The 69546-nt window shown below is 37.7% G+C and overlaps 3 protein-coding genes across 3 annotated transcripts in view; 2 read left to right on the forward strand and 1 right to left on the reverse strand.

The window, feature by feature from the left end:
* Positions 1-29884: 29884 nt before the first annotated feature.
* Positions 29885-30280, forward strand: LOC141600942 (uncharacterized). Its single transcript, XM_074421198.1, has one exon. It carries the CDS (start codon positions 29885-29887, stop codon positions 30278-30280), a length of 396 nt encoding a protein of 131 aa, XP_074277299.1.
* A 4894-nt stretch (positions 30281-35174) lies between these two features.
* On the reverse strand, positions 35175-36467 carry LOC141600943 (uncharacterized). Its single transcript, XM_074421199.1, has 3 exons — positions 35931-36467; positions 35446-35811; positions 35175-35288 (listed from the first exon to the last, which is right to left on the reverse strand). Exons 1-3 carry the CDS (start codon positions 36465-36467, stop codon positions 35175-35177), a joined length of 1017 nt encoding a protein of 338 aa, XP_074277300.1.
* Positions 36468-68595: 32128 nt separating this feature from the next.
* The window catches only part of LOC141600944 (uncharacterized), a 1135-nt gene continuing 184 nt past the window's right edge, over positions 68596-69546 (forward strand). The window contains exons 1-2 of the mRNA XM_074421201.1: positions 68596-68870; positions 69262-69546. The exon at positions 69262-69546 is cut by the window's right edge and continues 184 nt beyond it. Coding sequence (XP_074277302.1) covers positions 68596-68870; positions 69262-69546 — 560 coding nt within the window. The remainder of the gene's footprint in view (positions 68871-69261) is intronic.

Genomic DNA, 69546 nt, shown 5'->3' on the forward strand with positions numbered 1-69546 from the left:
GGTCATGCAAAACGAGGCTGGTACTCAGAAAGATCTGAGCTTACGTGGTCGAAAGTTCAAGCACATAGGCGCCAATAAGCAAGAGCGTGGTCTTAGAATGCAAAGGGAGAAGATAAGGGCGGACACTCGCGTGAGAAATATGTGAGACCGAAGGTCTCTATTTATACTAATCACACGGAGGGAATTAGGAAAGGAGAGAAAGATCCGGAAATAACCGACTTCGGTTAAACACGGAAACTTGGACAAAAAGAAAACCTTGAGGAAAAGGCGCAGCAAGTGCTGCATCCCTTGGAAGAGGCGCAGCACTTGCTGCGTCATTTCCTCAGCGGGTTCCACGTAACTTTCTCTACGAGACTCGGAATAGGCATAACTTTCTCTATGAGACTCGGAATAAGGTTATTTCGGTGGCGTTTGACAGCCTGTCGTATTTTAGCCATAACTTTCTCTACGAGACTCGGAATAAGGTGATTTCGGTGGCGTTGGAAAGCTAAGAGAAAGATCTAGAACTTTCTGAGGAATAGGCCTGACCCAAAAAAGTCGTTATGACTTCGTAAAACGGGCCTAAAGGTCGGGTTATCATTTTAGCTAAATGAAATGCACATTTTGTAATGTAAACTTTAAGTTTAGCCTAATGAAGTGACATGGGACTCACAATGAGATATAATCTCAACATTTTATGACATCCTAACGTTAGGTAGATAAGCACATCTCTTTGACTCGGGATTTGACGGTTTTAGGAAATGAAGACGGTTTTTGACCCAGACTCCAAATGTACTCTAATTACTGCCAAAACGACTGTAATGACACCTAGATGACGACCAAGGGGTAGAAAAAAGTGTTTGAGTTACCGTTTCTTAACCGGTTTACGAAACGTCATAAAATCGCGACATATACTAGACATGCGGCCCAATCATCACTGGGTGTTTGGCGGGAGGTGCAGAAATGAGGTATCTACACTCTACAGAGTTCGATCGGTTCACCTCGTGTTCAACGGCCAAGGAGTTATGGGATGGGCTTGAACTAGCTTATGTAGATACCTCGTTTCTGCACCTCCCGCAAACCACCCGGTGATCATTGGGCCGCATGTTTGGTATGCGGAACGATTTGTGACAGTTCGTAAGTTTATCGTCAAGTGATTGCTCAAAAACTGATGTCTACCTCTTAGTTGTCATCTACGCGCCGATACGGTCGTTTTGACAGTAATTAGAGTACATTTGGAGTCTGGGCCTAAAATTGTCTTCATTTTCTGATAATCGTTAAATCCCGAGTCAGAATGTTCTGGAATGTTCCGGATATTCCTATTCCATATTTTATAAATATTTCATAATCTTTTAATCTTTGGTAAAGTATTTCCCGTAATATTCATACAAAATATTAAGGAAAATAGAATTAATCCGTTATTCCATAACTTAAACACGGAAATCTTTCTTCCGCAGGAGGAAACCACCTGGGAACAGACGCAGCAGGTGCTGCGCCTCTTCCAAGAGACGCAGTGACTGCTGCGCCTCTTTCCAGGCCCTTTTCTGCGTGTTTTTCGTATCTTTTTCATATCTTTTCGAGATTCACTTCCAAAGTCTCTCCGAAAACCCTATTCCTTCACGTGATTAGTATAAATAGGAGCCTTCGCTCCTCATATTTCTCACGCGAGTGTCCGCCCTTCTCTTCTCTCTTTGCATTCTAGACCACGTTCTTACTTTTTGGCGTCTACGTGCTTGAACATTCGACCACGTAAGCTCGGATCCTTCTGAGTACCAGCCTCATTTGCATGACCGACCAATTTGACCAACTCCACAACTAATCAACTTAATTAATCTAATCGTTTTCCTCTTACGAGGCACTTTCGTTACATTCGAGTCGAGCATCACTATTCGTAAACTTAGTTCATCTCGTTTCGTCAAACATGTAAGTCTGAGGGTGTAAATCTCTCTTTTATTATTGTTATTTACTTTTTGTATCATTAATGTAAGGTTTATGTCGAAAACACTTATTAAAACCGATTTATAAAACCTCGTTTAAAACCCTTTTTTCGGATTACCAGAAGATAACCGTCGAGAAAGGACGCAGCAACTGCTGCGCCTCTTCGAAGGAGCGCAGTACCTGCTGCGCCTCTTCGTGAGGCTGCCGCAATTCCTGCTTCCTTTCTTCTTCCTTCGTCCTCTGTAATTCGTCTTCTTTACTTGTTTTTTCGTTTGTTTTCTTTAATTCTTTGGTACAATAGCATAATAATCTCACATGTATATTATTTATCATTCATTAGTATATAATTCGTCATTAAATCCGACTTAAATCCCTTATAATCCAATATTTGCGGGTTTTCGTCATTAAAATCAATCCGGGTTGTAGAAATTCGATTCATTCATATTGAGTTTCTAGAATTCGATCTTTGATATATTTTCATCTGTCTATTGTCATATTCATCGCATATTCGTCATTAACTCGTCATCAATTCGTTGTATCTAACCTATTTAATTCACCTATGTCACTAATCAATCGTTCATTCATGTAAATAATTCGTTTGCATCCATCTCATCCATGTTTTATTGCTTTTATGACTCATTCATATGTAATTAATGTATTAAATCACTTCCATCCGAGTTAAATATATTAATTAATCCTTAAAATCACCAACTAATATTAACAATTTGCAGTTCCGGCTTCACAGCCAGAACTCACCCTTGGAATAGACGCAGCGTCTGCTGCGCCTCTTCCAAAGGGTGCAGTCCTGCTGCTCCTGTTCCAGGTTGATTTCTGCCTCTGAACTTCCGTCTTCCTTGACCTAGTTTAATTAGCTTACGTATAATTAACTATTACCCGTATTATCGCCTACTGTTTTGTTCGTTAATTCATTCCTTTATTCTTTCTTTTTCTCAAATTATCCGTTTTAAAGGTATTTTCGACATAAATCGCTCAACCCAATGTAATTATTGTAATTTTTATTATTGTAATTTTCCTTTATTGTATTTATCATTGTATTTTGTATCATTTGTATGTTTTCACATGTAATTGAACATAAATCCCTATTTCGACTAAATTGTTTGCTAAATTAATTGTTCACCGACTTAGTCTAATTCTCACATGCTAGGATTAAAACTTGGATGTTGCATTGCATGCATATAATCGACAATATATCAAGTATGAATAACTTCCCTAATCATTTGTAGAGGCCGCTATCGAGGCGGGCGGGATTAGGTGTTCGATCAAAAGAGCTTCCTAATACGTACACTCACCCCTTACTCTAGATCTCTGTGAACATCCGTGTTCATTGGCATCCATGAGAGTCATTCTAGACATAGAATGCTAAGGGTAACGAGTTCTTGGTGTTCATGTCACTACTTTGTGTCTTGACATGACACGAGGTATTCGAACGGTTCCAATTTCCCATAAAAATTGGTGGCGACTCCACAAATGCAAACGCTTGTTTCCCAAGCTCCCCCGTGGCCCCATGTCCACAGTTTGGCGACTCCGCTGGGGATAATACACTTACGTGTAGCCAAAAGGGTGAAACTTGAACAAGGTTAGGGAATAGTTTGTACAAGACAATTGTCGGTTTTCATAACTAAGTCTTCTTAGATCGTTTCATTCGGCCTTCCTAGGCCCAACCCAACCCATTCGACCAATCGTCCCGTCTAAACGGTCCTAATTCTTATTTGGGCCTAAGGATGGATAGCGATTGACGTCATCCATACCATGATGCTTACTCTTGTTTGTATCAAGGACCTTCACTACTTGAGGAAATGGACTAGGAATCGGCCTTACTCTTGTTCGGTACGAGCCTCTCCACAAACTTCGGGTTTGATTGTTCGGTATGGCAACCCACCCTTTAAACCAATACCCTTTTAAATGCACTCAGTATCCCGTTATAATGCTTGTATAAATGTTTGTACCTTACGTGATCACCATTTCTAAACGAAACCATGACGATTTTTGTAAAATCAAAATCCCTTTTTTTAATGAAAATTTCAAAAAAGGCCATTAAATAGCGCAAAACCAAGTCAAAACTCTGTCCGTTTATCGAGTCAAATTTCGGGCCCAAGCCTATTTCAAAACCTCACTTCGAGTCCACTCCTACAACTACACTATAGTTGACTAGGATACACATTTTCAAACCTTTGTCTTTTCTTCAAAGCTCACTCAACACAAGTGGCACACACCCACTTCACAAGTCAAAACATTTCTTCTCTAAGTAAGTGTGTTAGGATGGTAAATCGTGTTTTGATTCGTCGTCGATCTCTTATCCAGTTTTCAAGATGCCTGAAACAAGCGACGTGAATTTAAATCAACTTCAAGATGGTAATGATCGAATCCTAGCCGCGCTAGCTCAAATCCAAGTTACCCAAGACCAAGTGTATGATCACCTTGAAACCATCGAGGGCCGGATCTACGCCGTAGAGGGGAGGTTGCCTCCTCAAGAAAGTGAAGTAGTGGATGACTTTGCGAATGACTTCAGGGACGAAAATCCTCCCATGGGAATGACTGCAGCTGAGAAAAGACTCCAATACTTAGAGGAGCAATTGATGTATCTTAAAGGGGATGACATTTATAGGGAGAATAACCGTAAGTATGAGGCCGTCAATTCCAAATTGCCAACCAACTTCAACATGACGGATATCCCTAAATTCAAGGGGCATGAAAACCCTTTGAACCACATCCGTGCCTTTAAGGATTACATGTCTATCAAAGGCATCAAACCCGAGATGTTCTTATGGATCTTTCCTTCATCTCTTGACACCATCCCAAATCAATGGTTCTACTCTTTAGAGCACAAGAAGATCGCCACTTGGGAAGATGCCGCAATTGAGTTTTCTAAGCAATATGCGGATAATGCTGAGATCCAAGTTAACATGCGCACTTTAGAGGTTCTTACCAAAAATGACAAAGAAGGATTCATCGACTTACTAAGTAGGTGGAAGAAGACTAGTACCCAACTAGTTGAACGCCCGGATGAGGCTACCCTTGTGGATAAGTTCGTGGACAATCTAAAACCCATCTATGCCAATCGTTTGAGGTACCAAAACATCAAAACTTTCAAGGACTTAACCGTACTAGGAACAAGGATTGAAGATGACATCCGTAAAGGGCTCTTGTCCAAAAAGGTAGGTCGAGGATATCAAGGCTCAACAAGTCGTTCTTACGGCTCCACTAGTAAGACCGATGAAGTTAACCTTCTTGAGCCATCCAAGAAGAGTACCCCACCAAGGAAATTCACAAATCTTGGGGACACTTACTCCAATGCTCTAAAGAGGTTAATGAAGCAAGGCAAACTCCAACCAATAGGACCTACTCTCGAACCCGAAAAGAAATCCAAATTCTGGGACGAGAACTCGTACTGTGAATACCATAGGGGTAAGGGGCATGACACAGAAAAATGCTACAAATTGAAAAATGTGCTTCAAGACATGATTGAGTATGGTCGACTACCAATACCGCCGGGAGGCAAACCCAACAACACTCAGAACCCTCTTGGGATTCTAGTGATCACAAGTGAAGAATCTACCTTAGATTGTTTACATCTCATTTCTCCAATTGAAGATGAGATCTACGCGATCGAGAATGAAGGGTTCTACTCTACCATTTCCCCTACCATCGCCGACTTCATCGCATGGGCAAGGAGTGTGGATAGGCAAGTTTGGGAATTGGAAAACGTGGTGACAACTTTACATAACCCCAATGCGACACCTAAAGAACATGCGCCACTAACTTTCTCTCAAAATGCCACTATGCAAGAAATAGTCGCCGTGGTCGATAAACTAGTCGACCAAATCACGCAATTAGAAGACGAAATCATGAGAATGAGGGAACTAGCTACAATCAATGGAGTATGGGCCGATGACGATGAAGACGAGTATCTCATTGAACACTCCCTAGTCAAGGAAATAGTCCAAAATGGTGAAGACCAAGATGTGGACCACCTAACTCGTTCGGGGCGTCCATATCAAAGCACTACTCAAAACGGTCCAACCAACGTTGTCACACCAAATGATAACGAAGATGACTCCACCGATCATTTGCTCAAGCAATTACAGAAGACAAAGGCTGATCTTTCAGTCTGTCAACTAGTAGCAAGCTCATTCCCACATCGCCAAGCTTTACTGCAAGCTTTGGCCAAACTAAATGTAGCACATAACTCTACACCCGAAGATGTAGTCAACTTGGTCTTCCAAGAATCACCGAAGCTAAGTAATCCTATTACTTTCTCAGACGAAGATTTGCCACCCTTTGGCGCCAGTCATAACTTGGCTCTCTACATCACCGTCATTTGCTTAAAGAAGGATGTGCCAATGACCTTGGTTGATGATGGCTCCGCGGTCAACGTCATACCCCTCAAAACGGCATACAAATTAGGCATGAAAGAGTCGGATTGGGCCCCTACCAATCAAGGTGTTCGCACATATGATGGTACACGACGAAAGGTAGTAGGACTCGTTAACCTAACCATAGCCACAGGGCCAATTGAACGAAAGGTTAACTTCCAAATAGTGGACATTGAAGCTTCCTTCAATATACTTCTAGGAAGACCTTGGATTCACGCTTCCAAAGCGGTAACATCCACCCTTCATCAAAAGATCAAGATCCCACTAAATGGCAAAGTGGTGACAATCACTTCGTCACCCATCAAGGCAATAATCGAAAAGAAGTCGAATAATCAAGTCCTTGCAGATCCAGTATATGAACTTGGGGGCTTTCAAAGCATAAGTGTCATAGAAAGCGAATTGGCACCCTTATACTACGATCCCTACTCCAACTTGGTGGTCAACCACATACTCAAATCCCAGGGATACTTCCCTGGAATGCCTTTGAACCCTATCTGAAGAAACACCTTCGCACCCTACAAGGAAGGCAACTCAAAAAGGATACCACTTGGACTAGGGTACAAACCCACTAAAGAGTAAGTTCTCGAGATGCTTGCTCAAGTTCAAAACCGTAAGCACGTAGGAGTCCAAATGCGACCCTATCTCCCTACCCTAAATGGATACTTCGTTAAGGAAGGAAGTCTAGAACTCTTTCACGGGTTTCCCGAACCTTGGCACTATCTCGAAAGGAAGCTAGCCGGAATCGAGATCTTTCACGATTGCTACTTCATTCCTCCAGAAACGGTTCCTACCGTCAAAGCTCGTCAAACACCTTGCTTAGACAAACAAGTTGTTAGTCTATTGTTTGGAGAAGATCGATATGTTAGAGCCGCGCAAGATGAGATCATTACCATGATACTTCAAGACGACCACTTCAACCCTACCGCGTTAATCACATAAACAAGCGCGAATCAGTAGAAAGGATGGAGAAAATCGATCAAGTGGACCAACAATCAAGGAAGACTCTTCAAGCTCACCACTGGAGAAGGAGAGATGTTCAAAGGAGAACCAGAAGACGATGAATTCGAGTCAGAGTCAGAGTCGAAGTCAGAGTCGGAGTCTAGAGAAGTCACTAAGGAGTCTCCTCCTGTCGCCATCCCCATTCCCTTTGTTTCTCCTTGCTTAGCCTCAAATAGTAACAGTAGTTCGGGAAATGTCCCAACAACCATCCCTTTACCGCCACTGACCACAGATCAGATGGCTTCTATATTTCAACTTTTCTCAAACTTTAATATGAATAAATCAGGTTTTGCTTACTCTTTGTGTTATCTTGAGTGCAATTCTGTTTACGATGATACTGAGGATGACCCAGACCCAGACTAAATTGAGATACCTCCCTACGTAGCCAAAGAAATACTACAGGAAGGGGAAGGGGGACCAGTAATAGAGAACACCGAACCCATAAATGTAGGAACCGAACTAGAACCCCAAGAACTTAGAATAGGGACTACCTTGAGCTCTACCGAAAGGGCCGATTTCATAGACCTCCTACACGAGTTCAAAGACGTTTTCGCTTGGTCCTACAAAGACATGCCAGGGATCGACAGGGATATCGCCGAACATAGAATCCCAATTAAGCCAGGTTTCAAGCCTGTGAAACAGAAGCTTCGTCGAATGAGAACAGAATGGGCTCTCAAGATTAAGGAAGAAGTCGATAAGCAATTCAAAGTCGGGTTCATCAAAGTTTCCGAGTATTCTGACTGGGTAGCCAACATAGTACCTGTACCCAAAAAGGATGGGAGAATCCGTGTTTGTGTTGATTTTAGGGACTTAAACAAAGCAAGTCCTAAAGATGACTTCCCTCTACCACAAATCGACATATTGTGGACAATACCGCAGATCACGCGTTACTATCCTTCATGGATGGGTATGCGGGTTATAACCAAATCAAGATGGCCATAGAAGACATGCATAAGACCGCCTTTGTCACTCAATGGGGAACCTATTGCTATACAGTCATGCCATTTGGGTTAATCAACGCCGGAGCTACATATCAACGCACCGCAACCACACTCCTACATGACATGATGCACAAAGAAATTGAGGTATATGTAGACGACATGATTGTCAAGTCCAAGGATAGAGAAGGGAACATTGCAAACCTTCGCAATTTCTTCTCAAGGCTACAAAAGTTCAACATGAGACTCAATCCTCAGAAGTGCGCATTCGGAGTCACATCTGGCAAACTCCTGGGATACGTCATTAGCCAACGAGGTATAGAAATAGACCCTTCCAAAATCAAGGCTTTGATCGAAATGCCACAACCTCAAATAGAAAAAGAAGTCAGAGGATTCCTGGGGAAAGTGCAGTATATAAGTCGATTCATATCAAAACTCACCATGATTTGTGAACCTATCTTCAAGAAGCTCAAGAAAACGGATCACACCATGTGGGATGATGACTGTCAGAAGGCATTTGACCGAATCAAGGAGATATTAGCTAAACCACCAGTGCTCATGCCACCTCAACGAGATCAACCTCTTGGTTTAAATCTCACAGTAACCGAAACAGCCATGGGTGCCATGCTAGCTCAAACCGTAGGAAAGGAAGAAAGGGCTATCTACTACCTTAGTAAGAAGTTCTTGGAGTACGAGTGCAAATACTCACAACTCGAAAAGATATGCCTCGCTCTTGTGTGGGCAACGAAGAAGCTACGCCATTACATGCTTAGCTACTCCGTCAAAATATACTCCAAAATGGATCCGGTCAAATACCTCTTCTAGAAACCCGTCCTCAACGGACGCCTAGCAAGATGGACTTTGATGCTCTTAGAGTTCGACCTCAAATACATGCCTCTGAAAGTTATAAAAGGGCGCGCTGTTGCCGAATTCTTTGCAGAAAATCCCATCAATGATGCACAAACAATAGATACTTAGTCATTTCCAGACGAGGATATACTCCAAACTGATGTAGACTCCTGGGACCTTTACTTTGATGGAACATCAAACTTAAGAGGATTCGGAATAGGAGTGTTGCTCATTTCTCCTGAAGGTGAGCATACACCAATCTCTGTCAAACTCGACTTCGAGGTGACAAATAATGCTGCAGAATACGAAGCTTGTCTCATTGGACTACAAGCGGCAGTGAGCTTAGGCATTAAAAACCTCTGAGTACATGGGGATTCATCCCTGATCATCAATCAAGTTACGAGATCTTGGAAAATCCGAAGCGAAAGCTTAGCACCCTATCAAGCCAGAATAGACCAAGTTGCCCAATTCTTTGATCACGTGACCTATCTATACCTACCTCGGGAAGAAAATCAATTTGCGGATGCTCTTGCAAAACTCGCATCTTTGATTAATATGCCAGATGACATGGTGGAAATGCCTTTATGTATCGAGCGACGGTCAGAGCCAGCTTACGTCCACCAAATCACCGATGAAGAGGAAATCACACAGGAACCTTGGTTCCAAGCAATCCTAAATTTCAAGCTCAACGGTACCTATCCACCAGATATGGACAAAAGGGGACAACGTGCTATACGCCTACTAGCTTCCCAATACGTTCTCATGCAAGGAGAGTTATACAAAAGAACATCTCTTGGTGTAATCCTACGTTGCCTTGATCATTCACAGGCACGGAAAGTGATGGAAGAAGTCCATGATGGAGAATGTGATCCTCACATGAGTGGGCCCATGATGGCAAAGAAAATCACACGTTTGGGGTATTATTGGACCACAATGGAATCCGATTACATCAAATATGTAAGACATTGCCACAACTGCCAAATCTTCGGGAATGTACAACATGTCCCTCCTTCATTGCTCTATACGATGACATCTCCTTGGCCATTTTCTGCCTAGGGAATTGATATAATTGGGAAGATAACCCCAGCCGGAACAGGAGGTCACTGTTTCATCCTAGTGGCAATCGACTATTTCACCAAATGGGTAGAAGCGGCTTCCTACACTAGTCTCACGGCTAAAAACGTGGCAAAGTTCATACAAAACAACATCATCTGTCGATACGGTTGCCCACATGAGATCATTAGTGATAATGGATCACATTTCCATGCTGAGACGGAGCAATTTCTAGCCAAGTACAAAATTAGGCATCACCACTCTTTGCCATATAGACCACAGACTAACGGCGCGGTAGAGGCGGCAAACAAGAACGTTGTCACAATTCTCAAGAAAATGATTGACAACTATCGAGATTGGCCAAGCAAGATACCCTTTGCTTTGTGGGGATATCGCACATCTGTTAGGATGCCCACTGGGGCCACACCTTTCTATTTGACCTACGGCATAGAAGCTGTACAACCAGTCGAGTTAGAAATACCATCATTGCGTATCTTACTCGAAAGTCAAATCCCGGAAGCCGATTGGAAAAGGGATAGATATGAAGAACTCATCCTCCTGGATGAACGTAGGCTACGCGCCTTGCATAATGTCCATACATATCAAGCACGTATCAAACGAGCTTTCAATAAAAGGGTCAAGCCAAGGAACATCAAGGAAGGAGACTTAGTATTCAAGTCGGTTAGAGCTCTTTTACCTGTCGATCCACGGGGAAAATTCAAACCTAATTGGGCAGGACCATTTCTAGTCAAGTCCATACTTCCAGGGGGTGCGGTTAGAATCACATACCTAGATGGGAATGAATTTTCCAACCCAACAAACCTTGACCAGCTAAAGCGGTATTATGCCTAGAATAGGAACAAAAACGCGCCTCGCGTAACCTCACGTGTCGCTCTTATGGCACTAAATAAACGGCCCCTGGCCAAGCTGAAATAAGCTAATGTCACTCTGCTCTTGCATTTTGACAAATTTGTCATCCTCATATCATCGAATAAACTAAACTGCACCTTCAGAGTAAGCAAAAAGCTCATGCTTATTTTCTAAAGTTCATTACAAGCTCTTGCTTAGAACAATTATTCTTTTACATTTACTCGAACTACGCGCAAGGGTTTGATTTCATTTTCTTAATGAATACGTAGGCAATCCTTCACAGGATACAACCCACTAATTTCAAAATGTAAATAGAAGGACATTTGCATTACATTTGGAATTCGACAAGAATAATAAATAGAAAATCACAACGGTTTCATAACCAATTAACCTTTTTTATTTCATTCATTTTATAGTAATAATACGTTACATAATAAAAATAAAAATAGGCTAGGATTCTAAAAACCCCACCTTCTTATTACAATAATAATAATAATAAATAATAATAATAAAGACTTGGGCTATTCCTTCATTTTCCCTTTGCCCTTGTCATTTTTGTCATACTTCTTGTCACGACCTCGAGCCGGACGCTCTTGCGCCACTTCGGACCTAATCACCAACGGTCTTTCTCGAGGCCTAGCCTTCCCATTCTTGTCAATCACTTTGTCCACGACAGGAGAGGTCTTCGATTTCTTCGAAGGATGAACAACTCGAAACCCGGCTTCCTCCTCTCCCTCAGTTAGATGCTTCTCTTTCTCCTTTTCCACCTCGCGCACCTTGTAGTCAACAGGCTCGCGCTTCCTCAATCTCTCGCGCTCCTCCGAAGTAGTAGCTTTCCTCCATCGCAGGTAGGAATCCGACACCCATAAGGCACTAACAGAAGAGTTCAAGAACCATACATTTCTTTGAGCCCATTTAATGGCCCACTCCCTTCGACTCTCAGTAGTAAGCGCAACGGCAGTCTGCGGGATGGTGTCAAGCTTCGGGATTGTCTGCTTTAGTCCAACCTGTCTCATCAGCCTTTCCGGGAAGATGCATACCATGAATTCCAAGCCAGGAATGCGCACAGATTGAGTAGGATCCAAGGAACACACTCCAGTGGCGGATTTGAGGTGCCACCATGGTACAATCCACCTAACCAAGGGGCCATCATCACTCTTCAATTTGTTTTCCCAATAATTGCAAACTCGAGTGAAGTCCACCATGTAAAGCCTGGTCCTCATTGCAATCGAACGAGCATGATAAGAAGGAACATGAACTGGGGGCTCGATCAATCGAAGACGCTTCATAAGCCAAACCTACCAAAAGCGGGTATTAAAACAAAAAAAACGAAAAAAAAAAAACAAAAAAAAGAAAAAAAAAAAAGAAAAATAACCGTTCTTTTACCTGCAAGATAACGGGACTTCCCAAGTACGGTAGGTCGCGATTGGCTTTCCTATTATCCAAACCCAATAGGATCTCTCCTAAGCATAAACAATCTGGGCTCCTGCGCAGCTCCATTTGCTCAACTAGGCCCAAGAGACGGGGATCACCTCTCAAGTCTTCATCAACATGCCCTTGAAGGACATATACATGCAACAAGCAAAATCCGAATGCTCTTCGCCTAGCAACATAAGAAACGGTGGGGTCGGCCCTGTTTATGAATCGGTCAATGAAGTCCAACATTCGCACTCCTTTCGAGGTCACTAAACGGTCCATCTCAATCCTAGTCAATCCAAGCAAGTCTCTAAATTTGCTCTTATACCCTTGTGAAGTAGAAGTAATGGCAGGCAAGTGTTCTGGGTCCCACCCACCGATCGCAGCAATTTCTTCAGGAAATGGGCAAATGTCGCCTCCGGGGAACGCAAAAACGTGATAATTCGGGTCCCAATAATCAAGACAAGCATCTAAGAATGGTTTGACAACCTTGATAAGCTTCAAACTCAACAAAGATCCAAGATTATAAGCGCCCATGTCGTGCTTCTCCATGTTGGAAAACTCATTGGTCCACTCTTTTAGGCGAATCTCCAAAGTATTCATGATGAGTGATTATATTGAGAGTTTTATAAGACGAAGAAGAGACGGAAGAATTGTGTGAATAAAACCTCTATCAACGTCTCTATTTATACTAAACTCTGTTTCCTAAAATATTCCAGAACAGGCGCAACACCTGCTGTGCCTCTTCAAAGGGACGCAGCTCCTGCTGCGCCTCTTCCTCAGCAAGGTTTCTGTGATTTTCCGCGTTGGATCTTTCCTAAATTCCTTGGCAAATAATTTCCTATTCCTACGGGTTATTATTTTGGTAAATACGTGAAAATTGCCATATTTCGTGTTTCCTAAATCCGCGGGCACGCATTTCGAGACAATATCAGCATTTTCGTCATTTTAACACACTTGTATATTTTCACTTTAGGAAATAATTTTCATTTTAATGTAATTTATTTCAAAACTTATATATATTTCTTTTATTTTTTTGGTTTTTTGTTTGTTTCTTTTGTAATCATTTCATTTCTAACTTATAGGTTTATTTTTTTTTTCATTTTTTTAGGGGTAACCCTCCCTACCGTCCGGTCATTTTCGGCAAATTTTTTGCATTTTTGTCGCGTTCTTTTGCATTTTTTTGCACTTTTGAGTCATTCGTTTTGCGCTAATTTGGGCCATATGCATATACAAATGTATGTTCTACGTGATTTCTATGTAAATTTCGGCAGCGTGACGGCATAAACCGTCATCTACCAAACCTGTTCAAAGCTAACCTGCAGATACAAGCAACGCAACCCAACAGCAAAGGCACTCAGGCCATCATATATACAGCCAAAAAGGGAAATGTACAACAAACTGGGGGCTCGAGCCCCAAGCAAAGTCCAAAAAGTCCAAAATATAGGTCCAAAAATGTACAAATGTGCAAAACAAACAACAACAAAACAAAACTATTGTCGGTCACCCTCTAGCTCCGCAACTCTTGCCGCGAGAGCAGCAACCTCAGCGTCGCGAACCTCAAGCTCCCTCAACAAGTGAGCTGTCTCCTCCCGAGACTGGGCCAACTCTCGCTCCAGTTCACGATCCTCCTGCAAACAGCAAAATTGGCTCATGCCAATCATTTCAAGCAATTACAAGAAAAGTTGGAAAGTCAAAATTCAAAAATGAAATAGACACAAGGTTCATACCTGACGACCTCGACCGCCGACAAGTGCCTCGACGGCAGTAGCTCGCAGCCGGTTGGCTACCCTCCATAACGCCACAAACCGAGACGGCGCAACCTGCATTTTCAAAAAAAAAAAAAAAAAGTTCTTAATAATTGGATAAGTTCAATCAAATGTGTTCTTACACAAAAATCATGCAAATTAGAGGCTCACCCTCCGAATCAGATGCTGCCGATCGTCCAGGCCAGCATCCGTCACAGCCACGTCAAAGTCACGCAGCTCGGAGATCGTCGTCCTCCCGGTCGCTTCAGTGTACTCAAGGGTCTCGGGGTACTCTGGGGGCTCGATGCCCGCCGCCTCAACCTCCTGCAAAGTCAAATGTTTCTCTTCAATCGATGATTTGAGAGAGAAATTGAGGAATTTGTATTTCGAACAAATGAAATGAGTCCCTCTGTTTATCGCGTTTTTACGCAGAAAAGACACACTCAGGAATAGACGCAGCAGGCGCTGCGCCTCTTCCAAGAGACGCAGCTCTTGCTGCGCCTCTTCCTGATGTTCCCTCCATACGAGTTTTCAAAAATTCGTTATGAGTTCATTATTTATGGGCCCATCTTTGGTGCGCCTCTTCCTCGATGCCATTTTATCTTTTTGGTCCGTTTGACGATTATTCTTCATTCAGATCCGCATTTCTAAGCTAACTGCAGACTATTATATATTATTTATCGCTTCCAAGACCTAGCTTGTCACAACGAGCAAGTATTCCTTCACAGGTGTTTCGACACGCCTTCATTATATTGCCCCAGCGAGAGTAAGCGGATCGACAATCCCTCTCGAGGCATGGAGATAAGTTCCTCATTATATTCCCCTAGCGAGAGTAAGTGGATCGACAATCCCTCTCGAGACATGGAGATACATTCCTGATAAAGGTTCCCCACACGAGAGTTCATGACATACAATCGTCCTTCTCATGTCCCTCCGAAGTTTGTTTGAAGACGACCCAAGCAGATTTCTCCCAGCAGTTCCCGCCTGTGTTCTGCTACTCGCAACATTTCTTGTTTCCTCGCGGAGTGCGATAAAAGTGTCGTTCTCCCGAAGTTCCCAGACCAGTAGAGTTCCTACACTCGAGCTTTAGTTACCCCTTAGTTTGAACTTATATTCGGACCTCCTTCCCATTGATGCTTTCCTTTAGGGCCCCACACCCTAGCACCAATCCTTACTTATTTTTTAGGTCCTACCCCTTTAGCTCCTAAGCTTACCCTTAGCTCCTATGCACCTCCGAAAGCATCTCGAGAAGAAGTCTCAGGTATGATCTCTTCTTATGGCTGGCGAGCCTCCTTACGTAGTCTAATGGACTTTAAACGACCCTCCCCGATAGTCGACAGACTCTAAAATGTTCCCGACGATAGGTCCTTGGTTCAGACCCCTTGAACCGCCTCGCGTCGCCATAGTCGTTAGGTTGTAATCTTCGATTGACCTGATGGCTATACTTTGACTTTCGCCTTGTCCAAGCCTCAGTCAAAGTGGGGGCTCTATAGATACCTCGTTTCTGCACCTCCCGCAAACCACCCGGTGATGATTGGGCCGCATGTTTGGTACGCGGAATGATTTGTGACAGTTCGTAAGTTTATCGTCAAGTGATTGCTCAAACACTGATGTCTACCTCTTAGTTGTCATCTACGCGCCGATACGGTCGTTTTGACAGTAATTAGAGTACATTTGGAGTCTGGGCCTAAAACCGTCTTCATTTTATGATAATCGTTAAATCCCGAGTCAGAATGTTCTGGAATGTTCCGGATAACTCTATTCCATATTTTATAAATATTTCATAATCTTTTAATCTTTGGTAAAGTATTTCCCGTAATATTCATACAAAATATTAAGGAAAATAGAATTAATCCGTTATTCCATAACTTAAACGCGGAAATCTTTCTTCCGCAGGAGGAAACCACCTGGGAACAGACGCAGCAGGTGCTGCGCCTCTTCCAAGAGACGCAATGACTGCTGCGCCTCTTCCCAGGCCCTTTTCTGCGTGTTTTTCGTATCTTTTTCATATCTTTTCGAGATTAACTTCCAAAGTCTCTCCGAAAACCCTATTCCTTCACGTGATTAGTATAAATAGGAGCCTTTGCTCCTCATATTTCTCACGCGAGTGTCCGCCCTTCTCTTCTCCCTTTGCATTCTAGACCACGTTCTTACTTTTTGGCGTCTACGTGCTTGAACATTCGACCACGTAAGCTCGGATCCTTCTGAGTACCAGCCTCGTTTGCATGACCGACCAATTTGACCAACTCCACAACTAATCAACTTAATTAATCTAATCATTTTCCTCTTACGAGGGCACTTTCGTTACATTCGAGTCGAGCATCACTAATCGTAAACTTAGTTCATCTCGTTTCGTCAAACATGTAAGTCTGAGGGTGTAAATCTCTCTTTTATTATTGTTATTTACTTTTTGTATCATTAATGTAAGGTTTATGTCGAAAACACTTATTAAAACCGATTTATAAAACCTCGTTTAAAACCCTTTTTTCGGATTACCAGAAGATAACCGTCGGGAAAGGACGCAGCAACTGCTGCGCCTCTTCGAAGGAGCGCAGTACCTTCTGCGCCTCTTCGTGAGGCTGCCGCAGTTCCTGCTTCCTTTCTTCTTCCTTCGTCCTCTGTAATTCGTCTTCTTTACTTGTTTTTTCGTTTGTTTTCTTTAATTCTTTGGTACAATAGCATAATAATCTCACATGTATATTATTTATCATTCATTAGTATATAATTCGTCATTAAATCCGACTTAAATCCCTTATAATCCAATATTTGCGGGTTTTCGTCATTAAAATCAATCCGAGTTGTAGAAATTCGATTCATTCATATTGAGTTTCTGGATTTCGATCTTTGACATATTTTCATCTGTCTATTATCATATTCATCGCATATTCGTCATTAATTTGTCATCAATTCGTTGTATCTAACCTATTTAATTCACCTATGTCACTAATCAATCGTTCATTCATGTAAATAATTCGTTTGCATCCGTCTCATCCATGTTTTATTGCTTTTATGACTCATTCATATGTAATTAATGTATTAAATCACTTCCATCCGAGTTAAATATATCAATTAATCCTTAAAATCACCAACTAATATTAACGATTTGCAGTTCCGGCTTCACAGCCAGAACTCACCCTTGGAACAGGCGCAGCGTCTGCTGCGCCTCTTCCAAAGGGCGCAGTCTTGTGCGCCTGTTCCAGGTTGATTTCTGCCTCTGAACTTCCGTTCTGCCTTGACCTAGTTTAATTAGCTTACGTATAATTAATTATTATCCGTATTATCGCCTACTGTTTTGTTCGTTAATTCATTCCTTTATTCTTTCTTTTTCCCAAATTATCCGTTTTAAAGGTATTTTCGACATAAATCGCTCAACCCAATGTAATTATTGTAATTTTTATTATTGTAATTTTCCTTTATTTTATTTATCATTGTATTTTGTATCATTTGTATGTTTTCACATGTAATTGAACATAAATCCCTATTTCGACTAAATTGTTTGCTAAATTAATTGTTCACCGACTTAGTCTAATTCTCACATGCTATGATTAAAACTTGGATGTTGCATTGCATGCATATAATCGACAATATATCGAGTATGAATAACTTCCCTAATCATTAGTAGAGGCCGCTATCGAGGCGGGCGGGATTAGGTGTTCGATCAAAAGAGCTTCCTAATACGTACCCTCACCCCTTACTCCAGATCTCTGTGAACATCCGTGTTCATTGGCATCCACGAGAGTCATTCTAGACATAGAATGCTAAGGGTAACGAGTTCTTGGTGTTCATGTCACTACTTTGTGTCTTGACATAACACGAGGTATTCGAACGGTTCCAATTTCCCATAAAAATTGGTGGCGACTCCACAAATACAAACGCTTATTTCCCAAGCGCCCCCGTGGCCCCATGTCCACAGCTTATGAAGGTACTTCCATTGTTAGGAAGCACCGTATAGATCTACTAATGCAGAAATACGAGCTATTCATTATGGAGCCTAATGAGTCGTTGGATAGCATGTCTGCAAGGTTTTCAAGCATAATAAACGAACTGAAAAACCTAGGTAGGAAGTTCAATACCGAGGACATTGCAAGGAAGGTTCTTAGGAGCCTGACTAAAAAGTGGCGTGCCAAAGACACAGCAATGGAGGAATCACGAGATCTTGAAAACCTATCCTACCAAGAACTCATTAGTGCTCTCATGGCCCATGAAATTACTTTAAACGCCGATGACGCTGAACTAAGCAGAGGTAAAAACATGGCCTTGAAAAGCGAGGATGTCAGCTCCGACATAGAGGATGAGACCGTATTGTTTGCTCGTCGTATTAAAAATAGGATCTTTCGAATCAAGCAAACAAAGTCTACTTTTAACAATAAGTCCTTTAACAAGAAAGCAACAGAATCAAAATCATCATTTACTAACAGAAGTTGCTTCAAGTGTGGAGAATCTGATCACATGATTAAGGATTGTCCCACTTGGAAGAAAATTAAGGACAAGGCTCAAAGAGAAAAGACCAAGAAAGAATTGCTTACATATGCTTGTGTATTGCTCATGCGCAGGAATATGATCAACTTCTAAGGGCGTTGACATGCTTTTTAAAGGATGTTGGATATTTATTTAGGAAAAATTGTTTTACTTATGATTTTTAAGACAATTTACAATTGCAATTTCAATTTGGTTTTGATGTAATAGTTAGGACAATAAGAAATTTAACTTGCTTTCGTATGTAGTAGCTTGTCTTTCGCAGGTACTTTGTTACTTAGATTGGATTTTACCCCGTTTTCAAGCTAGCTTGGGGGAGCTTCTACGCGGTTGTACGCTTTCATTCCTTTCTTTATTTCCGCATGTGTCGTCCCATCTCCCTTTGTTGGGTGTCCTTCTTTGTTTTACACATTGAGGACAATGTGGTGTTCTAGCTTGGGGGAGGGATTTAGTGAGTCTAGTTATGGGAAATCTAAAAACCTAAAACTTTGAAAACTTTGAAAAATTTAAAAATTTTCATAAAAAGTGTGTGTTGTGTCCACCCTTTTGTCTTATGCTTAATGTCTTTCCTCTTTGCATTTCCCATATTGTAGCTTTTTAAAGCTAATGAGTCGCGCTTTTGACGGGTTTTACATACATGGGGATGTCTTGACATAGTAGGTGGAAGATGAAATTTGAACCAAATAGGCTTGATCTTGACTTTTGGCAAGCCACAAGATGGTAAGGTAGAACCTCTTTGGACCGATGAATCCATATCCGGTCTCTCTTAGGTGAGTGTAGGTCTCCTTATGGTGTGTGTTACATTAAATACGCACAAGTATGGTTTTTATTTCATCTTTTATGAGCATTACTTTCATTACATGCTTGCATTTGAAGCCATTCACATAGACATTATTTCCCATTTCTCGCCCTTTCTCATACATGTTTTACATCTTATCTAGCTACATCATACTTGCCTACCTTGTTAAGCTAGTAGCTATGCCTTTGGTGTTAGGGTGCTCATTTGGGTTTTGCTTAATTTTTGGTCTTTGTGAGCTTGGTTATGCCGGATTTGCTAGTTTCCAGAATTGGTTAATAAAAGAAAAGAAGTGAAAAAAAAAAAGGAGTTTTGAAAAAGAAAAAAATGAGAAAAATGAAAAAATCACATGAATGAAAAAGAAGAAAAAGAAGCATGAATTGAATTGAAAAACAAGAAGAAGTGGAAATTAAGAGAATTCTCATATCTTATTATCATCTTTTGGAGAATGTTCTTATGATTTGTATTGAAATATTGGGTTTAGTTTTGGGATTGAGCATCCTTTCACTTGGTTGTTGCTAGCTTGACTTAGCTCCACAAACCATAATTCATATGTTCCCCTTTCTTACCCATTACATATTGCCTTCTTCTACCCATTGGCTTCTTTTATATGCTTGAATTTTGATTGTTTTTTACTTGTGATTTGAAATGACTACCATATTAGATCGCGGGCACATTCTCATGAGTTGAGGATAGGTGAGTGCTACTCATATAAATATCCTTTCACATATAAAAGAGCTTGAGTGTACCGTGAGAGTCCAAAGTCAAAAGATCATGCAAGGGCCGAAAAGTTCATTTGAAGTCATTCATGTTACGCCGTCATATAAATCTCATCCATGTTGTTGCATTTTCCCTATGCCCACGTTGTTTCGGGATCTGATTCATTGTGCTCTAAAGTTACTTGACGGAAATTGCATTTGGATGTGATGATTGTTGCTCTTACCCTTATCATTATCATACATTGTATTGTGTGCTTGCTTGAGGACAAGCAAGGGTTTAGCTTCGGGGAGTTTGATAGGTCCATTTTATGTACATTTTAACCCCCTATTTTAGCTCTATTTTACATGTCATTTGCACTAATGTAAGTGTTTGCGAGCTAATTCCGTGTTCTAGTTGTGTTTGCTTGTTTTTTATTGTGTTTTATAGGAAATTAAGCTTTTAGTAGCTTTTTCCCGTCAAAGTAGCAAGTACAAGAGTTTACGAGGCTAATGAGAGCAAGTCTTGATCATGCAAAGGAATTCCGGGAAGTATAGGGGCATTTTGGGAAGAAATTGGAAAACCCGAGTAAGAGGAAACCAATCTTAGTTGGTGGATATGTAAAGAAATGAAATCCAATTGAAAGCCCATGATAAGAGTTTGCATTGGATGCCAAAGGATGCCTAAGATACCTTAGACGGACGCATTAAGACATAAGCATCGGATTCCACATCAACATTAGGTGCAAAGTTAAGACGGAATTAAGAGAAAATTGAGAAAACCCATGACCCCGATCGGGGTGGGGTGGCCCCGATCGGGGTTAGCCTCCTCTAGCTTGTTTTCGTTACTCCCTTCACTCCTATATAAAGGGTGTTGATCCGGGACCTAAAACACACTTCTTACATACTTTCTACACCACTTTTATACTCTCATTTTAGTTCTTAGTTTAGGTTAGATTAGATTTCCTTTTAGCATTTCCATTATGTTATAAACAATTTCAATTCAAGTTATAAACAATTTACATATCAAGTTATTTATATTTGCATTGTTCTTCAATTCCATTTCCATTTCCATTTCAAGGTAATTCTATTTACATTTCCATTATGTTTATCATTTCAATTGTCATTAGTTTAATTTACATTTCCACCATGTTTGAGTAGTTACATTTGTCTAAGGAGTAAGGGAAACCATGCATGACTAAGTAAATTGTAAATGTTAAAATGAGGCTAAGTTAAATTGATAAATTATTTTTATCACATATTTGCGCCACAACGTTTAATCTTTGGTTATTGGCCGTAATCATAGATTAAGTTTGTTAATTCATTCTATAAGTTGAGAGGCACGGAATCGGATTAGACTAAGCATGTGTAGTAGGACAACCTAGTCATAAACGAGAGTTTCTCTAGGATCCGGTCTATGGTTGACGCTAAGATCGAGAGGTGGGTGTCTTTAAGCCTAAACATTTATCGAGTAATCAACTTCCTAAATTGACATGAGCATTTGCATAATTAGCATGTGTGACCCAACCTCCGTAGACATTCTTTTTATTGTTGTTTTTACATTACATCAAACCAATCAACCAAAGCAAACATTAATCTACCAAGGTAAAATTCAACCCATAACAACTAATTAACAACTCCCGTCTCTCTGTGGTTCGACCCCTACGTACTACATTCATTTGTTTTGCTAGGGTATAAATATTATCTTTGCATAGGTGTGCGATAGCCTATCAGGAAAGTATTCACGTTATTTTTGATGAAGATAACGTGTTTGATAAGCCCTTATAGGATGAGGAAGAAGACTTAGACGAACCTGACTTTCGTCTTTCTAGAGACGATCCCCCAGAATTAGAATTGGAAGATAATGAGATTGAAGGAATAAGTGATGAACTTGATCATTCTTCAAAGGACAAGAAAGAAAAAACCAAAGTTATAGTTGATGATACTATAACATTGTCTCAAAATAAGGATTCCCAATCCAATGTTATAGGTGATGTTACTATAACATTGAATCCAAATCAAGGTGCAGAGTCCGAAGTTATAAACGGTTCTACTACAACACCTGGATTGGATTCAGGGGGAACTTTCTCCAATTTTGAGCCAAATGAAATTGGGTCAAGTTCAAATAATGATGAAGAGCCAAGTATTCAACCAAATGGAAATACAAGAGCTCACATCCAATGGAAAATATTCTTGGGAATATTAAGAAGGGTGTTCAAACGAGACGGTCCTTAAATAATTTCTGCTCATTCTACTCGTTTCTATGTATGATCGAACCAACAAATACCAATGAAGCTCTTGCAGAACCGGATTGGATTATAGCTATGCAAGAAGAGCTTCAACAGTTCGAACGGAACAAAGTTTGGCACTTAGTTCCTAGATCCAAGGATCGATCTGTCATTGGAACAAGATGGGTATTTAGAAATAAACTATATGATGTTGGAGTCATTGTGCGAAATAAAGCAAGATTGGTGGTCCAAGGTTATAATCAACAAGAAGGAATAGATTATGACGAGACCTTCACACCTGTTGCACATCTTGAAACTATTAGACTTCTAATAGCATTCGCAGCACATAAAGGTATGAAGCTTTTTCAAATGGACGTCAAGACAGCATATCTAAATGGGTATCTACAGAAAGAAGTCTCCGTAGAACAACCCCCTGGATTTAAGGATAGCAAATTTGAGGACCATGTCTTCAAATTAGATAAGGCTCTCTACGGATTAAAGCAAGCACCAAGGGCCTGGTATGACAGATTGTCAAAATTTCTACTTGACAGTAGATTTAAGAGAGGATCTGTCGATAAAACCCTATTCCTAAAATCCGAGGGTACTGACCTTTTGGTTGTTCAAATCTACGTCGACGATATTATTTTTTGATCTACCAACCGCGGTCTATGCAAGTATTTTTCGGAGTTGATGACTTCCGAATTCGAGATGAGTATGATGGGAGAATTGAAATTCTTCCTAGGTCTACAAATTCAACAAACTGAGGAAGGCATCAAGATTCATCAACAGAAATACATTAAGGAGTTAATTAGAAAGTTAGGAATGAAAAATTCCCATGCCATGTCTACTCCAATGGTCGCAGACAAGAAATTAACTTTAGATGAAGACGGTAAGTCAGTTGATGAAATAACTTACCGAGGTATGATTGGGTCATTGTTATATTTGACTGCAAGTAGACCAGATATCATGTTTAGCGTATGCGTTTGTGCGAGATATCAATAATCACCCAAAGAATCGCATATGACGGCCGTAAAAAGAATTTTACGATATCTTATCGGTACGACTAAAATTTATTTATGGTATCAGATAGAATGCAATTTCGACTTGGTTGGTTATTCTGATGCCGATTACGCAGGATGTTCTCTAGACAGGAAAAGTACGTCAGGTGTTGCCACATTCGTTGGACCTTGCATTATCACATGGGAATCAAAGAAGCAAAATTCAGTTGCCCTTTCAACAGGAGAAGCCGAATATATTGCAGCAGGACTGGTATGTACTCAACTATTATGTCTTAAGCAACAGTTATGTGATTATGGTGTTAATGTAGGTGGTATTCCTATTTTATGCGATAATACGAGTGCTATTATTATTTCTAAAAACCCCGCGCAGCACTCGCGTACCAAGCACATTGAAATTAGACACCATTTTATACGTGACCATGTTGACAAAGGGAATATAAAACTCGTATTTTGTAGTACTGAAAAACAATGGGCAGACATTTTGACAAAACCTTTAGCTAGAGGACGTTTTGAGACTTTACGGTTAGAAATTGGTTTAATTGGTGGCAACTAAATTTGTCATAAATATTTTATTTCCCGTATGATTGACTAGATTTGACGAGATTGTATGTCTATGTTCATATTTTTCGTTGCAAGTACACTCTTGTATAGTATTTTATTATTTTATGAGAATATTCCGTTTGCTAGTCTATTATATTTTGTGTTGTATACCGACCATAACTCTTGTTCATCACAAATACATTCTAAGGTTTAGAGCTTCATAAACCAATGACATTCATGATTGGTTTCATTTAGGATGTGTGTAGTACTCCTTACATGGCATGTAACATCAAATTGCATAAACATGAAATTTGTCTCTTATTACCTGTATACACTCGGGTTTGTGGTGGTGACACATGTGGAGAGGCAACCCTTCCTTTACGTTTTACCCCTAACCTCACATTAGCCAAATTGTCTTGTTTTGACCTATTTATTCAACTACATTCCATATGGCCTACCCTTGTCAAGCTAGTCTTGTTGGTATATTTGGAAGTTTGTTGTGGTCAATTTTGTTGCTTTTGTGATGGATATTGGAAGGAATAAGGAAAAGATGAACTGAAACCAAAAAAAAAAAAGGAAATAAAAAAAATACAGAAAAGAAAGAAGAAAAATGGTACTATGAAAGATGGAAAAGCAAGAATCTCTTATTACTCCTATTCTTATTTATTTCCATATTACTTGAGGAGAAGTACTTGTTGATGTGAGTGAGTTTGTGCCATACTTGACATGGTGCATCATCTTTCATGTTGGGGTGAAAAGTGGAATATGGTTACTTTTGATTGTGATCGGTACTAGCTTGGCTTTTACCTCCACATATCCAAATTCTTTTGCCCCTTATTACCCAATTACCTCACCTCACATTACTTTGTAAGTCCTCGGCATGTGTTTTGGACCTCGATTGGTTAAAGTGTATATGTACGGTAGCTAGAGATATCTATCATGTTAAATTGCATGCATGCTTCTGTAGGTCGCAGTTAGGTGAGTGACTACTTTCTTTCTCTCCTACAAAATCTGTACTCAACCTGGTTTGTATTACACACTTTATATGTAGGACTTGCTTCTATTGAAGTCGTTCTTATACTATAATATATGTTTTGCTTAATATATATTTCTTGCCTCGGTTGATATCATTCTAGTCGTTTTATGTCTGTTCTCGTCTTTTCGATGATGTCAAGAGAGGGAGGAAATGATCATGTTTTAGTATTTGCCTAAGCTTGCTCCTTGTCAAGACCGATTGTCTCTTACAATCCTTAAAGCTTTGGTATTGAATATAATTGTTTGATCTTGAGTTGATCTTTATCTATAAAGATGACGATATTTTATTGAGGGGGAACTACATACTTAGTCACAATTTTAGGAGACTTGCCATCATCAAAAAGGGGGAATTTGTTGAACCATATAGAATATACGTTTATGTTTTGATGATGTCAAGAGTGCTTTATATTTTATATACTCGTTGCGCGTAATTGTTTGTTTAGTCTTTTAGATTGGACTTACTAATCGCAAGCATTAAAGAATTGTGATGGAAGTATACAAGAACATGCCAAGATCAAGCCCTCAATCAAGGATCAAGATATTACAAGCTATTAAAGTATTATTCAAGCATTCATGAGAAGATGAAGCTCATTTAAAGATTGATCAAGCTTGAATGATGAAGTAGCCTACACTCAAAGATCTCCTAATGGTAACGTAAGAATGCGCTTCTTAGATTGGTAAAGTTATGGCCTCACAGCTATAACATTGCTTATATAAGAGCTCAATGTTGTAGCTTTTCTACTATAACATTGAGATGTCAAGTTTATACAATACACGACTAAAATGTTTTCAAATTGTTTTTGAAAAATGTTTTTGTCTCTTTTAAATGTTTTATCAAATAGTGTTTATTTAATGAGGAAGCCCATATTCATATTGAGTGTGGATTTATTTTAATCTTATAATTAATAATTATGTTGGGTCAACTTATGAGTTGAGTCATATTACTAATTAGGGTTTCTAATATTATCCACTCTTAAACCCTAAATCAAACATATTGCCATGCTAGGGTTTTCACGAAAAACAAGGCCTATGAGCCGTGTAGACTCTCGTGTAAACCTAATGATATATGTTGATTATTGTTAAGATTTTATTCTCTAGAATTATCTTAACATATCTTTTATATTTAGCATGATATGGTTATATATGATAAGAATATTTTTTTATGGAAAATCTTATCATATCTTAAGATTTAAGGAAAAGATAATAGGAGAATAATTGATAAAATTATCTTTTGAATATTCTCTATTATTTCCTAAAGAATTTAAGGAAAGAAATAATAAGATATGATTTGTTTACATATCTTATATTTAGGCTATCTAGGGTTTAAGGAAAATATATTAAGTATATATTTGATTAGATTATCATATATTTATCTATATCTTTTCTAAGAGATTGCTTAAATAAAATAAGAAAAGTTGTTATGATTTTTCCTTATTGTTTCGGCATATCTAGGGAACTAAGGAAAGAATATTAGGTGAATATATGATAAGATAATCTATTAACAAATTATATCTTTTCCTAAGATTTTATGGATAAAAATAATAAGATGTGATTTTATTTCCATATCATATTATTTTCGGCCACTAGGGTTTCGATGAAACCGTGTGCCATGCTTCCTATTATACTATAAATACCCTACACTTTGCAAATTTAAAAGTCAAGACCTTTGAGCATAACTTTCATATATTTTCAAAAGGCAAAAACCGTGTTTTAGAGCAAAAACCGTTTTGATATTTTTCGAAAAAGGTCGTGTGATTTATAAACTTGTGCATTCGTTCTTTCGTTATCGTTATAAGATAATAGTGCTTAATTGAATTCTTACTCGTTCATTAACGTGAACAAATTAGTGGAATCATTAGTGCTTTCTTATTAACGTAAGTTAGTCACTCGAGTATTTAACGGTACTCACTTGAGTTACAACTAGGGTTAGTTGTACGAGTTGGGTTAGTAAATTTGTAATCCGTAGAAAGGTACTAAATTTATTAATCGAGAATAGTGGACGTAGGTTTCGATTTGTGAAACTGAACCACTTCAAAAACCGCGTGTCTCCTTCTCTTTCGTTCGTTTGTTTACTTTGTTCTTACTTGATCATTGGTTAATTAGTTAAAGTTTAATCAATAAACTTTAAGTAATTAATTATATTCATACAATCGAAAAAGTTTAAAAAGTTTTAAATCCCCAATTCCACCCCCCCCCCCCCGAGTATTTTGGATCAATAGACTCTTCAGTAGAATTGTCCCACATTGAAAGATTAGCATAAAGTAGGGTGATCTTATGATAATAAATAGAAGTTATCCTTGAAACTTGGGAATCAACCCAAAATCTTTTGAGTCACTTAACTATTGTAAAAGAGAGCTCTTAAGAGTTTCTATTATTAACGGTTAAAATTAAAATTTAACAAACTATAATTTTGTTGTCACTAAATTGTATGTTTGCTTATAGTGGCAAAAAACCTACATGGGTTTATCTTTTTACGCCTTTACGGTGGAATGATAGTAATAAGATGATCATAAGAGTATACATTACATGTGCTTTGTGAAAGAAAGAACATAAAAATGAACTATGTGTATCAGTAGTTAGAAGATTAACTATTATTATCTATACAATATTATTAAAAGAGGAACTTAAAATGCCACGTATACAATGCCACCTAGCATTAACAAAAAGCCACGTCACTTATTACACATGACAAATTTTAATGTGACATGACAAATAAATATGACTTGAATTATCAACTGTTTATTACATGACATTAATTTAAATATATTATTTTCCAAATTTTATGTAACCCTTACAAATTTACATCAAAGTTTCATAATTTATAGTAATTAAAATTGACATTTTAATTGAAATTTTTGTAATAAAACATGTTAATAGATTAATTAAAACTTTTCATATTATTTAACACCCATCATTTTTATTAAATGTTTTTTCCTATTTAATTCATTTTTTTAATAAAACAAGTTAATAAATTGATTAAAACTCTTCATAATACTTAAAATCCATCAAATTAATTAATACTTTTCCTATTTAATTAATTTTTATAATAAAATATGTTAATAAATTGATTAAAACTCTTCATATTGCTTAACCCCCACCATTTTCATTTACATTTTTTCTTATTTAATTCACCTCTTGAGTTTCTCGGCATTCAATTATCTTATTCAACAATAATACAAAATAAATTACAAATAAAATTTAGATATTGGAATTTATGGTTGTGTAATGGCTATAAAAGCTATAATAATATCTATAATAGTTTATATTCACTTCATTAATTTATTTAATACCTATTTTCCATTTGCCCCAGGACCTGATGGTTACACTAGTAAATTTTTCAAGGATGCCTGGGGAGAAATAGGGCCTGATATCATATCTGCTGTCATGGATTTTTTCACTAATGGGAGGCTCCTAAAACAGTTGAATGCGACTAATTTAACTCTAATTCCAAAGTGTGAAAGACCCCAGACAGTGATGCAGTTTAGGCATATAGCTTGTTGCAATGTCATTTACAAGATTATTTCCAAATTGCTTTGTGCTAGACTGGCAGGGGTGCTACCTCAGATTGTTGATCAGAATCAAGGGGCTTTTATTCAACAGAGAAGTATTCAAGAAAATATCCTGATTTGCCAGGACCTCATTAGACTATATGAAAGACCCTCAACATCCCCTAGATGTATGCTCAAGATAGATTTGCAAAAAGCGTATGATACTGTGGAATGGGAGTTTGTGGATAAGTTGTTGATCAAGCTGAAGTTCCCTGCTAAATTCAGAAGTATGGTGATGCAATGTATCACCACTGCTTCTTTCTCCTTATCCATTAATGGAGAAATATTTGGGTACTTTCCTGGAAAGAGGGGTTTGAGACAAGGAGACCCCCTCTCACCCCTTATCTTCACTCTGTGTATGGAGTATCTGACTAGGACCCTCAAGTATGCTGCAGCAAAGTATGATTTTGGGTATCACCCCATGTGCAAACAACTGAGGCTTACAAATCTAATGTTTGCTGATGATGTATTAATGTTCAGCAGAGGGGATGCGTCTTCAATGATGTTGCTTTTGAAGTAGTTTGCCACTTTTTCCAAAGCCACGGGATTAAAGGTCAGTGCAAGTAAATCCAATGCTTACTTCAGTGGAGTGTCTGACTCACTCAAGCAGGATATACTGAGTGTCTCAGGCTTCAGCGAAGGGGATTTGCCCTTCAGATATCTAGGTATGCCAATTCAGACCACAAGGCTAAGGAAAAAGGATTGTGATTGTTTAGTGGAAAAGATTTGCAGTAGAATCCATAACTATGGTGCTAGAAACTTCTCTTATGCTGGCAGATTGACACTGGTACAGTCAGTGCTTACTTATGTCTGTTCCTATTGGGCTTCCCTTTTCATTCTTCCAAAAGGGGTCATTAATAAGGTTGAAGCCGTGTGTAGGAATTTCCTATGGGATGGTAGTGCTGAGTTTAGGAAATCACCTTTAGTAGCTTGGGATAAGGTGTGTAGACCAAAGGAGGAAGGAGGCCTTGGCCTTAGAGACCAGGAAACTTGGAACAAAGCTTTGGTTGGCAGGTTAGTGGACTGGGTGTTTGAAGAGAGGGATACCATATGGGTTCATTGGGTGAAATCGAATTATCTGAAGGGGAAGAGTTGGTTAGATTACAATCCTAGTACAAATTCTAGTTGGGTTTGGAGGCGCATATGTGGAGTGAAGAATGAGATTGCTGCAGGATACTCTAATGGGAATTGGCAACATAGACCTGAGGGATATACTCCTTCGAGCTGCTACAAATGGTTGAGGGGGGCTAAACCAGAGGTCAGATGGAGGAAGATAGTGTGGAACAATTAGAGTATCCCTAAGCATAACTTTGTGGGTTGGCTTTGGGCACATGAGGCACTTCATACTAATGCCAGACTTATCATGTTTGGGGTGGATATAGAGGATAGATGCTGGCTCTGTGGGCAGGCTACTGAAACACAGCATCACTTATTTTTTGCTTGTGTTTACAGTAGGAAGATTATTCAGGCCATAAATCAGTGCACTGGGAGCTGCTTCCCTGTCACTGATGTCATGGACTGGTGCATCCAGAGAAATGGGACTAAACTTCAGAGGGGTGTGCAGATAGCTTTGGTGATGGGGGTTGTGTATCAGGTATGGATGCAGAGGAATAGGAGCAGAATGGAGAAGACCATGCTTTTGCCAGAGAAGGTGGCGAAACTGATCATGAATGATATAAAGACGCGATTAAACAGCAAGGATAGATTACACATGAAGATCATGGATATTACTTGGTTAGAAAAGAAAAATCTTATGTAATTATCTTATATGGACTTTGTATTTTGATACCTCTTTTTTAATATACTTACATTTCACCAAAAAAAAAAAATATATTTTCCATTTGCCCATCAGTTTCTAATTTAAATATTGGAATCTATAGTTGTATAATGATGAATAAATATGACATGAATTATTAAATTTTTATTACCTGACATTAATTTAAATATATTATTTCCCAAAATTTATGTAAGCCTTAAAAATTTACATCAAAGTTTTATAATTTATAATTAAAATTGACATTTTAATTGAAGTTTTTGTAATAAAACATGTTAATAGATTAATTAAAAATTTTCATGTTATTTAACACCCATCATTTTTATTAAGTGTTTTTTCCTATTTAATTCATTTTTTTTAATAAAACATGTTAATAAATTGATTAAAACTCTTCATAATACTTAGCACCCATCAAATTAATTAATAATTTTTCTTATTTAATTAATTTTAATAATAAAATATGTTAATAAATTAATTAAAACTCTTCATATTGCTTAACCCCCACCATTTTCATTAACATTTTTTCTTATTTAATTTACCTCTTGAGTTTCTCGGCATTTAATTATCTTATTCAACAATAATACAAAATAAATTAAAAATAAAATTTAAATATTGGAATCTATGGTTGTGTAATGACTATACAAGCTAAAATAATACTTATAATAGTTTATATTCACTTCATCTATTTATTCAATACCTATTTTCCATTTACCCACCAGTTTCTAAGTTGTGGGCTATATATTTTATGGTTTAATTTATTTATTTGATTATGATGAGAACATATATTTGTATATTGTTGTTGTTGTTGTTGTGGTGGTGGTGGTGGTATAGTCCTACAAAGTATATTTTAATTTTAATGTTTTTGGTTTTTATGAAATGTTTGCTTTATATCTGAATTCATGTTTTCGATTTGGTTTTTAAACGATTTACATGTGACAATGTTATTATTCGTTTGTCAAGTTGTTGTTATGTTAATGCTTTACCCTTTGGTCAATATCATTTATTTTTATTATATAAACATTAAAGTATCATGAAATGTATGTGACTGCAGATAAGCAAAACATTATGTGGGTAATTTGAAAAGGGAAGAAATACAAAAGGCACAAAAATGAGGCAAAATCAAAGATAAAGAAAATGTAAGGTATAAACTCATAAGTTATGAATGTATTGTTTATTAGTAGATAATTTCAAATAAAAGAGCACATATTTTGTGTCAAATGTCAATGGGTTGGAAAATTTCAGGAACAAATTTTGGATATCAATTTTGCTCAAATAATGATAATCTATTTTATAGTCTAATATTTGTTATCGTAATTGACAAAAAAAATTAAAATATTTGTCTTCGTAATTCAAAATATTTAAATTTTTTAAAAAAGATGTAATTGTCTCGTACTATATATCGTAATTTGTGCAAGAATTTGTTACACATTTATACTCAAAGTTAAACATTGGTGTTCAACTTTACATTTAAAAATAAACGTCAAAATTTTAATAAAACACACTTATTTTGTTGGTTAATTCGTACTAATTACGAGTTATTTTTTTTCATAAGGACAATTCATTGGAGAACGAAGACGATATCTAGAAGTGAAATAATAGGATTGATTAAATAAATATATATTGGAGACTAACTACAAGACTGACGACATCAACGTGAATGACTAATAATTTTTTTTTTAAATGTATGATTTATTTTGGTATTTGTTGGGTTTTTTCATTAGTTTACCTTTGAAAAAATAGCACTCTTCACCTATTTGACTTATTTATTTTATCGATTTTGATCTTTACGTTAACATGTCAATGCCCATTATTTAAGTACACGATCTATCATCAATTATTCATGTGGCGATCTTACTATGTGGTTTGATATTTTACAAAATTACAATTTCTAGAAACACTAAAAACAAAACATCCCGTGAATTTCACGGGTCACAAAACTAGTTATTATGTAAGACGGTCTTATTAATTGAACAAAAAAATTTGTAATTCGGTACAAATCATCACACCAATCTCCTAATTACAAATCATCAGATTCTAATAAATGGTAGAACTCTAATCATACTTAGGTTCCCAGGCAAACTTGAGAGCTTTCGCAGACCAGGTTCGATCCCTACACCTCCTAGAGACGTCCAATTTGACCTTCATTATGAGTGCAGCAGGAGTGATCAACATGGTGTAGACACCTCATTTCTGCACCTCCCGCAAACCACCCGGTGATGATTGGGCCGCATGTTTGGTACGCGGAACGATTTGTGACAGTTCGTAAGTTTATCGTCAAGTGATTGCTCAAACATTAATGTCTACCTCTTAGTTGTCATCTACGTCTCGATACGGTCGTTTTGGCAGTAATTAGAGTACATTTGGAGTCCGGGTCAAAAACCGTCTTCATTTCCTAAAACCGTCAAATCCCGAGTCAAAGCAATGTGCTTGTCTACCTAAGGTTAGGATGTCATAAAATGTTGAGTTTATATATCATTTTGAGTCTCATGTCACTTCTTTGGGCTAAACTAAGAGTTTACATTACAAAATGTGCATTTCATTTAGTTAAAATGACAACCCGATCTTTAGGCCCGTTTTACGAGGTCATAACGACTTTTGTGGGTCAGGCCTATTTCACATAAAGTTCTAGATCTTTCTCTTAGCTTTCCAACGCCACCGAAATCACCTAAATACGAGTCTTGTAGAGAAAGTTATGCTTAAAATACGACAGGCTGTCAAACGAGTTTTCTACGCGCAGAGGAACCTACCCGGGAAAGGACGCAGCAGGTGCTGCGCCTCTTCCAAGGGACGCAGCTCTGCTGCGCCTTTTCCCAGGGCTTTCTTTTTGTCCAAGTTTCCGTGTTTTAACCTAAGTCGGTTATTTCCGGATCTTTCCTTCCGTATCCTAGTCTTACCATAATTCCTTCGCGTGATTAGTATAAATAGGAGCCTTCGCTCCTCATATTTATCACGCGAGTGTCCGCCCTTCTCTTCTCCCTTTGCATTCTAGACTTCGTTCTTACTAATTGGCGCCTACGTGCTTGGACTTCCGACCACGTAAGCTCGGATCCTTCCGGGTACCAGCCTCTCCGTTGCATGACCGACCAATTTGACCAACTCCACAATAATCAATCTAATTAATCAATTTATTAATCAATCGTTTTCCTCTTACGAGGGCACTCTCTCTTTGCATTCGCGTCGAGCATTCACTAATCGATATTCTTAGTCCTTCTCGTTTCGTCAACATGTAAGTCTGAGGGTGTATAATCCTTATTTATTTATTGTATTTACCTTTTGTATCATCTCATGTAAGATTTACGTCGAAAATACCAATTAAAACCGATTTCTAAAACCGTCTTTAAAACCTCTTTTTACGGATTTTCAGAAAACTGACAGTCGAGAAAAGACGCAGCAACTGCTGCGCCTCTTCGAAGGAGCGCAGTTCCTGCTGCGCCTCTTCGTGAGGCTGCCGCAGTTCCTGCTTCTTTTCTTCTTCTTAGTCCTCTGTAATTCCGTTTTGCTTTTATTTATTTTGTTGTTCTTTAATTCGTTCACATGATAGTTCAATAATTCACATGTATATTGTTTAATCATTCATATGTTTAATTCATCATCCGACTTAAATCCCTCATAACCAATATTTGCGAGTTTTCGTCATAAATTCAATCCGGGTTTTAGAGATTCGATTTCATCAATATTGAGTTTCTGGAATTTACCTTTGATATATTTGCATCCATATTCATTGTTAATTCGTCACATTCATCATGTTTAATCTAAATAATTTGTTTAGTTAGTTTGTTGATATCATTAATCATGTAATTATTCCGTTTGCATCCGTCTAATTCATGTTTTACTGTTTTTATGACCTATTCATATGCTAAATAACCTATTAATCACTTCCATCCGAGTCAAATAATCTAATCGATCCTTAAAATTAACAATTAACGTTAACGATTTGCAGTTCCGGCTTCACAGCCAGAACTCACCCTTGGAAGACGCAAAGAATCGCTGCGCCTCTTCCAGGGCGCGATCTGCTTGCGCTGTTCGAGATGATTTCATCCCGATCTCCGTTTCTGCCTTGACCTAGTTTGTTTAGCTTACGTATCATTAACTATTATTCGTAATATCACGCTAATTCCTGTTCGTTAGTTTATTTAATTCTTCCTTTTATTTCTTTTATTCTTTTTCTCAAATTATCCGTTTCAAAGGTATTTTCGACATAAATCGCCTAATCCATTGTAATTAATGTAATTTTCATTATTGTAATTTTCTTTATTGTAATTCATAATTATTGTATTTCTTTTATTGTTTGTATGCTTTCACATGTAAATCAACATTAAATCATACTTCGACCAAATTGTTTGCTAATTACGTGTCAACCGACTTAGTCTAATCCTCACATGCTAGGATTAAAACTTGGATGTTGCATTGCATGCATATAACCGACGATACATCAAGTACGAATAACTTCCCTAATCATTAGTAGAGGCCGCTATCGAGGCGGGCGGGATTAGGTGTTCGATCAAAAGAGCTTCCTAATACGTACCCTCACCCCTTACTCCAGATCTCCGTGAGCAACCGTGTTCATTGGCATCCACGAGAGTCATTCTAGACATAGAATGCTAAGGGTAACGATTGCTTAGTGTTCATGTCACTACTTTGTGTCTTGACATGACACGAGGTATTCGAACGGTTCCAATTTCCCATAAAAATTGGTGGCGACTCCATACAAAATGCAAACGCTTGTTTTTCGACCTTCACCAAGCGCCCCCGTGGGCGGCCCGCTGTCCACACATGGCATCCAATCTACAAACATTCCTGGCATTCCAAATGTGATACCAAAACGCCACAATGGCAGCATAAACAATTTGTTTCTTCATGAGAGACTTACATCTCCACTTTAAACACCAATTAATGAGTCCAGCAGAAGGTAGGTCCATCTCAAGCCATCTACACAGCAGAGCCCAACATAGCTTACTATACTGACATTCATAGAGCAAGTGTTGATGAGTCTCTAAATAAGAGTGACAAAAGAAACAAGAACCATCAGTGATGATTCCAAACTTAAGTAGCCTTTCTCTTGTCATGAGTCTCTCTTGAACAACCAACCAACCAATGAAGGAATGCTTTGGTATGCTGGTTTGATTCCAAATAAGGGGGCACCACTTCACCTTAGATTGCTGACCACATAACCACTTATAGCCACTAGACACAGAATAAACACCCTTGTTGTCATTCCACTGTCCATTCTGAAAACCAGACTTCAGAATGTCTCTGACCTGGCAAATTTTACGCCAAGTCCAGCTGGAATTAGCAGTAGGAGTGTACTCTTGCCAGTCCTTGCCCTTCATATAAACATGATCAACCCAACGAATCCACATATGATCTGATTTAGCTGCCAACCACCAAGTATATTTACCAATGACAGCCTGGTTCCAAACCCTAGCATTCACAATGTTCAGACCCCCATACCTCTTCTCATTGCAAACCTTATCCCATGAGACAGCAGGGGACTTCAGATACTGATCAGAACCAGACTAGAGATAGTTCCTACAGATCCCCTCAATCCTGTCAATAACAGTGAGAGGAATCACAAAGACTCTAGCCCAAAATGAATGCAACTGAGTCAAAACAGCCCTAATGAGGACAAGCCTGCCTGCATAGCTAAGTTTTTTGGCCCCCATCCCATGATTCTTCCAACCACCTTCTCCACAAGTCTGGTGCAATCACCTACTGCCATCCTCTTGTAAGAAATGGGAATACCCAGGTAACGAAAAGAGAAGGTGCCAATCTTAAAACCAGATAGCTGTATAATATGGTCCACCTCAGCAGGGGCCATACCATTAAAATATATCTCAGATTTCTCATTGTTCATAGCTAAACCTGAGGCAGCAGAGAATGTGGCAAAGCTTCTAAGAATAATAGTAATTGAACCCCTATCACCTCTGCTAAACATCAGCAGATCATCTGCAAAGCATAAATGGGTCAGCTGCAAAGGCCTGCATAATGGATGATAATTAAAATCCATTCTGCTGGTGATATCAGTGAGGACCCTACTCAAATACTCCATTCCAATAGTAAATAAGAGGGGTGACATAGGGTCACCTTGTATAATCCCTCTTTTCCCTTGAAAGTACCCAAAAGTAGACCCATTAAGAGAAATGGTGAACCATGGAGTAGATACACATTCCATAATCTACTTAACTATCTTGTCAGGGAACTTCAAAGCTTGCAACATCTGCTCAATAAACTTCCACTCCACAGAATCATACGCCTTTTTCAAATCCACTTTCATGATGCATCTAGGGGAACAAGCTTTTCTCTTGTAAAGTCTCACCAGGTCATGGCAAATTAGTATGTTATCCACAATGTCCCTACCCTTAATAAACGCACTCTGAGTTTCAGAGATGACAGTAGGCAGCACAGCAGCAATCCTGTTGCATATTACTTTGGAGATAATCTTGTAGACCACATTGCAGCAAGCAATGGGTCTAAAATCAGCAACAGTCTCAGGTCTAGCTTTCTTTGAGATGAGAGTAAGAGTAGTAGTGTTGATCTGCTTCAACAATTTACCAGAAACAAAGAATTCTTTCACAGCATCAACCACATCATTATCAATGATATCTTTAGCATCTTTGAAAAATTGTGAAGTGTACCCATCAGGTCCAGGGGCCTTATTAGCAGGTATAGCTTGCAAGGCATCATGAATCTCCTGGGTAGTAACCTCTTTAATCAGATCCACACATTGTTCCTCAGTGACCACTCTGCCTTTATGAACAGTAGGAAAATGAACAGCTTTGACAGGCTTACTAGTACCCAACAACTCTTTATAGTAGCTGATAAAGGCATTCTCAATATCCTCAGTTTGATGACATTGCTGTCCATTCATATCTTTAATACTCAAAATTTTATTCTGCAGTCTCCTGGCCTTGATAATACTGTGAAAATAAGTAGTATTATCATCACCTTCATTCATCTATTGAACTTTTGCTTTCTGACTTAGAAAACTCCTTCTAGCCTCCTACAGCAATTTGAAACTCTCACAGGCAGCATTCTCCCCAGCTTGAACCTCAAGGTTTAAAGGATCATCATGGAGCTTCCTTTGCATAGAGAACATATGCATTTGAGCCACTTGAGCAGATGTCTCAATATTGGCAAATGCACTTCCATTGAGCCTTTTCAGAGGTAATTTTAACCATTTGAGCTTCTTGACAAGCTGAAACATCTTATAACCCTCCACTTCAGAGTCCCAAATCTCCTGGACAGTATGCAAGAAATCAGGGTCCTTACCCCACATGTTGAAATATTTGAAATTACCTTTCCTTCTGATATCATGAGGAGCCAACAAAATAGTGCATGGGCAATGATCAAAAAGGCCCTCAGGATGGAACATAATGTTGACATCAGGAAACTGCAAAAGCCACTCATTATTACTCATCACCCTATCAATTCTACTGAACACCATACTACCTGGGTCATGCTTGTTATTCCATGTGAAATAAGCCCCCTGTGCAGGAACATCCACTAGACCACACTCAGCCACACACTTTTGGAAATCCCTGATCTCATAATTAGTAACCTCATACCCCAATCTTTCATTGAGAGCTAACACATTATTAAAATCCCTCATAACCACCCAAGGACCATTAACCAACGTATTCATTATAGACAAGGAATTCCATAATGACAATCTCTCATTTACCCTGTTAAATCCATACAACATAGAGAGCCACCAAACAATGCCAGTCTGTAATGAAGTAACCTTGGAATGAATGACCTCAGGTTCAATAGCAAGGATGTCAACACTAAAGATAACAGGATCCCAAATTACCCAAATCCTACCACCATCATGAACAGAATTATTATGAGCTACCTTCCAATTATTTCCAAGCCCTTCATGGACCTTATTGATAGAACCAGTTTTAACTCTAGTTTCTAACAACCCACATAAACCTACTTTATTAGTATGCAGGAACCATTTAATATCAGCCTGCTTATTCATACCATTCATACCCCTAACATTCCAGAACCCTATACTACCCATTTTCAATAGCTATAGGTGGATCCTCCATTCCCTCACTCAGGACTTTCGTGTAGTGAATAGATTGTTCCAATACCTCCATATAAGTTTTGCTCCCACTACCACTCACACCCCCTTGCCTAGTCATTTTAGTAATAATTCTGGCATGGGTAAAGGAATTAAAGACAGTAGGCATGGGAGTAATCAGGCCCTCAAAGCCCCCACTAAAAATCCTAGTTGAACCAGTCATGGGCTGACCAGTATCTTGACTAACAGCTGCCACTGGTACCACCACAGCCTCCTCCACTGGTTCAGCTAACACAGTACGAACCACAACCACATGGTTAGAAACTGTAGGAACCTGATTAGAAGAGTCTGGTTTCTTAGGTACCCAGACCTTCTTAGCAGGCTTCTTAGTCTGATTCCTCCTACAGTCCCTGGCATAATGACCCAGAGCCTTGCAATCAGTGCACACAATAGGTCTTCATTCATAGTGCACTATCTGCCTCTGTAGTTCACCCATCTCATCAAGGAATTCAATAACATCAGGCAAGGCATTCCCAACCTTCACCTCAACCATGACCCTAGCATGACCCAGGAAAGTTTTAAGAGTTGTATTGTTATCACATCTGACAGGTTTGCCTACCAGAGCTGCAATTTTTAGCAATGCATTACCCCAAAACTTCAGTGGCAACCCATAAAATCGAATCCAAATTGGCACTGTGTCAACAAACTCTTTAATCATTTTACAATCCGGAGTCCATTCCTTCACAATCACAGGCTTATTGTCAAAGAATATAGGCCCAGATTGTAAAACACGCAATTTCATTTCTTCTGTCTTAAAACGAACCAGGAAAGTACCATTCAGTTAAAGGATAACTGATCATAGTCAGTGTAACCCCATACTCTCTTAACAAAGCCATCAATGACCTTAAAAGGGGGGTTAGCACCTAACACGTAACAGTACACCGCCGTTGACCAAAACTTCAATTCAGACTCAACATCACTATTAGAAAGATGAAGTTGACTCACCCTCGAAGATTCAGAATCAAACGACTTACTTCTTCGTGATACTTTCTCCCAATTCTCATCATCTTCACTAACTTCAGAGATGGATTCCATTCCTGCACTTAAATTGTACGGTCGGATAACATAAAATTGCTCATCAGTGATCCCTTCCAGAGAATTTTCCAGAAAAGCATCATCAGATGAACAAATAGGTTGAAATCTCGATCCCGAAGCATTATTATTTGGAGTATTAGTATTATTTTGTGAATTTTTAGTGGTTTTTTGTGCTATTAAACGTATTAATCTACTAGATTTAGGAGCATTCTTCTTATTCCTAGCCATTGCAAGATAAGAACAATAAACCCTAAATCGCGTTTTCTCTATCTACTTTCTCTCCCATTTGCGGAAATGACTCATTTAAAAGCATGACATGTGTAAGTAAATTGTCCATATTTGAAGGGTAGATATATGGTTCATACAAAATATATACTCCCTCCGTCCCAGTCAATAGTTTACATTTGCTTTATTCTCCCTCATAAAATTCAGCAAATGTAAACTATTCACTTATTTCACACCTGTCTTTATATTAATCATAAGGGCTATTAAAGCGCCCCGATTCACTTACACTTATGATGGATGATTAGTACTTAATAAATTTTGCTAGAATTCGAGATAACAAAGCTTTAGAGGTTCCTTAATGTTTAGAATCAAGTACGTATCAAGAGACCATAAGGGATTATGATATTTTATTTTATTTTTGAATTATTATGTGACACCCGGGTTTGAACTTCGAAACACCTATTCGATAATGTTCTATAACTTAGTTTTAAAATAATTAAGGTCAGGCGCAATCCATTGCAAGTGAAAATTGAGCGAGAAAAACTGAGTTTGACTTATTCTTTTAGTTACTAGTTGTTGTATCGTGCGCGTTGCGCACGATACCCCAAGATATTGTAACTCGTTTATTTGCATTAATATTGATTCATGCATGAGTGCGATTTTCTCGTGGACCGTTATAGTTGATAATTAGTTTTAATGCTTTTGTTGCCCATGTTTTCAACGGTAATTGGAGCTAGCAAGGACAAAAATTATTCTGTAGAGGGGCATTCTGGGTGTATGCATATTATACGATTGTTGTTTTACAGTTCGATAGTTACTTTGCTTTCATTTTAGTATATGCACAACAATCAGCGTAACTATACGTATAGTTGTAACAATTGAATGACACTCTACTTTCAAGAACAACAATCGATCACAAATAATCGATACTCAAAGATATTATTTACGCATTGTAGATGATCTCGCAATTCATTTCAAAATTGTTTAAATTTAGTATCGAAATTAGTAATTATTGGATGATGTCAAAGTAGAGTGGAATTGGTCGAGGGTCAAACCGTAATACCAAAAAAACACCTTGGTTGATGACGTGTAAGCACGTAATAAACAAACGGTTTTAATTGTTTCAAGTGTAGCGAAATACTAACCTAGTTATATTTCTTAAGTGTAGTGAGGTCACTGACCCGTGAACGGCACTACAAGAAACACAATTTTAGGGCTAGAATCATTCCCGAAATTTCGATCGAATTATAGAGTATAGATGTTTGTATGTGAAAGGTAGGATCCACATTTATCAAGATTAGTCCTAGCGTTCCGTTTTTGGGTGAAGTAATTGGAGTAAAAGCAAATGGAACATGATTTTGTCGAGGAAAAAAAAAACATTTATCAAGATTAGCCTATGATTTTTATGAGCGCAGATCTTCTCCAGATGGTCCAGCTCCATTCTCAGATAGATCCCACGTGCATTGTAGATGAATTAATGGTTATGATGGATTTAAATATAACCAGTTGGGATTTCTTAAGAACTCTCAACACCGAGGATCTCGAGCGGTGGTTGTAATGGTGGTCCGGACCGGAGGGCTGTGCACCGGACCGGAACCGGAATCCCAAGAATTCATGGACCGAAGACCGAACCGGACTTAAAAATTCCGGACCGGAACCGGACTGGAAAAATTCCGGCCCAAGATCGGACCGGACCGGTTGGACCGGAATTATTTTTACATACCCACTTTTCGAATTCCGGTCCAAAAATCCGGACCGGAATGGACCAGATTAAAGAGCCCTAAATTGATTTTTTACATAAAATTTTAAGGAAAAAAATTAAATAACAATAATTCCGGTCTTTCCGGTCCGGACCAAAAAATTCCGGTTCATCTTGGAACGGACCGGAAACCGGAATCTTAAAAAATGGTGGACCGGAGACCAGACCATAATTCTTAATTCTGGTTCCGGTCGGGTAAATACCGGTCCAGACCGGATCATTTTTCCGGTCTGGAGCGAATTTTGCACACAGTGGCATGATGGGGTGATGCTAGTTTGTTCTTCATACACACTATTAATGAGGATTTGTTATTGTTTTTTTTTTTTTTTGGTCTCACGAAGCGCGCACATAGTCGCATTACAATAGAGGGGAAGGGGGATTCGAACCTGGGACCTATTGTCCACAATACCTCCGTCTTAACCACTAGACTAAGACATCCTCGGTTGAGGATTTGTTATTGTTGAAGAATAGTACAAATGAGTTTGGATAATTGGTCACTATTAATGTAAGCTTGGTTATACTATTAATTGATGAACTGAACTTTGAAGAAAATGAAATAAAAAGAGGTGGCTTCAAGTGTGAAAAAATCAGAGCCTTTGGTTTTGGGCTTTGCAACGTGTCAAACTATCATCATCCTAGATCAATATTGGGTTCCTTTTGGACAAGAGAGGATCCAAACACGATTTTTATCTTGGTTTGAAAAAACTCGCATTTTGAGATTCAATATTAATAACCTGAACATGATTCACATGCCCCAATTTTAGTTCGAGATAATATATAAAAGTACAATACAAACCAATTAAATATAGCTAAACTAAAAGACGTGAAATCTGTTCACCGAATTTTGCTGCCCCATTCCTTGGACCTCTTTCTCCCATTCTCTTCATGGCTTCGAAATCAACTTCATCACCCTCGTCTCTCCTATATATTATGGATACCCAGCAACATACCTTTGTCATTTCGTCATATTAGTTACATATCATTATATCAATAAGACAGTAACCTCAAGCCAACGCAATAGATGTGAAGCTCTCAAAAGCACTTAAACACACATGCCAACAAGAATTCATAACATATCTTTTCTTGTACTTTCGATGAGGAGTGCATCACTGGAATGTTGAACATTACATCCAGATCCCAATTATTAAAACAACAAAATTCTGAATTGTACAACGACAACTGCTAGAACCTAAAAAGCAAATAAAATACGTATTCTCCCTCTATTTAAACCAGGGTTACTAATTCGCTATACAAACCATTCGAATTCGTAATACCAATTTGTTAAACAGTAGACAAGAAAAGATATGTTGTGCTCTCAGTTAATTTGCCATTATCTTAAACAATAGACAAGTTACTCAAGTTTCCGTAGGAAGATGGATGGGTAGATTTTTTTTGTTTTTATATTTTCCGTGAAAGTGCTTTTTTTAACTGTCGCTGCGTTCTTTCGTATAGACTACCTGTGTTTCTTTCATTATATATTACCGTTAAAACTGATAAATCGTTTATATTAGTAATCTAAGACCCAGTTTTTATGGTGGTATGGACTATAGTCTATATGTGCTTTGTGTGTTTTTCAAAACATGTACAAACAGAGAGCAAGCAAAACCAAACATTCTCATTTAAAAATCTAATCAAAAGCCCTACTCACTCCATTTCCATATCGTTTGTCCTTATTTTTTCCTCTTAAAAATGTATCCAAAGAAGCTCTAATAATTGATGGCCCGAGATAGGCTCTCTCCAAAAGGACTCAAACCACCCCTCTTAAAAATGTATCCAAAGCGCTACAATTTTTCAAGTAACCAACCAGCTAACCCTCTTACCAAGGATTCCTATACCGAGCTCCCTGCCACTATGACCACTTACTGAGCTTCTTAGTCCCCTATTTGGTTTTCTTGTTTTCTGTCCTTAACCACCCTTTCCTTTTCTTTCATTCGTTGCATTTCTTTACTCTTTCCTCAATCAAGCCTCAACATTTTCCATTGACTCAACAAAGACTACTTCCACTTTCCCCAGCTCCTAATTCTATGGCCCCTTCCTAAGCTTCTTTATCCCTCTTTTTCTTTTCTATGTCCTCAACTGTCATTTCTTTTACCCTTTCCTGAACCAAGCACAAACACACCTCCAACCTTTCCCCTGACTAACCAATGAACACCCCCCTTCTTCAACCATGCGTACACCTCAACCTTTTCATTTGGCTTTCACTCCTACAAAGGGACTGTTTTAGGTTTCATTGGGTAACTCTCACTATTATCTTCCTCACAAATTTTGGCTTTCACTCCCACAAGAACATTGATTATCAAGTACCGGTTCATGTATAATCATCAAAAAAGTACTGATAATCCCCATAAGACAGAAATATATTCAAAATGAGAGATACTATCATGACTGTCCTATTCTTCCTCCTGATGAAACCTGATAGTATCAGCTTATGCCTAGGCTTATCTATCTGAACCACAGACGCCAGTCACACAATCAACGAAAACGTCCATAGAATTTAAAAGAAGCGAGTGATCTAAAAAGTGCCAGAGATGACAAAAGGTTATGACTAAAAGATGGAATCTAAAAGCAAGAACATGACCCCTATAAGTGAAAGAAGGCAAAAAAGCATTAAAAAGTCATCTAAGAGAACTAAGTCATCTAAGTATTAAACAAAACAATAGGTTCTAGATCATCAATAGACCAAATGCTCACTACAACATAGTGTATAATACTCATTAATCAATACAAAACAAAACTCGCTAACCACACGCAAGTCATTTAGTCAACAATTAGAGGTCCCGACCATCAACAAATATACAAATCAACAAAACCAACTAATTTACATCTACTAACTACATAAAAGTTAAAATATAACACCTAAAATAATACTGTTACTTAATTCTTCACTTTCGAACAATACTTGTTCTGTTCCATTTAGTCGCACACATTTAAAGTAATATGTGACAGGTATATTTAGAAAAATGAATACAATCTAATGGCACAAAGGCCGTAACTCAAAAGTAACAGAGAGAATAAGGGTGAAAGAGAGGAAAAAAAGTATACTAAGGGGTGGCTGTGGGGAGAGATCAGATTAACCTACTGATTTGAAAATGGAATCGTAAATGGAATCAACTAAAGCTAAGGAACAATAATAAAAGAGGAATGAAAAATGAAAAAAAATGAAGATCAAATACTACACCAAAATCGAACAACCACCAACCAGATTAATCTAATCAATGACAAAACCAGTTGAAATTCATAGATGAAACGTTAACGAAAAGAAATAACTCAGATCTTTAGAAACTCACCATAACAGGTGATCTTCTCTTTTGATCGTACCTTCCCCTGGAATGCCCATCAGCCAAATATGGACCCAGAAACCGTGTCTTGCTATGCGCTTGTACCACAAAATAAATCAATCACATAAACGACAATATCTAACAAATCGCCGCCAAATAAAAGAATATAATTAATTACCAGGTCTAAATCTTGATGAGACCTTCAAGACGAGAATCATTCTTAATCATTGTAAACATCGACGGCAAGAACAATATGTGATGTTTCAGACATGAGTTTCTCGCAGAGGTGTGACTCGATGAACCCGCCAGCGCCGATCATGCACATCGCCATCGTCTTCAGCGGTGGTTTACCGTCCAGATCTACTCGGGTCACCATTGTTGAAATTAGTTTGAGGCGATGAAAAAAATGAGAGAATAATTAGTTGATTAATAGAGAGAATGGTTGACACTTGAGAGAGAAGTGCAGAGGGTGAGTGTGTGGTGTGAGGAAAAGGATGGGAAGTTAGGTGGGTACTGGTAGAAGGTAAAAGATCTGGTGAGAAAAATGAATGAAGGCGATTGAGACTTTGAGAGTAGCTAGCAGAAACAGACGGCTATAGAAGCCCAAGGTAGTAGAGGCCCAAGCACAGCCCAGAAAAGGAGAGCAAAGTAGCACTGTTCATTGATGAACAGTAACATGCCTTACTCACTTTTTAGTAAGGTGTATAGATAGGGGGATTGAATAAATTCGTCTCCAATAGAGAGAATTAGATTTGAAGGTTTTTGAGTAAGGGGTATGCAAATGGAAAATAATGGGTAAAAAGTATTGAATTGAAGTAAAAAATGTACTACGAAAATAAATTATGTTTTTTAATAATTGGTGGGTAGACGGGTATGCCGTGAAACCCATCCTCGCCCCACCACCCGTGACGGGTGAAAATTTTCTACCCGTGCCTGCCCCACCACCCACAAAATCTCTACCTGTACCCGCATATACCCGCCCCGATGACTAGGGGAGAGTATGGATCAGATATCTGATCCGAAACCGATTTCGGATCGGATATCCGTATCCGAAACTCACAAATTTCATTATCCGATATCTGATCCGAAACATTCGGATATCCGATTTTTAGTATCCGGAAATTTCGGATCAGATATCCAAATATCCGTTACCTATCCGAAAAAATCAATTTCAGATTTCAAAAAGATAATTTTCATTTTTTTAATATCCAAAACAAACTTAATATCCAAAAAATGATAAACAAGGGTTTACAAGGCGACGAGTTACATAACGAGTCTGCTGAAAACGAATTTAATATCCAAATATACGTTTCCTCATGTTCATCCTCCTCATTAACACTTTATGTAACCCAGAAACAATTTCCCCCAAAATCAACGATGAACAAAGGCGGCGAGTTACATAACGAGTTTGTTGAAACCACCGAGTCAGTCCCTCACGAATGGAAGAACCAATCTTCTCAATGAAGCCGCCGAAACCAGCAAAAGAAGGAAAATAAAAATGAGATCTGAATTTTAATATATGAAAGAAGGAAAATAAAATGAAAAAAATATACAAATTAGATCGCAATTAAATCTGCCTTGTGGCGGCGCCGATGGTGGTTGTTGCGTCGTCGGCAGTGCTGCTGGTGGTGAGAGAGTGAGGAGGTGGATGAGTGAGTGAGGGCGGCGACGAGGAACGAGGGCGGCGGCGACAGTGGGTAGGGAGATCGGATTTGGTGGTGATAGTGGTGGTAGGAGGGAAGGAGATCAGTGATAGTGGTGATAGGAGGACGACGAAGGATGAGTTATGGATTTATGGTGATTGACTGATTGGTGGTCAAGAGAGTATAGGGAGATAAGAGAGAGTTTGGCAGGGAGATAAGAGAGACAAGGACGGAAGTTACAAATAAATTGAAATGAGTAAGATTAGAGTTTGGTAGAGTACGTCTTGTTTATATATATATATATATATATATATATATATATATATATATATATATATATATATATATATATATATATATATATATATATATATATATATATATATATATATATATATAGTGATAAGTTCTTCTAAGTCTTTAATATCTTTTGAGTCCCTAAGTCTTCTTTAGGGCCCTTGGATTAGAAGAATGGAGAGTGGAGATTTGCCTACTTTAAGCCCATAATAGGCGTGAAAAAAAAAAGGAAATAGGGTGAGCAGGAGAGAGAAGGCTGTGTCAGTACAATTTCCTATTACCCACTGTGCAAACACAAACACATGCATAATCAATCATTAACCTTCCTCAACACATTTCTTAGACATACTCCACCAAAACACAATTTGAAAAAAACAAACTCATCAGACTGGCGAAAATTGAGAGCAAATCCTACTTTCTTCATTTCCCATCTTCCTTTATCAGCTTCCTTGTTCATCGTCCATTATTATCCTTGAGCATCTTCCATTACTAACCTCAAAGCTGAGAAACAAACAACAAGACCAACGTACAACGTAAAAAATGACGGATTTGCAAATGGTTCCATTTGGCGATGGTAATTAGTGGATTGTTTTTTTTTTTTTTCATGTTAGTTTATATATCATATTGTTATGAAAAGATTAGGTTAGATATTAACAGTTCTTTAAATATGATGAGGAAGTGTATTTTAGGTTATTTTTGAAGCTTGTTTTTTATTATGTAAAATCTGTAAATCCACTGTTTTATCATGAACTCCATCATTATGGAGTTAAATATCAACTCTGTGAATAATAACTTAAACTGCTCCATGAAATTGTAATTTTAACTGCAAAAGGTGTGAATGTAAGCCACCAAAGTATTATTGTAATTATTATGGTAGAATTGAATTTCAAAAGTGGAATATTTGTATCTTAAAGGGAAATTGTCAATATCGTAAGCATAACTTATAAAACTGTAATTATATCTGATAAAAGTATAATTGTAACAAACAAAAGTGTAATTATAACAACCAAATGGTTTATTGTAACAGAAAAGCAAGTTTTGAAACTGTAATTGTAATAATAAAAAGCAAAATTCTAACAGATTGGACTGTAATTTTAACAGGCAAAAGTGTGATTGCAAAAGACAATTTCTGTAAGATTTCAAACTGTAATTCTATTAGAAACAAGTATAATTGTAACACAGAAAAGTGTAATTTTAACAACCAAAGGGGTGATTGTAACAGAAAATATGCAAGTTTATAAACTATAATTGTAATAGTAGAAAGTGTAATTCTAACAGGCAAAAGTGTAATTCTAACAGGCAAAAGTGTGATTGCAAAAGACAATTTCTGTAAGATTTCAAACTGTAATTCTATTAGAAACAAGTATAATAGTAACACTGAAAAGTGTAATTTTAACAACCAAAGGGTTGATTGTAACAGAAAAGATGCAAGTTTATAAACTATAATTGTAATAGTAGAAAGTGTAATTCTAACAGGCAAAAGTGTAATTATAGATACGAAAAGTGTAATTTTAAGAAATATATAATTTGAACAAATATATGCAAAACAATTGATAATTCTTACGCTATTGTCAGATAATATTGAGCACAATGGAAAACAAAAGCCGAACGAAGAAGAATTTTGCAGAGATGTTGAAGCTAAGTTCACCCCGTATGTTGGTCAGGAATTCCTGGAAATTGAGGAAGCAGTGACATTTTATAGAATTTATGCTGTTGCTTGTGGTTTTGATGTGCGTAAGTACACGACGAAGAGATGGCGTGGAGGGGAGATCAAATCTAAGCTGTTGGTTTGCAACCGAGAGGGGTTCAAACAGAAAGGACAATTGGAGTGTAGTGGCGGGCAGGACTCAGGTAGGAGACACAAAGTCAGGCGTGTTGGTTGCAAAGCGAGGATTAGGCTGTTCTTGATGAAGGGGGAATTACGAATTGACAGATTCTACAGTGGGCACAACCATGAACTCGTATCAGCCAGAGATAGAGAGTTCCAAAAGTTGGCATGCAACATAACAGACTATCACAAAATGATAATCCTTTATAATTCAAGGGTGAGTTAATTAAAATTACACTTGTCTTGATTGAAATTACACTTGTTTATGTTACAATTTCACTTAAATTTGTTAGAATTACACTTTTGGGAACTAAAATGACACTTCTTGCGTCTACAATAACATTTTTTCTTGTTAAAAGAACACTTTTGTTTTTTTGAACTTATACATTTGTATCTGTTTTCTCTATCAGCAAGAGATAGAGAGTTTCAAAAGTTGTAATGCAACATAAATGAGACTATCGAAAATGATAATCCTTTATAATTCAAGGCTGAGTTGATTGGAATTACACTTATCTTGATTAAAATTACACTTGTTTTTGTTATAATTTCACTTTATTTTGTTAGAATTACACTTTTGTCATCTAAAATGACACTTTTTGAGTCTACAATTACATTTTCTATTGTTAAAACAACACTTTTCTTTTTTTGAACTGCTCTATTTGTATCTGTTTTAATTATGTTTTTGATGATTAAAATCTGTACATCTAAAAGATTGTCATTAATCAACGACTAAAGATAGGAGCTACGAAGACTTACAAGATTCTGAAGGAACATGTTAATGGGTTTGAAAACATCGGTGCTAGTTTGAATTCTTTTAAGAACTTTCACAGGGATGTGAAATGCTACATTCATGAACGGGACGGTCAGATGTTCGTGGACCACTTTAAGGAATTGGTGTTACTAGACCGGGGTTCTTCTTTGACTATGATGTTGATTCGACGGTAGCCTTAGTAAAGCTATTTGGGCCGACGGGATCGCTAGAAGGAACTACTCGGTTTTGGGGATGCGGTGTCATTCGATCCGACGTATTCCACCAATAAGTATGACATGTCATTCACACCTTTCACGGGGGTTGATAATCATAAACGGTCAGTCACTTTATGTGGAGCGCTTGTTGCTCATGAAGATGCAGACTCGTTTAAATGGGTGTTCACCCGTTTTAAGGTGCGATGGGTGGCAAAGAGCCTAAGTATATTATCACCGATCAGGATGCTGGTATTCTTAAAGCGGTGCCGTTGGTGTTCAAGACAGCGCGCCACCGCTATTGTATGTGGCATATCATGAACAAGGTTCCAAGCAAGTATGGAATGACGAGAGATGATTATTGGTGTTTCTAAAGAAATTGAATGCCATAATATGGGATGAAGACATTGAAGCAGCAGAGTTCGATGCAAAATGGGAGGAAATTGGCGGGGAACACAATGTTAATAACATTGACTGGTTCCAAGAAATGTACGCTAAAAGGAGGCACTAGGTTATGGCTCATTGTAGGGACCTAGATATGGGAGGTGTTATGAGGACAACCCAAAGATCAGAGAGCGAAAATTGTTTTTTTAAGAGATTTGAGAGTAAGTCAGGCACATTAGTTGAGTTTACGATGCGTTTTGATTGCGATGGACCAAAGCAAAGACACACACGAAAAAGATTGACAATCGTAATGATACAGTTTCTGAAATATCAACGCATCTAGCTATTGAAGTGCACGGGGCGGAAGTGTACAGTCATAAAGTTTTCGAGGAATTTAAAGAAGAGGCCAAGTGCTCAATTGGTACTTGTAAAAGTAGAGGATTCCTTTGAGTGTGGCTCTTTAGAAGTGACCCTTTGTAAGAGATGCAAGCGAGGGAGAGAAATTATGAGGTCACATACTGCCCAGGTATCATTCTGTGGCATTTGTTTACTAAAGTTATACTTTAATCCGTTAAAATTACACTTTTATTGATTAGTATTACACTTTGGGTAGTTAAAATTACAAATTGATTAAAGTTATACTTTTATCCGTTACAATCACACTTTTATTGATTAAAATGCTACTTTTGTGTATTACAGTAACACTTTCATCTGACTGATTTAACTAACATATTACTTTATAATGTTGAACTAGATACACTGAAAGCCACTTGTAGCTGCAGAATGCTTGAGAGGAAAGGCATTATTTGTCGGCATGTCATATGGATTTACTCATCAAACGGAGTGAAGATTATTCCAGAACAATGTATTGTTAAAAGATGGTGTAAAGATGCAAGGTTGTCTAAAATGTTCGATTGTAATGGTGAAGCAACTGAGGACGTTGATATAATAAATGGAAAACAGATTGCGATGTCAGTAATGTGGTCGGAGATTCATCAGACAGTTGGGTTGCTCATGGGCAAATTGAAGAATGATGTCGATAACTTCTCTTGTCTAATTAGACAGTTTAAGGAGAAACTCTCACCATTAGGATCATCATTGAATAAACGACAACAGTTGGAGAAAATTCTTGGATGTTCTCCTAGTGAGGAGATAACCATTTTGCCGCCCAAGAAATCCAAGAACAAAGGGAGCGGAAAGAGAATGTTGTCGAAGAAGGAAAAAGCAGTTGCTTTGGCAAGGAAGCCAAAACGCATGTGTAAAAATTGCAATCGATTAGCTAACCATGACAAAAGGAACTGCCCTAACCCATTCGCAGAGCACCCGCCAGTCTCGCAATCGTCAGAAACCTCGTCGGAAGAAGAAGAAGATGGAGAAGACGAAGAAGAAGGAGAAGAAGACGAAGAAGAAGAAGAAGAAGAAGAAGGCATCTTAGAATAATCAATTTAAGACGTAATCAGTAGTACAATTTTTTGGGATGTCTACACAAAATACGAGGTACAACATGATGTTTCGTATTGTGTTTAGACATCAAACTGCCAGGAAAACAAGTGGTCGCCGTTGGTATTAGAATGTATTTTGATGAAGTATTCTTTATTAGACGACACAGTTATAATGTGCAAATTCAGAACCTTGAAATTTTCACTCTTAACTATTATGACAAATTATGTTCTTCAAAGTACACATAGTTATTATTGCAACATCTTTCAGATAGGTAAAACAACATTACTATCTCTTCATAAATAAAACTACGAAAATGACACTTTTGCCTTTTAAAATTACATTTATATTTTATGTAATGTAAGGTAAATCTGTCACTGATATGGCCTGTTAGAATTACACTTCTGACGGTTAGAATTACACTTTTGTGTATTACAGTCACACTTTCTTCTGATTGATTTAACTAACATATTACTCTATATTGTTGAAGTAGATACATTGAAAGACAGTTGAGGCTGCATCTTGCTTGAGAGGAAAAAGCATTCTTTTATAGAATGTCGTAAGATTATTTACACAAAAACTAACTGTCTACATTAAGTTTGCTAACATATGCAAAGTATGCAAAGTATGAAATAAGTGTTTACATAGCCAAGGGAATATTCCCACAAAAACAGAACTACTAAATTAAGGTTGTTATTTTTTCACATTGGCACGGGGCTGTCTACGCTTCTGTTGTAATACCTTCCACAGTTTGTCCTTCGTGCTAACAAAAGCTTTGACCTTATCAAGCACACCTTCGCGCAAAATGTTCATGTCTGCCGCGAACGAGGGTTGCTACCAATTTGGATCACCAAATAGCGCCGTGATTTCTTCTTCTCGAGATCTTCATGCTGAAAAGGAAGACCCTCGTATAAGAGCATCGCCATCATGGTGAACAGACCAGACTCTGGTTTGTTGAGAGTTGGTGACATCCCGCTGAAAGGTATCTGGCGCAACACATATTTAGGAATTTCCCGTGCCCTAGGGTTCTTCTTTTCCTTATCCCGTGATTCTAAATAATCACTCACTGCGCTAGACTGCAAATGTATGTAATTACCTTAACAAAAATGATTGAACAAAAAAGATAGAATTCGGAAGAAAGCGAACGACAATAACTTACAATTAAACGCGCTGCTTTGCCAAACTGCGACTTCTTCAAGTCAGAATGCCTTTGCCCGTCCAGCAAGTCGACTGTATTTGATTTGTGATTGATACATACGCATGCAAAATGGTCGTCAATGCAGAACGGGACAAATAGCAAGTCGGTTTTCAAGTTAACGGTGCGGTCACTATCGCCGATGAAGGTGTCCCAGATCTGGTACAGGTCGTCATAGTTCCTGTCTGATTGTGTGCCTGGTTGCTCAAACGTCCCGAGCATACGCAACAGTAACTCCTTGAAAAGGCAATAGTGAACATGATTAATGTTTTTACATTGTCACCCGAAATTACACTATTGTCCCTTAAAATTACACTTCACACGGTTAGAATGACACTTTTGTGGATTAAAAGAACTAAAGTGAAACATTCACATTAAAACACTTTCATTAAGAAAAGTGTCATTCTAAGTAACAAAGGTGTGTAATAGAAGTGGACATAAATATTATGCAATGATGCATTTAATTACCATGTGACGTATACCAAAGAATGACATCCTCATATGGTCGCCATATTCCTCCTTCTCCAAATGGTTCATCAAAATCGACCAGCACTCGATCACATCTAACGACATCAGGTTTTCAGGCATCAAGGACATAATGTCTTTTCTCCGAAGCGTTGCGTGACGGGTGTACCAGACCAGCTGTTCACTGCACTCCGTAATATTAAAGAAGTTGTTAATTAAAGTAAAATAAATGTCAAAAATAATTTGAGTATCCTTGAATAAAGAAGGCGTTAATTAAGCCAGCGTGACAGACCGTTCATCATAAGTGTGGTCATCTAACAAGCAATAGTCGGCTACATGCTTCCTCCTGTTTTTAATATCCTTGATTAACGCTTGATTGCCCCGGAGCAGCTTCGACACCACATTTGTGTTGAGACCACCTCTACCACGATCGAGAGAAGCCCAACCCGTCCCCCTTTCCACGGGGATGGCTCTTGGTGATAGCGCTTGACCGGATGGAATGCGCATGGCAACCGGCGTCACCTCCATAACGGGCTTTTCAAATTCGATTCGCGAGCACGTTTTGTGGACTCCGGCCCTATGTCACCATCTGTTTTCCTCTTAATGACATTCAACTTTCTTCTCAACGGATGTCGTGATCGTTTTGAAAAAACCAACCCTCGTCAGGATATCTTCTACGATCTTGTTAATGTCATAGAGGACGAGTGTTGCGGCAATCTCGACGGTACAAACTCATAGCATCCTCTTTCCGAGGTCACATTGAAAAGGGCTTCCGCTAGAACATCATATGTAGCATCATGAAAACACCACAGTCATTTCTCGAATACCCTTGACCTTGCCAAATTTGAACTCAATGTTGACAATCTTGAACCGCTGACCTTTGCCCCCTTAGATGACCCTTTAGACACCAAATACTTCCCCATTATATTTGCCTGGACACAAAAAAACGTCATTGAGTTAACGTAGTACGACCCACTAAAATTCGTTGACTTTTAAGATATCAGCAAAAGAAAAGTGTGATTGTAGCAGCACAAAGTGTTATTTTAACTAACATAAGTGTAATTGTAGCAGAGGAAAGTGTAATTCTAACAAACGAAAGGGTTATTTTAACAGGCAACGGTGACATTTTAACAGAAAAAAGTGTGATTTTAGCTGACAAAAGTCTAATTGTAGCAGCATAAAGTGTTATTTTAGCAACAAAAGTGTGATTCTACCAAAGGGTCAAAAGTGGGATTTGTAGCAGAATAAAGTGTTATTTTAGCTTACAAAAGTGTAATTCTAACAAAATACAGTGTTATTTTAACAGACTACATTGTAATTTTAGCAAAGAAAAGTGTGATTTTAGATGAGAAAAGTGTAATTCTAACAAGATAAAGTGTTATTTTAACATACTACATTGTAATTTTAGCAAAGAAAAGTGTGATTGCAGCAGCATAAAGTGTTATTTTTGCATCAAAAGTGTAATTCTAAAAAAAGGGTAATCAAAAGTGGGATTTCTCCAACCAAAAATGGATAAACTGTAATTTTAACAAAGAAAGAGTAATTGTAGATATCGGCCACTTACGGAAATACGCGCTATCCCTCCGTAAGGGAGCGTTTCTATTGGGTCATCGTACTTACGGTTGTCGAGGTAGTCAATCTGCTCGGTCAGAAAGTTGATGCACACGCAGCTGTAGTGATCACCGTCGCCGGATAAACGGGAGAAAGATCGCACCGTGTGTTGCTAAGATCGAACAATTAAAACTTAAAAACCATGAGACAAGATTACATGTTTTGTTACCTACCATGTCCGTATCAAGCTGGAATGGTGCACGACACATTTCAGCCCATGAATCCCAGCCACCGTAAATGTCTTCGTCTTTGTTCAACACTTTCCCAAGCTTTTGAGCGTCCCAACTCATAATTGCAGGGGACTGTAATTTGAAAAGTGTTAAATGCGTGAACAGATAATTAAAAGAACTATTTTATACAAATAAAGTGAACCTTTAACCAAAAAATGTGTTAGAATTAACTCAGAAGGGAGATGTTAAAAGTATAATTTAAACAATAAAAAGTGTAATTCTAACGGCAAAAAGTATCATTTTAATGGACAAATGTGCAATTTTAAAATACAAAACCAACTTTTTAACTTTAAAAAGTATAATTCTAACGGACAAATGTGTAATTTTAACACACAAAGGTAACATTTTAACTTACAGTGTGACTTAGTCCAAAGAAAGAACGGGATATGTCCGAAGGTTTCATGATGTGGTTGAGTAGCAAGCACCAACCATCAATAACACTTTGGTCATGATTTACGCCCAGGGTTCAAAGTTGCAATATCTTCGGGTAATGAAATAAAACTCATTTGAATTGGACCAATTGTTCCCTACAACGAAAAAATGAAATTAGCGAACAAATATATATATAATTAGCAATGTTAAGAGGCTCTTGTAAAGAATAATACACTTACAACTCGTTAAACACGTCCGACTGATTGAACGCATAGTCAATCACATATTTTCGTCATCGAACATTGGCATTAGGAGCTCCTGATGAATGCTAGGTTTTTCGTCGCAAAGCACAAATCGGGATTAGGTGCCCCACAATCAAGAGAACACCCAAGGTTCTCAATGACGTGATCCATGCATGGTAAGGGCTCACTCGAGTGAAGTAAAAAAGGATGGTAGCTCGGATCATCGTGAGGGACGACGGGACCGGGATAGGAATGTCAACGTTCTCTGCCTCTGGAACTACGTCAGCTGATACCTCTCTTCTCTCGACAGTCCCTTCCGAAGACTTCCCGGCAACATCCTCAACTGCCGCATCTGTAATAAAAATAGTGTTATTTCATCATCAGTAAGTAAGTGTAACTGTGGCAGAGAAGAAAGTATAATTCAGTAGACAAGATTATAATTCAAACAAAATTTAGTGTTATTTTATCACAAATAACTGTAATTTTAACTACAAATAGTCTAATTGTAGAAGACAAAAGTGTAATTGTAAGCTACAAAAGTATAATTTTAAGTTAAAAAAGTGTAGTTTTAGTAGAGAAAATTGTAATTCTAACTGAATAAAGTGTGATTTTAACTAACAAATTGTCTAATTGCAGCAGAGAAAAGTGTCATTCTAAGGCAAAAAAGTGTTACTGTAAATAACAAAAGTGTAACTTTAAAATAGAAAAATGTAATTCTAACTAAATAACTTCATCCACGGCATTACCTACGTGATCCTTGATCAGCCCCATCCACTACCTTCTCTACCACTTTGTCCGAGAACTTATCTCCAAATTTGGCTCCTCATTATTCCAACCCTCCTCATTTACGGTAAGACTGAGATATTGGGTGCTCCTCGAGCAAATAGCGTTTACTTCCGCGAGAAGAATATACAGTGCTTGTCCATTCTACGTCCATAAATTCCTTTGCTCGCAACGCATATACATATTCAGTCGCTCGTTTTCCTTCAACACCCGCTCGGGAGTGGTTTCGCCTCCGCCGTTTCCTGCACCCTCTTGATAATGTTGTTGGTGCGCGCTCTCGCATAGCATATCTCAAAGAAGAGAGAACATCAGCGAGTGGCGGGGGGAACTTCGAGTTCGAACTTCCGCCAAATCATTATCCGCCTTCTCGGTCTCCCGGCATCGAGGCCCTCTAAATTCCAAAGATTTAGAGTCCACTTGTACAAAGATCGTGTAGTGTTGCGAAACCACAATTGAACTTGAACATTGGAGACTAGGTTCAGCATTACCCTTCCCAATCTTGTCATCATCCTTTTCCGCCTCGGCGTTTAGCTTCACTCACATACACACCCGCTCCCGTAGCGTCGGAGGCCACATTCACCAATTCTCTTACGTCTCCAATTCCTTGGTCTTCTCGGCCGACCTTTCGGCTCGGCGGTGCCTTCAATAATCTCCGGCCGAAATCAGCGGTTGAGTGACGGGTGGAACAGCGTCGGTGGGCCCATCGTCCTCATTTTTTTTGTCCGCTATCTCATTATCCCCGCCACATGCACGCCAGATCCATCGTCGCTCTTCTACGGCCTCATTTTTTTTGTCGCTATCTCATTATCCCCGGCCACATGCACGTCCGGATCCATCGTCTGCTCTTCTTCCTTTGCGGTACCGGCAAAGATTCGCATAGAACTTCTTCTCGGCCTCATCAAGCTCTTCTTTTGAATATATATCTTCCGAGCTTCCGGTCAAATTTTGGTGGCTCTTTAACAGCCACTGCTTTCCATCGCCTTCCTCCTTCGTATATAACGGAAATCTCACGAGTACTACCAACATCCATGTCGGTGTCCTTCATGTACTCATCTCGTGAGCGATTTCAGTAAATTCAGCGGAGCCGTAATATTGCACGGCCTCCATTATACATTGTGTAGACACCTCCAGTGCTTTCTCACTAGCTGCGTCATCCGAAACAATTGACGCGGCCACCGGGCCTTCACGGTCTCTACCAAGATCTGCAGTCACCTCTTTCTCATTATCGGATCCATCATCCTCCATATCATCACCGTCCTCCTCATCGCCGACATTATCAACATCCTCGCCATCTCCCTCGTCCTCATCACCATTGTCCTCCTCTTCATCATCGTCACCAACATCTTCGCTCGTACCCGTCGTCATCTACCTCATCATTCGATCTTTGGTCACCTGGACTTTGTTGCGAGCAGTCGATTTCACTAACGCGATTTATTCGTTGACTATCTCCTGCATTTCCACAAAGATAATCCTTCATCCTTTGGCTTTGAAAGAATGATTGCGTGCATTGTGTAGCGACAGGGTCACTAGGATGGTTCATCCCTCCTGTTAACCTTTTGAGCGTCGTCATGGCGCATCTCGCATACCATGAATAGAAGAGTAGCATTCCTTTGCATCTTCAAGTAAAGCTCATGCACATCCTACATTAAAATACAGATAATTGGACAATTGTTCAGTCAAAAGTGTTCATTCAAAAGTATAATTTTAACCTTAACAATTTGTAATTCTAAGGTCCAAAAGTATAATTCCAACGGACGAAAGTGTAATTGTAAGCTACAACAGTAAAATATTAACTTTAAAAAGTATTATTTTAACGGAAAAAAGTGTAATTGTAACATACAAAAGTATAATTTTAAGCGTAAAAAGTATAACTTAAAGCGACAACCTTGTATAATTTTAATCGACAACCTTGTATAATTTTAAGCGACAAAAGTATTTTTTTAACGGACAAAAGTGTAATTGTAACATACAAAAGTATAATATTAATTTTAAAAAGTATTATTTTAACGGACAAAAGTGTAATTGTAACATACTACACTATAATTTTAACTTTAAAAAGTATAATTTTTTCGACAACCTTGTAATTTAAGCAATTCTCGATTAATATCGCAATTACAATTGTAGTGTAATTGTAGTGAAAGAAAAAGTATCTTTAAAACATTAAAATAGCACTTACATCTACAGCCCGAGCTTTCAACTCCTCGTCATCATCAACACCAGAAGGGAGTTCAATCTCGATGAACTTCTTCCTGTCTGAAGTTGAAGTCACTTGTAATGTCGTATCCCTAACCACATTTCCAATGGCCAACACTTGGCTGACATCGGGCACCCCACCAATGCTTAACAGTTCTTTTTGTAGGCACCGAGGATACTTAACCACGGACCAAGTTAGCCGACCCAAACGGCTCTTGTCAAGCTCACCATGTAGTCGTCGAAAGCGTCTGCGGTCCCGGTGCTTAATGAGGGGCGGGGTGTGGCGAAAACTCTCACCACGGAAATCGAAACGTTGAAAGTACGTAATCATTAAGAAGGGGATACACCCGGCCAGCGTCTGTTTATTTTCACCGATGTCTGCATGACCTTCACCAAATTTTCCAAAGCACATAAGTACACCAATCGTCTTGTGTAATCGAGTCCACATCTTCAACGACTCTCAAAAGCTTGAAGTCAACCCCATTGTATGACGTTGGAGTTAGGAATGATGACATTGCGAGCGAGAACAAACGACTGCAGAAGTGCGGACCTCCTTTTTGTATTTTTTTTTAAAATATCTTGGAAGACAATTCCTAAATTAATGCCTTCATTAACCCCTTTTATGTTGTACGCTTTTCGCCATTTATCTTTCAATTGCTTGTTCTCCGGCGCTTGAGAATCCTTTTTGCGGCCCGTAGGTACTAGATCAAGAGTTTTAGGACCAAGTGGTAACATAAAACAGTCATACACGTCATGCTTGGTGACCATGAACTCCTTATCCTTGGCCCGAAAAATATACGATTCATCACTGAATGATTTCAGAAAATCTTTAACGTACCCCATCGGATATGTTTTGAGCTTAAGCTCCAGAATACCACCGAAACCAATCCTCCGTACCGCATCTCGCTGTGCATCATTAAGCTTTTCAAGGAGCTCAACCAGCTGCTTCGGGCGGCACTTGACAGCCACCTTTGCTATTTTCTTCGTATCTGGTTTCGCTGGTTTGGCTGGTTTGGCAACAACAAGCTCCTTACTTGACTTAACAGGCACCTTTGCTTTTTTGGACTTGCCTGATTTACCCTCATTTCCACCTAACATCTGTTAAAATTACTCAAAATTAATTGTTAAATACAAAAAAAAATAAGACAAAACGAAAATTTAAAATTGTAGCAGCATAAAGTGTAATTATAGCAGCCACAAGTGTAATTCTAATAAAATAAATGGTTATTTTAACGAAGCAAAGAATACTATCAAAGCAAAACAAAAGTGTGATTGTAGCAAAGACAATGTGTTATTTTAACTAACAAAAGTGTAATTGTAGCAGAGGAAAGTGTAATTCTAACAAAATAAAGTGTTATTTTAACAAAAAATGAGTGACATTTTAAAAGAAAAAAGTGTGATTTTAGCTGTCAAAAGTCTAATTGTAGCAGCATAAAGTGTTATTTTAGCAACAAAAGTGTGATTCTAACAAAAGAGTCAAAAGTCGGATTTGTAGCAGATTAAAGTGTTATTTTAGCTTACAAAAGTGTAATTCTAACAAAATACAGTGTTATTTTAACAGGCAACAGTGACATTTAAAATTGTAGCAGCATAAAGTGTAATATATATATTTAGTAATAAGATCATCTAAGTCCAAGTCTTACACTTGAGTGTTGAGTCCATGAGTTCTATTGTCATCCCTTAGATCATGTTATTGAATGGCTTAGATTAAAAGTAAAAAGCAACTAATAATATTATTCTAATGCCTAAAATAATTACCTCTCTCCTCCTACCACTCATAGGGTATTAGCATGCATGCAGGTTGTCAATCAAAGCCATCACTCACACACGTCCTACAAACTTCCCCCCACTTATTATCTCTCTATTATTCAAAATTAATTTTCCCCCAAAACAATTCCCCCCAATTAAACGCCATTCATTTCAAGAAGAAACTGCTCTAAAAATCCCCCAAATTTATCGGTTTTTTGCTACCTTATTATCGTTTTTTTCTCCATTTTCTTTGCTCACTTGCAAACTGCCATTGTCGTCCATTCAATCACTTCAGAAGGTAATTTTTTTTGGGGGTTTTATAGTTTTATGATTTTGTGATAGTCTGTTATGTTGCATGCCAACTTTTGGAACTCTCTATCTCTGGCTGATACGAGTTCATGGTTGTGCCCACTGTGGAATCTGTCAATTCGTAATTCCCCCTTCATCAAGAACAGCCTAATCCTCGCTTTGCAACCAACACGCCTGACTTTGTGTCTCCTACCTGAGTCCTGCCCGCCACTACACTCCAATTGTCCTTTCTGTTTGAACCCCTCTCGGTTGCAAACCCAACGACTTAGATTTGATCTCCCCTCCACGCCATCTCTTCGTCGTGTACTTACGCACATCAAAACCACAAGCAACAAAGATAAATTCTATAAAATGTCTCTGCTTCCTCAATTTCCAGGAATTCCTGACCAACATACGGGGTGAACTTAGCTTCAACATCTCTGCAAAATTCTTCTTCGTTCGGCTTTTGTTTTCTATTGTGCTCAATATTATCTGACAATAGCGTAAGAATTATCAATTGTTTTGCATATATTTGTTCAAATTATATATTTCTTAAAATTACACTTTTCGTATTTATAATTACACTTTTGCCTGTTAGAATTACACTTTCTACTATTACAATTATAGTTTATAAACTTGCATCTTTTCTGTTACAATCAACCCTTTGGTTGTTAAAATTACACTTTTCAGTGTTACAATTATACTTGTTTCTAATAGAATTACAGTTTGAAATCTTACAGAAATTGTCTTTTGCAATCACACTTTTGCCTGTTAGAATTACACTTTTGCCTGTTAGAATTACACTTTCTACTATTACAATTATAGTTTATAAACTTGCATATTTTTATTACAATCACCCCTTTGGTTGTTAAAATTACACTTTTTCGTGTTACAATTATACTTGTTTCTAATAGAATTACAGTTTGAAATCTTACGTAAATTGTCTTTTGCAATCACACTTTTGCTGTTAAAATTACGGTCCAACTGTTAGAATTTTGCTTTTTATTATTACAATTACAGTTTCAAAACTTGCTTTTCTGTTACAATAAACCATTTGGTTGTTATAATTACACTTTTGTTTGTTACAATTATACTTTTATCAGATATAATTACAGTTTTATAAGTTATGCTTACGATATTGACAATTTCCCTTTAAGATACAAATATTCCACTTTTGAAATTCAATTCTACCATAATAATTACTAGACCTGGCAAACAGATCGGGTCGTGTCGTGTTCGTGTCCGTGTCAACTATAAACGGGTCACAACTACCCCAACCCTAACCCGACCCAATTACATAAACGGGTCATTTGTCTCAACCCTAACCCAACCCATTTAGTTTTTCTATAACCCAACCCGACCTGTTTAACCCATTTATCTTTATGCAGGTCATTTTTAACCCGTTTATCTTTTAGCAGATCATTTTTAACCCACTTAACCCGTTTAACCCAATAAACTAATAAAATAAACTAAGCTTTATAGCGCTATTATCCCAAAAATGATGAATGAAAATGCTTATATTTAAGTTATTTGGTTGGGTTGTTGAGTCAACCCAAATATATTATGACACTTTTAAAAAAATGGGTTAGTCGTGTCGTTTTCGTGTCAAAAGAGCTCAACCCTAACCCGACCCATTTAAGTTTCGTGTCGTGTCCGTGTCAACCCAACTACTTAAATGGGTCAAAACGTCTTAACCCTAACCCGCTAACTTCGTGTCGGATTCGTGTCGTGTTTTCGGGTCGTGTCAATGATTGCCACCTCTAATAATTACAATAATACTTTGGTGGCTTACATTCACACCTTTTGCAGTTAAAATTACAATTTCATGGAGCAGTTTAAGTTATTATTCACAGAGTTGATATTTAACTCCATAATGATGGAGTTCATGATAAAACAGTGGATTTACATATTTTACATAATAAAAAACAAGCTTCAAAAATAACCTAAAATACACTTCCTCATCATATTTAAAGAACTGTTAATATCTAACCTAATCTTTTCATAACAATATGATATATAAACTAACATGAAAATAAAAAAAAACAATCCACTAATTACCATCGCCAAATGGAACCATTTGCAAATCCGTCATTTTTTACGTTGTACGTTGGTCTTGTTGTTTGTTTCTCAGCTTTGAGGTTAGTAATGGAAGATGCTCAAGGATAATAATGGACGATGAACAAGGAAGCTGATAAAGGAAGATGGGAAATGAAGAAAGTAGGATTTGCTCTCAATTTTCGCCAGTCTGATGAGTTTTTTTTTTTTTCAAATTGTGTTTTGGTGGAGTATGTCTAAGAAATGTGTTGAGGAAGGTTAATGATTGATTATGCATGTGTTTGTGTTTGCACAGTGGGTAATAGGAAATTGTACTGACACAGCCTTCTCTCTCCTGCTCACCCTATTTCCTTTTTTTTTTCACGCCTATTATGGGCTTAAAGTAGGCAAATCTCCACTCTCCATTCTTCTAATCCAAGGGCCCTAAAGAAGACTTAGGGACTCAAAAGATATTAAGGACTTAGAAGAACTTATCACTATATATATATAGTAATAAGATCAAGTGAGTCCATGTCTTACATTTGAGTCCATAAGTTCCCTTTAGAGCCATTGGATGAGGAAGATGGAGGGTTGAGATTGGAAGCAAAAAGTAGGGGATTAAAGCTCATTAAACCCACTCTCTCACTACCTATACTAATTAATCACTAACTCTTCCTAATTAACTACTAATTTAATATATATATACTTTTCCAAACACCACTTCTCTCTCATATCTCATAATTTCACTCATTTTTTATCTCTCAAAAACTTCTCCTCTCTAAAAAACCAAACAAATTCAAAAACAAAAAAATCAAAAATTTTCCCCCCCTTTTCTCTCCAACCCAACCCACCGGCCACCACCTCCCCACCCCGCTGCCACCACCGCCTCTCACGCCATACCACCACCTCCCTCCATATTACTCTCCCACCCACCTCCACCACCCCACATCGCCGCACACCCTACCCACCACACCCAACAGCCACCACCGCCTCACGCCATACCACCACAGTCCGCACACCCTACCCACCACACCCCGACAACCCAGCCTCTCCTCTCCACTTCAACCACCACCAGATTTACTCTCCTCTCCGTCTCACACACCACCACCCGCATCACCACCAACATAAATCCACCAGGACACCGCCGACCACCCAACTACCACCACCACCCGATATACTCTCCACTGTCGTTGTCACCACCACCCAACCACCATTGTCCTGCCTCACTCCTCCCTCCCTCACGCCCTACTCTCCACTGTCTTTTTTTTTCTTCTTTTTTCTTCTTTCTTCAATCCCACGTGAATGTGGGTTGTTTTGTTGTTTTTTTTCTTTTTTTTCCTTCTTTCTTCAATCTCACGCCCCATTTTTTTTTTTTCTTGTGACTTTTCTTTGCTTTTTTCTTGTTCAGATCTACTTTTTAGAGGTGGGCTTTTGTGTTTGTTTATGGGTGTGGATGTGGGGTTCTTTTTTTCTTCTTTTTTCTTCTTTCTTCAATCTACTTTCTTCTCTGTTTTTTTTTTTTTTAAATTTCTTATTTATTTTTGTAAAATAGGATGGTGGTGGTTATTGTTGTAAAATATGATCCTACTATCATTTTTTTAAAAACGAGATGAGGGAGGAGGAATTATCTAAAATCTGAGTATATTGGTGTTAAAATTACAATTTTCTGTTAAAATTACAATTTTCTTCATTAAAATTACACTTCTTGTTGTTAGAATTACACTTTTTTTTGTTAGAATAACACTTTTTTAGGCTAAAATTACACTTTTTGTTGTTAGAATTACACTTTTTTCTGTTAAAATTATACCTTTTTCTGCTAGAAATAACACTTTTTTCGGCTAAAATAACACTTTTTTGTTGTTAGAATTACACTTTTTTCTGTTAGGATTACACTTTTTTCTGTTAAAATTACACTTTTCTTCATTAAAATTACACTTTTTTCTGTTAAAATTATACTTTTTTTTGTTAGAATAACATTTTTTTCGGCTAAAATTACACTTTTTGTTGTTAGAATTACACTTTTTCTGTTAAAATTACACTTTTCTTCATTAAAATTACACTTTTTTCTGTTAAAATTATACTTTTTTCTGCTAGAATAACACTTTTTTCGGCTAAAATTACACTTTTTGTTGTTAGAATTACACTTTTTTCCGTTAGAATTACACTTTTTTTCTGTTAAAATTACACTTTTCTTCATTAAAATTACACTTTTTTCTGTTAAAATTACACTTTTCTCCATTAAAATTACACTTTTTGTTTTTGTTAAAATTATACTTTTTTCTGATAGAATAACAATTTTTTCGGCTAAAATTACACTTTTTCGGCTAGAATTACACTTACTACTATTGGACTAATGTTACATTCTCCATGGACTTGGTCATATTCTCATATTCTCATTAGACTAATGTTACTCTCAATGGACTAAAATTACATTCTCAGTGGACTGAAATTATACTTTTCTCGGACTAAAATTACACTTTTTCGGACTAAAATTACATTCTCCTTGACTAAAAATAACAATCTCATTGGACTGAAATTACACTTACCTGGACTAAAATAACACTTTTTGTCATTAAAATAACACTTGTAAAATGCTAAATTACAATAACTTGTGATAAAATGACAAAAATTCAAAATATTATTCGTTAAAATCACTCGGAAAAGATTGAAGTTAAACTTGTAAAACGCTAAATTCTCGAAAATATTCCTTAAAATTACACTTTTTGCTGTTAGAATTACACTCGTAAAATCCTAAAATGTCGAAAACTTGTCTCGAAAAAAAAAAAAAAAACGAAAAAAATCGAAACGGGAAAAATGTTAACAAAATTTTCATAAACTTTGAAGTATAAGACAAAATATGGTGTTAATTGTGTATGATAATGAATTAGTGAATGTATTATTAAAACTAGAGAGAGAAGTGAATTAATTAGTGTTAAGTGTGTTTTTTGCTTTCAATCTCAACCTTCCACCATGCATGATCCAAGGGTTGTGGGAGGGACTTATGGACTCAAAAAAAAAAGGGACTTAGAAGAACTTGACACTATATATATATATATATATATATATATATATATATATATATATAGTGATAAGTTCTCCTAAGTCCTTAATATCTTTTGAGTCCCTAAGTCTTTATTAGGGCCCTTGGATTAGGAGAATGGAGAGTGGAGATTTGCCTACTTTAATCCCATTATAGGCGTGAAAAAAAAAAGGAAATAGGGTGAGGAGAGGAGAGAGGTCGTGTGTGTCAAGTACAATTGGCTATTACCCACCGTGCACACACAAACACATGCATAATCACTCAACAACCTTCCTCAACACATTTCTAAACATACTCCACCAAAACACAATTTGAAAAAAAAACTCATCGATCGGCGAAAATTTAGAGCAAATCCTACTTTCTTCATTTCTCATCTTCCTTTATCAGCTTGCTTTATCAGCTTCCTTGATCATCTTCCATTATTATCCTCCAAGCTCAGAAACAAACAACAAGACCAACGTCCAACGTAAAAAATGACGGATTTGCAAATGATTCCATTTGGCCATGGTAATTATTGGATTATTTTTTTTATTTTCTTCATGTTAGTTTATATATCATATTTTTATGAAAACATTAGGTTAGATATGAACAGTTGTTTAAATATGATGAGGAAGTGTATTTTAGGTTATTTTTGAAGCTTGTTTTTTATTATGTAAAATCTGTAAATCCACTCTTTTAACATGAACTCCATCATTATGGAGTTCAATATCAACTCTGTGAATAATAAGTTAAACTTCTCGATGATGGAATTATTTATATGGTAGAGTTCAACATCATATGTCAGGCTTGAAATTTATAACAGTGAATATAGTATCTGCAACATGACTGTAACATTAAAAAGTGTAATTATAATGCGATGAAAATGTAATTTTAACTGCAAAAGGTGTGATTTTAAGCCACCAAAGTATTATTGTAATTATTATGGTAGAATTGAATTTCAAAAGTGTAATATTTGTATCTTAAATTGAAATTGTCAAAATCGTAAGTATAACTTATAAAAGTGTAATTATATCTGATAAAAGTATAATTTTAACAGGTAAAAGTGTTATTGTAAGAGACAAAATATGTAAGTTTTCAAACTGTAATTCTAATAATTACAAGTATAATTATAACAGACAAAAGTGTAATTATAACAACCAAATGGTTTATTGTAACAGAAAAGCAAGTTTTGAAACTGTAATTGTAATAATAAAAAGTATAATTGTAACAGATTGGACTGTAATTTTAACAGGTTAAATTGTTATTATAACATTCTAAATTTGTAAACAGTAATTCTTACTAGTAAAAGTGTTATTGCAAAAGACAATTTCTGTAAGTTTTCAAACTGTAATTCTAATAGAAACAAGTATAATTGTAACACACAAAAGTGTAATTTTAACAACCAAAGGGTTGATTGTAACAGAAAAGCTGTAAGTTTATAAACTATAATTGTAATAGTAGAAAGTATAATTCTAACACGCAAAAGTGTAATGATAACTACGAAAAGTGTAATTTTAAGAAATATATAATTTTAACAAATATATGGGTTACTTTAAGTTGTTATGAAAACAATTGATAATAATTACGCTATTGTCAGATAATATTGAGCACAATGGAAAACGAAAGCCGAACGAAGAAGAATTTTGCAAAGACGTTGAAGCTAAGTTCACCCCCTATGTTGGTCAGGAATTTCTGGAAATAGAGGAAGCAGTGACATTTTATAGAATTTATGCTGTTGCTTGTGGTTTTGATGTGCGTAAGTACACGACTAAGAGATGGCGTGGAGGGGAGATCAAATCTAAACTGTTGGTTTGCAACCGGGAGGGGTTCAAACAGAAGGGACAATTGGAGTGCAATGGCGGCCAGGACTCAGGTAGGAGACACAAAGTCAGGCGTGTTGGTTGCAAAGCGAGGATTAGACTATTCGTGATTAATGGGGAATTACGAATTGACAGATTCCACAGTGGCCACAACCATGAAATCGTATCAGCCAGAGATAGAGAGTTTCAAAAGTTGGCATGTAACATAACAGACTATCACAAAATGATAATCCTTTATAATTCAAGGGTGAGTTGATTGAAATTACACTTTTCTTGATTAAAATTATACTTGTTTATGTTATAATTTCACTTTATTTTGTTAGAATTACACTTTTGTCATCTAAAATTACACTTTTTGACTCTACAATTACATTTTTTCTTGTTAAAACAACACTTTTCTTTTTTTGAACTGATATATTTGTATCTGTTTTAATTATGTTTTTGGTGATTAAAATCCGTACATCTAAAAGATTGTCAATAATCAACAGCTGAAGATAGGAGCTACGAAGACTTACAAAATTCTGAAGGAACATGTTAATGGGTTTGAAAACATCGGTGCTAGTTTGAATTCTTTTAAGAACTTTCACAGGGATGTGAAATGCTACATTCATGAACGGGACGGTCAGATGTTCGTGGACCACTTTAAGGAATTGGCTGTTACTAGACCAGGGTTCTTCTTTGACTATGATGTTGATTCTGACGGTAGCCTTAGTAAAGCTATATGGGCCGACGGGATCGCTAGAAGGAACTACTCAGTTTTTGGGGATGCAGTGTCGTTCGATCCGACGTATTCCACCAATAAGTATGACATGTCCTTCACACCTTTCACGGGGGTTGATAATCATAAGCGGTCAGTCACTTTTTGTGGAGCGCTTGTTACTCATGAAGATGCAGACTCGTTTAAATGGGTGTTCACCCGTTTTCTGGGTGCGATGGGTGGCAAAGAGCCTAAGTACATTATCACCGATCAGGATCCTGGTATTCTTAAAGCGGTGTCATTGGTGTTCAAGACAGCGCGCCACCGCTATTGTATGTGGCATATCATGAACAAGGTTCCAAGCAAGTATGGAATGGCGAGAGATGATTATTCAGTGTTTCTAAAGAAATTGAATGCCATAATATGGGATGAAGACATTGAAGCGGCTGAGTTCGATGCAAAATGGGAAGAAATTGGCAGGGAACACAATGTTAATAACATTGACTGGTTCCAAGAAATGTACGCTAAAAGGAAGCAGCGGGTTATGGCTCATTGTAGGGACCTAGATATGGGGGGTGTTATGAGGACAACCCAAAGATCAGAGAGCGAAAATAGTTTTCTTAAGAGATTTGAGAGTAAGTCAGGAACATTAGTTGAGTTTACGATGCGTTTTGACAGCGCGATGGACCAGCAAAGACACACACGAAAGCAGATTGACAATCGTAATGAGATACGGTTTCCTGAAATATCAACGCATCTAGCTATTGAAGTGCACGGGGCGCAAGTGTACAGTCATAAAGTATTCGAGGAATTTAAAGAAGAGGCCAAGTGCTCAATTGGTACTTGTAAAAGTAGAGGATTCACTGAGTGTGGCGCTTTAGAAGTGACCACTGTAAGAGATGCAAACAGGGACAGAAATTATGAGGTTACATACGCCTGGTATCATTCGTAGCATTTGTTTGTTAAAATTATACTTTTATCCGTTAAAATTATACTTTTGTTGATTAAATTTACACCTAGGGTTGTTAGAATTATACTTTGGATTGTTAAAATAATACTTTGGGTTGCTAAAGTTATACTTTAATCCGTTAAAATTACACTTTTATTGATTAGTATTACACTTTGGGTAGTTAAAATTACAAATTGATTAAAGTTATACTTTTATCCGTTACAATCACACTTTTATTGATTAAAATTATACTTTTGTGTATTACAATCACACTTTCATCTGACTGATTTAACTAACATATTACTCTATATTGTTGAACTAGATACATTGAAAGCCACTTGTAGCTGCATAATGCTTGAGAGGAAAGGCATTATTTTTTAGGCATGTCATATGGATTTACTCATCAAACGGAGTGAAGATTATTCCAGAACAATGTGTTGTTAAAAGATGGTGTAAAGATGCAAGGTTGTCTAAAATGTTCGATTGTAATGGTGAAGCAAGCGAGGACGTTGATATAATAGATGGAAAACAGTTGCGATGTCGTAATGTGGTCGGAGATTCATCGAGGACAGTTGGGTTGCTCATGGGCAAATTGAAGAATGATGTCGAGAACTTTTCTAGTCTAATTAGACAGTTTAAGGAGAAACTCTCACCATTAGGATCACC

This window comes from Silene latifolia, chromosome 9, assembly GCF_048544455.1.
Source record: "Silene latifolia isolate original U9 population chromosome 9, ASM4854445v1, whole genome shotgun sequence".
Classification (NCBI taxonomy): domain Eukaryota; kingdom Viridiplantae; phylum Streptophyta; class Magnoliopsida; order Caryophyllales; family Caryophyllaceae; genus Silene; species Silene latifolia.

Bases quoted from the DNA above. Each gene is read 5' to 3' on its own strand.
- LOC141600942 (XM_074421198.1), top strand. From the start codon at position 29,885: ATGTTTGGGGTGGATATAGAGGATAGATGCTGGCTCTGTGGGCAGGCT.
- LOC141600943 (XM_074421199.1), bottom strand. From the start codon at position 36,467: ATGGAATGTGTATCTACTCCATGGTTCACCATTTCTCTTAATGGGTCT. The intron at 35,812-35,930 runs GCAGGCTTGTCC...AACTATCTCTAG, and splicing joins CAAAAAACTTAGCTATGCAG to TCTGGTTCTGATCAGTATCT. The intron at 35,289-35,445 runs GTGAAGTGGTGC...ACTCTTATTTAG, and splicing joins TATGTGGTCAGCAATCTAAG to AGACTCATCAACACTTGCTC.